The following is a 72,089-nucleotide window of genomic DNA, read 5'->3' on the forward strand; positions in this document are numbered from 1 at the left end:
CATAGACCTAATCAACTACAACCCGGGGTATGGTTGTTTCTTTCGAAGCATCATCATTGTCATCATCACTGTCTGTTTGCCTATCTTCGATAGTCACATGGTCAGGATCATGAACTTTAGAAGTCGAGGGTTGGTATGTGTCAACTTTAACCAAAGAATCATAACATTTTTCTTTACCCTTAGCCATCGAAGTGACATTAATGACAGATAACTGAGAATAGTCAACAACTTCCTCCTCTTCAATTTCAATAATATCATCAGAGTCATCTTCGATATCAGCAAAATTGTTTTTAGGGTTAGAAGTCGAATTCTCAGTTCTTTCCAAAATTTTGATTTGTTCATTTTTGGTCAGGGTCTCATTTACAATGTTAACAAGATCATTTGCATCTAAACATTCATCAATTTTCACAACACCATATGTATAAGAATCTATTGGGACCTTATCATACTCAAAAAATTTCTTTTCACAATCATAGGAGGTCGAGTCTATTTTCTCCCTTTTGAAAGCTAAAAAGGGCAGAAGCTTCCTATGTTGTTCTTTGCTAATATCAGACAAATGATGTAAAGCAGTTAATTCCTCATACAACCTTTTAGCAGTATTACAATAGATGTTTCTTTGTTTATGCAAATCTTTATTATTAGATCTAAGTTTGTCTCGATCACACATTACATGAGTCAATTGTAAATCTAATTGATCTATCATAGTTTTCTTGGTCTCCAAAATCCTCTGAGTTTCTAGTAGTTCCGTATTGAACTTTTTGGGATCATTACTAGCAGAAATAAGCAAATCATTAAAGTAAGTAATTGCTTTATCAAACTCAGATAACATAGAATTATACGCACTTGAAGGAATATTAAAGGATTATAGAAGAGAACATACATGCGAAGTCATGGGTGACTTGTAAGCAGTTGTCGAGACAAAGCATCTCACAGGGACAATCTCGTCATCGTCATCCTCATGCTTTGTGAACATTACCCCATGTGTAGGGTTTCACATTTCCTCATCATCGGACCCTAATGACCAAATTTGATATGTCCCTTCGTCCTCATCCAATCCTTTTGCCACCAAAGACACCCCTTTGTTTTTGCTCTAACCTTCTCCAGCCTTTCCACATAACATGCTTCATCTTTGACCCTATTCTTATTTTCATCCCTCTTTCGCAACATGCAATCACTTGACATATTATTCGCTCCGTTGCAGTAATGGCAGTCGAATCCAGAGTCACCTTTAAGCTTTTTCTCCTCCTTCACCTTTTCAGCCTTGCCTTCCTTCTTTTCCACTTTCTTTTCCTCACTCACAGTCTTTCCAGAGAAATTTCCTTTCACTTCACTTGTTCATGACTTCGCATTAAAGTGCTTTTTGAAAAATTTCTTTACTCGATTATTTGAGTAAAACGCCACTGCTTCGTCTTCAGAGTTGATGATCAAGCCTTCATCTTCCGAATTCTCCTTCTGAGCAATTTCTTTCTCATCCTCTCTTCCAGCAACCTTTGACACAAGAGGAAGAGGACCACCCAGACTGATCCTTGTTTCCTCAACAATTTCATTCACTTCAGATTCATGTGCTTTTAACACATTGTAGAGATCATTTAGTGAAAAATAGTCGAAAAATTGTTGTTTCTTAATCATAAGGCTGACATTTCTCCATTCTTTTCGAAGTCCCATGATGAATGTTAGATTGAACTCCATTGTAGACCTTATAACCCCATATCTGTTACACTTGAATATGAGATCATTCAGATGATCATAGTAGAGCTCAATAGATTCACCTTCCTTCTGCTTAAACTCTCCTAATCTTTGACTGAGCTAATCTTTGTTTTTTCACTGCCTTGATACTTCTCCTTCAGTGTATCCCAAATCTCCTTTGAAGTTTTACAACTGTGCACATAATTGTATACAACTAGAGGAAGAGCACCACAGAGTTCACGCATACATTTCTTTTCATTCTTCTTTAGTTTCTCAGCCTGATATGCACCATCTTGATTATTAGCAGAAGTTCCAACACATTGAACAGCAGGAAGAGGATGAACATCACCAATAATGCATTTCTAGAGATCCTCATCTATTCCATTCAAATAATCCTCCATACGATCCGCCCATTGATCGTAGAACTTAGGAATCAGCATAGGAATTTTTGTAGAAGAACCAAGAAGATGAGAGTATGAATTCATGGAGTTCATGTTGAAGTTCGCCATTGATGTAAAGATGAAATTTGGGAAAAGCTTCAAAAATTGAGATTTGATTGACAAAAACTTCCAGAAAACTGACACACGATACTCGATCTTACAAATCATAAGCAGAATCGAATCAAAACAGATGATCTGTGACGATTTTCAGAATCAAAAGAGCATAATATTTTGAATCTAGAACGAGATTCAAAACCTTTTGAAAACAAATGAAAATCAGAGAAAATATCATAGAGTACAATGTGAATGCCAAAACTTCTCTAACTCCAGTATTCATCCCATATATATAGGGATACAGAAAGCGTACAAAAAATATAAGGGACTAAGACACTTAAGCTTCGATATATAATGCCCTTATAATACACTAACAAACATGCATTCGATACTAAGAATGACCTTGACAACCTTCGACATCTCACAACAACTTTCGACCCCAACAGACTCTTGCATGTATATGTTGGGCTAAGCCCATTTATTATATGTTAGGCTAGGCCCATTCATAATATCTTGGGTTGGGCGCATTTATTTGTATGTTAGGTTGGGCCCATTAATTATATGTTGGGTTGGGCCCATTTATTATATGTTGGGCTAGGCCCATTTACATGTATGTTGGGCTTGGCCTATTTGCATGATTGGGTTAGGCTCATTTGTATGTACGTTTGGCTAGGCCCATCTACTTATTGGGCGGAGCCCATTTGTATGGTATGTGGTATTTTGGGGAACTCACTAAGCTTTTACCTTACGGTTTGTGGTTTAAACATTCTTTAGGTACTTCCAATTCCAAAGTGAAGGGCCTGACTTGACCGCACAATATCCCATTATGATTTCTGTTTCGGTGGTTATTTTACTCTGATGATTTTGATACGTTGTACTATGGTTGGTTTTGAAACACATGATGTATGGATTTGATGATTTTAAAAATAAAAATTTTTATCAGTATTTTTAGGACGCTACAACGTTGAACTAAACAGATAGATCGTTAGGGGTGGTCATGGAAGATCGATCGTTGCCATGTTTTTGTAAGGGAAGGTGGAGAATGAACAACCGATCGAAGGGATGAATATTGAGGAAGTGTGATTTTATGGTGCGAATACGAAGGAGGCGGGACTAGGTGGGAAAAACTTAAACCTAGAAATTTTTTGGGGAAAGCGGGATGTTTTATGGCGAAGTAAAAACTTTCAGATTATTTCCTACAACTTACCAACGAAAATAAAAAAAAAATTAGGTAATTTTTTATTTAAAGTCTTAGGCCATCGAGTATACCCATCTTTCACCTTTCACTTTTTGAGGGCTACGTCACCTTTCACTGATATTTTTTTAAAATAAAAACAAATGATTTTTAAGATTTATAATTCAAAAAATAAATATAATTTCTTAAAAATGATTAATAAACACAAGATTAATTAAAATAAAAATACTTCATTACTTAAAAAAAAACATAGAAACAACCAGTGGCGGAGCTATTAAAGGGCCGGGCGGCCATGGCCCCCCTGATTTTTTATCTTCTATGTACTTTATACTATATACAATATATTGAATTTATTTGCTGACAAACTTTCTGCCCTCCCTTCATAAAAGACGTATTTGTATATGTGATGTTGAAAAATTATCTAGATAACTAAATTCTAGAAACCAAAAAACCCAATCCTATTTGATATTTTAGAAGAAGGAACCGATTAGAAAATCAAATTAGTAACTAACAGATTCCACGAAATATTGAAACATTATAACAAATCATAAAAATATTAGGAAACAAAAATTCTATAAATTACCAGAAAATTATTCTAATATCCAATCTCTTAACTCAATCCTTATGAAGATACAAAACCCTAGACTAAATCATCACTCCACCGGAAAAATAGTTTCTCACCGGAAAAAAACAATCACCACCGGAGTGCTAATCTCGTCGGCCTTGTCACAAGAATATAACGTCGTTGCCACCGCCGGAGTGCCAACTACTCCTTCTATCATGTCCGCCCTTTCTGACCACTCTCTCCTTTATGACGTTGAACGACCTGTAAATCCAAGGAGGAACCTCCGACAGTCCGTCGCCGGTGCATTTTCTGCAACTCCGTTCTGTTGCAGGTGCTCTCCATCTCTCCATTATGTTGGTCATCGAATCTGGACTTGTAAGCAACTTCTTCTGATCTCTCTTCCTCTCTCTATGGTTCTCTCGTTTCTCTCACTAAAGTAGGTAGAAAAGAATAACTTGAAAGTTTAAAAGGCAGCCATACTTCAATGTTATTTTAATGTGTATTATTTCCAAAATTCATATACTAGTATTTAAATAACTTATAGGCATAGAGTTTTATGAAAATTAAGATAGTTAACTGTTTAATTTTTATATATTTATTGAATGTATGTTAATTGCTAGTTTTCGATATTTATTGATTGTTACTTGATCATATTATTTGTTAATTGTCGCTAACATTAAAAATTTGAGTAAAGATAAAATTTTGGTTTCGGCCCCTCCACTTAAAGTGTTCGTGTTCCGCCCCTGGAAACAACCAAGATTAAAAAAAACAACCTAGAAAACGTAATTAAAAATTACATATTATCCGAATTTGAAAAAAAAAATATGTCACTTGGACTCCTCGTCCTCGTCATCGTCATCCGAATCCTCGCCAGAGTCCTCAACGAACATATTCGAATCTTCATCTGATTCGTCAAACAAATCATCGTGCCAATACTCTGTCTGGGGTTGTACGCGAGCCCTATAAACATGCTCCACCAAATCCGTACAAAAGGCGTGATGAATGTCACAATCATGTACTTCTCTCCTATTTGCCTTATACTCTTTCGTACCAAAATCTACTCTTTCGACGTTTGGCAAAACTTCATTTTCGTCGTATCTACATATCGCTCTTCCTTCATCTTCTAAAATCCTATTATGCAGTATGATGCATGCGTACATTTTGTGATGCAACCTTTTCACTTCATATGACCATGCCCCGACTTGTAGTACTTGTCAACGCCTCTTGAGTACACCAAATGTTCGCTCTATGTCCTTCCTAGCTGACTCTTGTGCCTCCTTAATTTTTTTTTATTTTTTCGTCACTCGGACATGTGAACGATTTCATAAAAACATACAAGGAATGATATATACCGTCAGTAAGATAGTACCGGCACTTATATGCTACCCGATTTGCTTCAAGCGGTACATTGTGCGACTTTTCAAGGTAGATGTCGTTAAATACCGACGACTAGTCTAGAACATTGATGTCGTTGTTTGCACCATCTGGACCAAAGAACGAATGCCATATCCAACGATCATGTGATGTAATTTATTCTAGAACAAACATTGGTTCTTTGTGGTCGTCTCGCATGTATTGACCATGCCACGCGTTAGGGCACATTGCCCAAGACTAGTGCATGCAATCGATACTACCTAGCATTCTTGGGAACTCATGCTTACTTTTCTGCACTGTGTACACAACGTCATCTGCAAAATATTCTTCTATAAGACGATTGTGCCCAACTTCGTGATTTCTCCGCAGCAGAGGCTTTCTTGTTTGAGGCCGTAAACGTGAACTTTGACCTTTTCGGTTTCAGAAATACGCCACAGTTTTTCCATGTTGGAACCAACAAATAATGCATCTTCTTGAATCGTCGAATCGGAGGACGAAGATGACGACATTGTGTTTTAGTGATTTTCTTGAGAGAATATGTAGAAATAAGTGTGAAAATGAAGTTAGGCTGGTTTCGTATTTGTAGGGTGATAAATGAATTAAAAAAATTGAAAATTTTAATGTTTATAGCCGTTGAAATGAGAAATAAAAAAAATCAATTTTTTATGTATATTACCGTTAGGATAAGAAAAAGAAAAAAAATTTCAGCCAATCCGATGAAGAGGGATGAGGTAGTGTAGCCTCCCCTAACATCGAAACCGGACCACCCAAACCGCAATGGTGGTATAGTGTTCCGGTCGCGATTCCCCTTCCCGCAGCCTCCTTCCCGCTCCACACTGTTTGGCCTTAGAAAGATCAAATGCCAAAAAAAAGGGATGCGCATGAAGAAGTTGAACGCACATGCACCAGTTCATAACAAAAAATCACTTATTTTTTTCGTTTTTTTATTTTTTATTTTTATAACTATTCTTTTATTAAAAATAACCGAATATACCAAAATTCATAACTTTTTATCCCTTTCCATGGACATCCATATTGATATACAAAAAAATGATTTTTTTTTCAAGAAAACGCACTTCGTTTTGTTAGTTTTTTTAATATCTAGGTTTATTTTTTATCGAAAAAAATAAAATAAATAAATACAATTCATAATTTTTGGCACTCTTTAAATAGACATTGATATGGATGAAAAAAAATCAGATTCACGCGGTAATGTTGAAAACCGAAGTATATATATAGTTTAGATTCACAGTGTGAATAATAGTAAGTCAGATTCACATTGTGATTCTTTGAAAATTGAATTATATGCAGTTCAGATTTACAGTGTGAAGAATTCACATGTCAATTTTACAAAACTAATTTATTCGTAATTAAAACATTAAAATATTATAAAACTATAAGAAAATATATTTCGATTCACATGTAAATTTCACTAAATTAATTTGTAAATGATCAAAATTGTTGAAACAGTAAGTCAGATTTATACTGTAAATGTGAAAAACAATATTATATGCAAAACAGATACACGGTGTAAATCTGTTCACAATGTGAATCTGATTTACAGTGTGAATCGGATTCATAAAAAAAAGATTACATTGATATGAATGTTATAAAAAATTATGAATTTTGATATATTTATTTTATTTTTTCGATAAAAAATAAACGTGAATTTTAAAAAAAAATAACAAAATGAAGTGGGCTTTCTTAGAATTTATTTCCTTTTTTATAATTTGTAAAATATTGAAGCAAAAATGTCTTTTTAAGTATTATATATATATATATATATATATATATATATATATATATATATATATATATATATATATATATATATATATATATATATATATATATATATATATATATATATGACATTTTTGATTCAATATTCGACAAATTATGCATTAGAGTTTACACCTTCCTTTGTGAGCTTTTTATCTTTGAAAGCTACTATAAACTAGATGTGTTTATGTATACATATGAATGTATAATAATCCCTTTTAAGTTTACATTGTATTTCTATGATATATGTCATTATTGGTGAACGTATATGGCATGTTCGCCTCGAACTTCAGAAAATACTTTTACAGCTTTCAACTTTTACTTTTAAAAAGAAGAAAATAATTAAATTAAGGAAAAAGCTTTGTTTAAGGTTAAAGTATTTATTTTAGACAATTATTTCATAATTCAAAAATTATTTCAAAAAATTTCAGTTTTGATGATGAACACTTTCATACAAATAAAACTTACAAGTAACTACCAACTAATTTTTGACAAAATATACCCAAACTTACAATTATTTCATGTACAAAGACTCCTTCCCTCAATTATTAAACTCTCGACAGCACTATTTAAAAGGCATATGGGTGTCATTGTCCAATAAACTAACCCCCACAAGTAGTCTTCCATTAGCAACTTCATTATTAAAAAGCTACAAACACCATCCAAACCTTAATTCATCGCAAGAAAACAAAGATGTTGATCAACAGTCGTAACCCAGTGTTCTTCACTTATGCCTTATTATGGCTATCAATCATATTGATGATGACGATAATCAAAAACTGTGACGGATCCATGGCGGCATGCAATGGCAGCACCATGGCGGAGTGCAGTCAGGTTATAGAGGACGAAGAGCAGGAGTTTCTGATGGATACAGAAGACCATATGCGGATTATGGAGGCGGCAAAAGGTCCTCCAATCGCATATAGAGCTCTACAACCTGGTAATCCGGGTTGCCAGGGCAAGGGCTGCGCCGGAGGCAAAAAAAGATATCTCCGTCGAGAATGCACAACATACAATAGATGTAAGAATTGAAGTCACCATCACCATCATGATCTGGAGGAATTTTGGTTCTTGTTTTTCGTTTGAATCATTGTGGTTGTGTTTAATTTTGGTGTTGATTTGGATAATAACGATAATAAAATGGTAAATCGTTTTCTGTAATAGTGTATGTATGTCAGCATAATCGGGATGTTGGGGGAGTGAAAGGTTATGTATGCTATCGTCGGTGACAGCTAGACTCCGATGAAACAAGGATATTTATCTTTTTGTCGGTAGCCGGTGATGTCTTCTGAATAATTGAATGGTTTTAGATTGCTGAGATATGGTATTATATGGTTGAGATCTCTTGTGTCCTGAGTCTTGAACCACACCATGAAATAAAGTTTGTGCATCGAATAGGTAAAGTAGATGCAAAGCCAGATTTTTTGTAAAAAGTTTGTAAAAATTAACTTAATTGGGTATTGACAACGGCTTATTATTTTATTTTTTTTATGAAGCCAAATTTTGTCACCTCACATTTTAATATGTTATAATATGAACACATTTTAATATGTTATAATATGAAGTGGGGTGTTGTTTTCATGTTATAACATGTTGTTGTGAGAGAGAGAGAGAGAGAGATTTGATTGGATGTTGTCTCTCGTGTTCATTACCACATCTCATGACTAGAGACTCGGGCGATGTTCCAACCGTTACCATGTCTCTCGTGTTCATTACCACATCTCATGACTAGAGACTCGGGCGATGTTCCAACTAAATATAAGTGCGGTCCATTTTCATAAAAAAAATTATAAAAACATAAAATTCAAAACTTTTTTGGGTTTTTCAGGTAAAAGAAATGTCAATTGGGGCAATTAATGTACAAATAGGTGTTAAGGAGAGTGTTTTTAGTAAAAATATGATTTTTAAAGAGTTTATTAGTAATAAAAATGGTGGGACCCACTTCTAAGTGGGGTCCATGCACCCCACTAAATGGGGCTGCATCCGCCACTGGTTAAGGTGCCTCCACATAGGCAAAAACGCCCCTTCGCGTGCCCGTACCGAGTAGTCATAGGATAGTTACAATAATAGATATCAAACTGAAACATTGATAATCAAACTAAAATGAGTCCGGAATTTATATATATATATATATATATATATATATATATATATATATATATATATATATATATATCACTAATCTAATAAATAAGTAGATTTTTGCCACGTAGCATTCTCTAAGCTCTCCCCAATCGATTTTTCCCGCTCAAAATACCAAAGTGAATTTCCCCAAATGCCTCTCCTGCTTCAACTTTAATAATTATGCATTGACGTTTGAATTGATATACCAAATTATGGGTAATCAGTTTCAAATTAGATAGCAGGAAATCAGGAATTCCATAGCAAGAATTCAGGAATCATAATCACATCCAAACTTAATCACTAATTCTTGAAGGTAGATTCTCTCTTAAACCCTAATCCTCTTCCCTCTCCATCAATGGTTTGTTGCAAGAAACGACGTTCTAAACGAAGCATTAAGTGTAATCAACGGAAATCAGAGAAGGTATCTGAGTTCAAATTTCGAATTCTGAGTTCACCTTCACTTCCGATAAAAAAAATTGTGATCGTTTTTTTCTCTAACACTTCGTCTTCACCGCTCTTTGTCATTTCCATAAACACTGTCTCATCGGATCACCTTCTCTGCTCCATTCTTCTATCTGAACCACGTATGATTCTATTCATTCAAAAATAGATGTTTGATTCTTCCAGAGAAGGATTTTTTATTAAATGGCGATATGGGTTTTCAAGATTCGAAACAGTCGAGGAAGTTACCCAAGGGACTGATGGATCGGTGAGACTTCGAATCCTATTTTCAATAAACAGAATCATATAATCACAAATATTAAACAAATGTAGAATCGCTGGTTGTTTTTTTTCAGCTATTGGACTTGTATCTTCGAAATATCTTACAATTCATCATCATCGTAATCTAGGAGTTTCATCCACCTGTTTGATCTATTTTATTGTTTTTGTTTATGCTGACGATTAATTTTTAATTTTTTTATGAAATGGAAGACGATGAGGTTGGTGCCAAGGGAGGTGGAGAAATTGATGTTACACAATGTTGGATATTTAGCGCAGAAGCGTCTTGCTCGTGGATTAAGGCTTAATTACACCGAAGCTGTTGCACTTATTGCCACTCAGGTAGTTGATTTCATTAATTCACTTTGATATCATGTGGCAGTGGATTTGTATCTCTAAGACATCGATGCTATATTCCTATTTTAGAGTGGCTGTTGAGGAATCATATTGAACAGAGAACAGGGTATTGATAATCAATAACTTGGATATTGAAATTGGATCATGTGAGACACTTCTTTTAAATAATCTTTCGACCCTCTAATGGTATCACGAAATTTACTCTTAATAATCCGATTCGAGGCAACTTCAGGTTTTGGCTAAATTCTTACTAGGCTTGTTAATGCAAATGGATAAACATCAAGAATAACAATTATCCACGGTTGAAATCCGTTTTGGTTACAAGAAAAGAGGCAGAGTTTGACTCATAAGTTGAAGATAATTGTTCATATTTCCATAAATACCAACATTCTTTTGTTAGTAATAGCAAAATTCTTATATATGTAAATAAGAAAGATCAAAATCTACTTGAAATTTAGACTTAGATCTTTTTCCGAAATGGGAAATGCTGATATTTTAGGTCAAAAGGACTAATATTAAGTTTAAAATTCCATGAGTTGCTTCATTTTCTTGAAAATAGTTTGATAACAAAGTTAAACCACCCCTATTGTTAGATTTTGGAGTTTGTACATGATGGTGAAAAAAGTGTGGCGGAATTGATGGATGTTGGAAGACAACTTTTAGGAAGGTACATTGTAATACATTACTCAACAAATAACTTGCTTCTTTTAAAAATCAATCTGATATTTGGACACAATTAACAAATCTTACATATATATTTTTGTCATCAGGAGACACGTTCTACACCTTTTGGATTCTGTCCAGGTCATTATTTCACATTTGATCTCAAGGCTTACTCTTGTATCACATAAGCACTAAAATCTACTCCACTTCACTATCTGAGTTAATCAATTGCATCAAATCTTTTTCATTGATGCTTAAATTATGTTAAGGTGTAGGGAACCTTTCCTTATAGAACAAAGTTAGTTACTGTACATGATCCAGTATCCTATGAAAATAGAAATCTTGAAATGGCTTTACATGGATCTTTTCTTCCAGGTCAGCAATCTGTACTTTTCATCTTTATAGATCCATTTTACTTATCTTGGGTGCCAAATTTGATGATATTTGTAGTTCCTTCACTTGAAAAGTTTCCAAATATAGAAAGTTGTAAGATTTCTGGTGAACTAATCTTCAGACATGGATACATAATGCTTAATTCTTGAAGGGAAATGTTTTCTGATACTCAATGCCTTTGGGGCTGTTGTGGTGATTGCTTCCTAATTCTCATTCAATTTCATTGTTAAAGTGTTGGTTGGTGTTATGTATTTAAGTGTTGGATGCTAAAGTTTGTTGCATCATTTTAGGTTCTCAAATTATTCAGTCATGGCTTTCTTAAGACTCAAATTGAATCATAATTTTTCTTATTATTATTTTCCTCATTAAGACATTATATAATTGACAAGAAATGGCAACATATTTATTTGATTTATTTATTATAGCATCATACTTTTGTTTCTTCCTGTTGTAACATTATATTTTGAAAAATTACCAAATTATAGCATGTCATTCCAATAGATTTGAATATTGTTGCTTTTGTTTATTGAAAACCACTTATTATATACTAGTTTTGCTATTTTAATTTGACAACCTGTGTATCACACGGGTTTTAACCTAGTATATATATATGTATGTGTGTGTGTGTATATATATATATATACATATATATATGGAGAGAGAGAGAGAGAGAGATAGAGAGAGAGAAAGATAAGATCGGGTGATGGCTCTTTTTAAAGTGAGGACACATTAAAAAATTTGAAAAAAATCTAAAGAAAATACAAATCATAAAATCGAGCATAGTACTACATCGGAGAGAAAAAAATTTGGAAATGTTTTTTGGATCATTAAAATTGAAGCGTATATCATTTTTATGATCCATGATTCAATTTTTATGATCCATGATTTAATTTTAATGATGCAAAAAAAAATTTCCAATTTTTTTTCTCTCAGATATTGTACTATGCTCGATTTTATGATTTGTATTTTTTTAGATTTTTTTTAATTTTTTAAAGGTGTCCTCTCTAGTCCTCACCGAAAAGAGAGTCCTCACCGGAACCGGACCCTATATATATATATATATATATATATATATATATATATATATATATATATATATTGTATGGATGTTGGGCTAAATATGAGCCAATCATTTTGAAAACATGGATTAGGGTAAAATTGTAATATTAGATTTTAATTAATTTTGGTGATTAAATATTCAAATCATTAAGCCCTTTACTTTAGGCAAAATCGTTTGCTACTTTAAAACCCTACATAGAAGAAACATCGACCTTTAACAATCCATACGCCCAAAACCCTCCAATGTTAGTTTCTAATTTTCAACTCAATCCTCCCTAAAACTCCAATCAATTCAGCAATTTCAATGTCGCCAGCTTTCAGATGAGTTTTGCAGCGCATATGACCACGCCGACGTTTTTTCGCGGGAACATTTTTCCTTTATCGCAATGCAGTTCATATTGTGACATCCGATTCCAGCCTTTCATTTCGTCACCTCTTGACAACCCATATGATCAAATTTTCAGCCTTAACAGACCCACCAAGCCCTAAATCCCATTATGGTGTGTTTTTGCTTAAGCCAAGAGAGAAAGAGGTGATTGTGATCGCGAGAAAAGAGCAGCAGTTGTGGTGTCGATCCAAGGAGGAAGACGAGGCAGGAAAGGTTAAGCAAGAAGAATAATTTGATTGTAGGATCGTCTACAGCAGGTAAAACTTCTCGGTTCTCTTTTTATTTCTTCCTTTCCTTCTATCTTCCTTCTTCTCGATTTTTTTTCTCTAACCGAGGACCACCGTTGCCATTGGCCATGGCTGTCATTGTTGTTCATCAACCACCTCCTTAGGGTGGTTGTGGGTGACGTTCCAATTGGTTCCTTGTTAGTCTTTGATGAGAAGAAATCAAACCCTAGTTTAGCTACTGTTAAGACATCATTTTTTCAAGGTTTGAAGTCATTGGGTGATGACTTATTGGACCAAATAACGATGATGATTTAGTGATGCATCTATTGCCCTCTTTCAGTTTTCTTTTTTAGTGTGTCTAAACTCTGATTGGGCAAAACCCATATTTTGGTTCCTGTGATTATAAGGCATTAGCAGCTTGGGTTGTGGTGGTATGTTTTCTTTAACAATGGCAAAACACAGGTTTTGCACATTTGAATGACAATCATCATTTTCTATTCATAAAGGCGCCATATGAGGTGATTATATATAATGGGTAGATTGTTGAGGGCATGTTTTACTAATTTTGAAGCAATTAATGTTAACACGTGCAAAAGGCTGGTATCAAAAATTTGTAACCTTCTTTTTGATAACATTTTAAGTGATTTAGTCACTAATGAATTTGTAACCTTCTGACTAGAAATTTTCATGATTAAGCAAATTGTAATGTTTTTTTTTGTGTGTACAGCAATGAAGCAAGGTTTAAGAAGGTTATAAATTCTTATGAAACTATAAATTGTGAAAGAAATAACATCATGTAAAGAAAAAGAAGATTCGCGAAGAATGAAAACTTGGTTTGAAGCATGGTGAAGAATGGAAAGTAAGGCAACAATATTCATTTAGAATGGATTAACATTTTTTTCTGTCAGAATTATTAGCAACAATATTCTATAAGAATGTATTAGTGTTTTACTTAGATTTCAATGTTTTATTTGATTTTTAATTATTCTCAGTTTTATATATAATTGTTAACCATTATTATGTATATTCTTTCAGAATGAATGTCATTTATGTATGTTCATAGTTGTATTTGTTAAGAATGAATGTAATCATTGATTTTAAGATATTAAAATTCTTTTCATATAAAATTTGTATTCATTAAAAATTATTAATCTTGATAATATATGATTATAGTATTCTATCAGAGTTTAATGTTTTTTTTCAAGATAATCATAAACACATTCTTTTAGAATGTCCGAATATATTTATTATCTAAAAAATCAGATTTTTAAAAGTTTAGAAAATTAATTATTCCTTAAAATCTGCAATTTTCCTTTTTTAAATTTCTGTTAATTGACTAAAATACTCTTAGAATGAAATTAGATGGTATTTTTTAATTATCTTTAATTGAATAATATGTATTATTCACTTTCTTAAAATAAGTAAAATGATTGTCCCACAATCAATCCTACATCCACACAATAATTAGTTAGTATACAATAACTTAGGCATATATATATATATATATATATATATATATATATATATATATATATATATATATATAGGATCGGGTGATGACTCATTTTAAAGTGAGGACTCGTGAGAACACCTTAAAAAAATTGAAAAAAAATATAGAAAAAATACAAATCATAAAATCGAGCATATATCTATGTCCGGGAGAAAAAAAATTGGATAAAAAAATTTTGGATCAATAAATTGAATCATGGATCATAATGATGCAAAATAAAAAATTAAAATTGAATCATGGATCAATTTTAATGATGCAAAACAAAATTTCCAATTTTTTTTCCCGGACATAGATTTATGCTTGATTTTATGATTTGTATTTTTTTTTAGATTTTTTTTCAATTATTTTAAGGTGTCCTCACGGGTCCTCACTTTAAAATGAGTCCTCACAGAAACGGGACACACACACACACACACACACATATATATATATATATATATATATATATATATATATATATATATATATATATATATATATATATATATATGTGTGTGTGTGTGTGTACTTATATATACAAAATAATTAAGAGATCAAAAGATACAATTATCAAATATAAGATAAAAGATTTATATTGTGATAGTTATAGGAAATCCCTACGAATGACAAAGGATAAAATATAAAAGATAAATGATAAACACCTAATTAAACGTCTTAGTGAGCTGATAATATTCATCCAAAGGCCTTGATTAAATTTGGCATTCCCCGGTACCTATAATCGTTAATCTTGTGAAAGCTAGGAAGATATGTATAGACCTATACGGGGATTGACAACCCCACCTGTGATATATAGCTACAATCCTGGTAGGATAACTTTCTTATTATTCACTATTTGACGTCCGATGAAGCGTTGTGGCGGGGAAAATTATTAGTCAAACAACGTCGATTATGAGGTCTCATGGTAATACATTACAAAAACCTTAGATATCGGACTACCATTAGGGATTCCTTAGACTGATAGATAAAATACTTTAGGATTAGTTAAGTATCTACAAAAAAAGTGAATTTGGATTAATAATACATCCAAGAAGACAATAAGATAGGATTAGCAAAATGTCCTAAAAAGATAAAGACGTGATATAATAAAACATAGGAAGCTAGGAAGCTAAGAAACATTAAGATTTCTAAAAGTTTTCAAAAGAGTTTATTATACCTTTACCTCAAAACCTATGAACTCACCAACATCATTGTTTCCGTTTTCAAAAATTGCATGTGGTCCTAGGATGGAATAAAGATCTAGTCAGGAAAAGGTTATCAGCTTGAAGACATATAGGTTTACGTAGATAGTTATGATTGACGCTCTTTGATTTGGGAAATCTATGTACCGTCACTACTTGGCATTTCTGCCAGCGGCCGGGTAAGGTGTGACACAGAGGCCTGGGTACACAGAGCCTAACCATCCGGAGCCGACTCTACGTGACGTGATGTCATGTCTGGTTTCTACACAGGATGAGCGTTGATGGATCATGGCTTCGATCACTGGGGTGATGCAAAATCTGTGGATGGACCATCCACCTTTTCTTAGGGCGGCTACTGCTGTTGCATCCCCTTCTCAGCCACATGTCACCGATCATGATGGTGCGTACACTTCAGGCACTCATCCCGGAGATAATGATGATGACAGGGATGAGGGCACGGATGACGAGCAGACTAAGTATGAGAGTAGCGATGAGTAAGTTGAGGTTTTTGGGTTTGGTACTTTTTATTTTGATACTTACGATATATTTTGATACACTTTACGTATGTTGTTTGTACTTTTATATATGATTTCTGTTTTATCTTTTATCTATCCCCAGTTCAGTTGATGTATTGGTTCACTAAAAACTAAACATAGTTGATATGCCTACGTTTAGGAGTGACTCAAACTTTACATAATAAACCATCCTGGATATTTGTTTTCTGTATCGCGTTTTACATTTGTTTATGTCATATTGGCGATTATTATTCTTTTGTACTTCGAGACTAAGTAAAGATCAGCCAGGTAGGAAAAGTTGGAGGGCAGGACCATTTTGGCGTATAGTTGTTCTGAAATCAAACAACCCTAGTTGACAGTTCCAGCCTAGGCACCTCTCCAGTACGTAGTCAATCAATAGGGTAATTAATAGTAATATTTTTATTTATAGGCTTAAGAACAAATCTATTTGGTGTATATGTCCTAAGCTATAGTCGTAATTCCTAAAGAAATACTAATTCGCTATAGCAACTAGCTCTGATACCATTTCTGTCATACCTTCCCCGGCCAATGGCGAAAAATGTTGAGTGGTGACGGTACATCGATTTATTAAATCACAGAGCGCCACTTACCTAAAAAAATCTACATGTCTTCATGCTAATAATCATTTTCTGATCTGGTCTTTACTCCATCCTAGGAACACATGTGATTTTTGAAAACGTCAACTTACTGTTCGTGAGTTCACATGTTTTGAGGTAAAAGGTATAATATATTCTTTTGAAAAAATTTTAGAAATATTTATGTTTCTTAATTTCCTAGATTCCTATGTTTTATTATATCACCTCCTAGATCACTATTGTTGCGATATGTGCTCAGGCTGTCGAGTCTTGTGTGTTGGATTCGGAACAAACATCTGGAAGTGGTTCTTTCAACGAGATACCTAAGCTACAGTCACATCAAAGTCGTTAGAGTTGCCCATGGACTGTGCCATGGAAGCAAGCTCTGACGATCAAGTTAGATCGTTTGATAGAGATGAGATGGTTCTCCTTAGCTGGAGAGAACCATCTTAGTGTGTAGGTTGTGTGTTTAGCCATGGAGGCTCTAGGTTCGAGAAGGTGACTAGAAGCTTGTTAGAAGCTACCTCCTCAAGGAGGAGGAAACATTCTATTTATATGGGACAATCAGGTCAAGGGAGATTAGTATTTGTTGCACAAATACCTTGACTCCCTGAAGGTAAATGAGTTCCATGGTTGTCATGATAGATTTTAGTAGATATTTTTTTTTACTAAATATAGATCATATGTACATATATATGGTACTGATTTACTTGAGAAAGGAGAGATAGGTAGAGCTTATATCCAAAGTAGGTCGATGTGTGTCTGACGTCGGTTTTCAATTTGAGCCTTTACGTCATGCTATAGAGCGTAATCTCACCATGAAACCCTCGAGACCGTTATCCGATGTGGTTGTTGTGTAAAGCTCCGAAGTCTGTAGATAAATGGAACGTACTTGGTCCGTGGTTTCTGCGGTCTAGTCACAGTCGAAAGTTATTCATAGAAACACCATTGGAGGAAAACCTCACGCGCCCCGACGATGGGGATGAGATCTGCAACCATCACCAAGTAGAGGATAATATTTCTATGCCCACTGGGGGAAAGTTTGGGTGACTGGTCTGTAGTTCACACTTCGCGAGTCCCTGCAAATGATCTATTGACTGAGCTTTTCTCTGCGAGGTATCGGTGCGTTTTGAGTGCCGCAACGCTGGAGCGGTTATCTTGAAAGGACAACACAATCAAATCATATGTTGATTCAAATTTTATCTCATGGTTATTTTGAAATGCTTGGCGGAATAACAGTAGCAGCATACTGCTCTTCTGCCCCCTCCCTTTTTTTAGGAAAAATAGAGAGGGTTGGATCGCAACGTATATTCCGAATACGTGTTTTGTCGAGTGAAGCCTGCGGTATTTGAGTGTCGAGTGGCTGACTCTTAACTTGTAATATGACCATTTTTGTTCATCAGCTAACCCATTAAAAATGTGATTTAATGGGAGCCTAAAAAGTTGTTGGAGGCCAAAAACTGTTGAGCCCACGATAGAATTGTTTAGCCTTCTTGGACGAGCCCAAGATAAAATATAAAGAGCCAAAAATGGGTTGTTGTATCCCATTAAAATTACTTGGCCCAATTCTTCTCATTTTTTTTTTTTTTTGAAAGATCTAGTCGTCTGGACGGCAACATTTATTCTGAAAGCGTATTTTGTTGAGCGGAGCTTGCGACATGCAACTGATTTTTATTTTGCAAAATTAGTGGGCTGTTTGTTGTTGAGATAACCCAATAAAATAGCTAACTTAGGAGGAGTCCAAGTTCAATAGTTGCAACCCATTTGATAGGAGAAGCCCAACATAAATGGCAGCCCATTTATGAATCGGTAGGATCCCCTTTGCAACTTGTGAGCCCAATGTGAGAAATAGTATCCCAAGCTATGAGCCCATCTATTTAACTGTGGTGCTGCTAGAAAGCGTTCAACCGGCCAGTTCTACTGAATAAATAGAGTCGACTAGCTCGAGATCATAAAATGAATAATCGAGATCTTCATCATCCTAAATCTTATTTCTTACTTCTCTCTTTTTGTTTTCCTTTTTTTGTTGTGATACGTATTGTAATGTTGAGCACCAAGAGGTACCACATGTGCGGGGCCACCATCTTCTTATTAGTTTTGAAAAAACGATCAACAACTGAAGATGCTTTGCTGGGTCGTCGACGGTGAAAGCGACCAACGTCTGGAGGTAGTCTGGTATTGGGCTCTTGTGGCGGCGATGGAGAAGCAGATCGATGGTGACGCCGATTGATAGCAAAGGAGCAGACGGAGCTTCATCGGAATCACATGCATCGATTGGCGGTTATCCCGTTCTAGTTGTCGGCGGCGGATTCAAGAAGGCGAGAGGTCGGTTGTTCTCAGAGGAGCCATTGTCAGCTTTCTAAGATAGATCGATGGTGACGCCGACGGATAACGAAGGGTCAGACAACGAAGGGTGGTGGTGTTGTGGTTCCTGTTCTCGTCGGAGCTTGCTGTTTCACAGGAGGTTCTTCATCGGACATCGTTGGCTGGATGGAGATTCTCAGTGATGCTCAAATTCCTTTTTTCTAGTGGTTCTGATCTATTGGGTCATTTTGATGGTGGCTGGTGGCTATAGTGATCCAACAGTGACGATGGCAGTTGTTATAGGAGGCATACCGTCGGAGTCACTGTGGTGAAGTAATAACGGTGGCAACCAGCGGCCACGATGATGACGGACCAGCTGTCGAAGACGAACAGGTGAAAATTGGCGGGGCTTCGCGGTGAACAATGGTGGTCACTTGTTGGGTCGCTGTCAACGAACAACGACCGGAGGTGGTCCGACCATGGTTTCCGACATTTGATGCCGACAGAGCTTAGAGACGATTGTTGTTGATTTGATTTTGCTGCAGGTGGCAGGATGGGGACTATGTACAGTGTTTGAATTTTTCTAATAGCATATCACGCTTTTCGGGGGTACCAAATGTAGATGGGACTCATCTATTTTCTATTTTTTTATTATTGTCGGGTGAAGGGAAACAAACATACCTTATGTTAGAGACCATTCTTGTAATTTTATATCAAACTAGTAAAGAAACCGGCAAACTTTAAAAAATCGGCTACGCACCTTTTGGGGTAATATAGAAAAAATCGGCAAACTTTAAAAAATATGTGCTGAAATTGTAAATCACCATAAATAGGGGAGAAAGTCGACAACCCCTAAAATTAGATGTCAAAAGTGTACAACGAAAAGAAGGGACATTGGTGGAGAAAATCCAAAAATGTTGTGACAATAATGTTAAGTGGTCAAAGTTGGGAAAATATGGTGGCAAAATTTTAAAGGAAGTTTTCTGTGTTTTTTATGTCAAAATGTAAAAGTTTTGACTACAAGGACGAAAAGTGTCAAATTCATTAAAGATTTGTGGCAAAAACACCAAAATGTAAAACCTTTGACTGCAAGGACTAAAAGTGTCAAAGTTATTAAAGATTTGTGGCAAAAACATTAAGGCACAAAAACTTAATTAAAAGGCAAAAATGTAAAAATTTTGACTTTAAGTACTAAAAGTGTCAAATTCAGTAAACTTTTGTGGCAAAAACCTAAAACCTAAAAAGGTACTATTCCTAAGCTCCTTTGGATTTAATATATATATATATATATATATATATATATATATATATATATATATATATATATATATATATATATATATATATATATATATATATATATATATATATATATAATTTGTGCAACAATGAGCTGTAAACTGTGATTTTAAAGGTTTGATAAACGAAATGGGATGTATCTTGATAAAATGGGTAAATATAACAGATTTATGAACTTTGCTTAGTTTTATGAAATGTACAAGTCTTGCAGCTGTAGGTACAAATAACAACTTCAAAGAATAATGTTGTATAGAAAATCATCAACTAAAAAAGATTTTTCGTGGTAATATGATTTGGTAAAGGCATAAGAACTCATACAACTTTCTTTCTTCCCATTCTTCTGAATAAATCACGAAAAATAACTTATAAAAGTGATAAAAAAATTCTTTTCTCATTAACTTTCTGAGTAAGTTACATAAATATGGCAAAATTGATCTGAAAATGTTTTTGCAAGATTCAGAAATGTTCAAATGAATAACCAACACAACAGATCTTGAGATCTGGACGAAATTGACGAAGCAAATCTTGAGATCATGGAAAAAACAGAGCAGATCTAGAGATCCGAGGGAAAGAACGAAGCAGATCTAGAGATCTGAATGTTTGGTAAACAGATCCGGACAGATCTTGGCGAGAGCCAAACGGATCTGAACTGATGATGGTTGAAATGAACAGATCTGATCAAATCTAAGAAGAAGAACAATAGATCTAAACATATTGGAGGCAAAACTGAGGTTGAGACCAAGAGATAATAGTTATTCGTTCTTGGTCCCGCGGATAGCGCCAAATGTTGCGACATGTGCTCATGCTGTCGGGTCTTCCGTGTTGGATCCGGATCGGATATTTGGAAGTGATTCCGTCAGCGAGTTTCCGGCGAGAAACCTAAACTTCAGTCACAACAAAGTCGTTAGAGTTGCCCCAGTGAGTGTACCCCGGGAGCAAGCTCCGACGATCAAGTTAGATCGGTTGATAGAGATGAGATGGTTCTCTCTAGCTGGAGAGAACCATCTTAGTGTATAGGGTGCGTGTTTAACCATGGAGGCTCTAAGTTAGAGAAGGTTACTAGAAGCTTGTTAGAAGCTGCCTCCTCAAGGAGGAGGAAACATTCTATTTATATTGGACAATTAGGTCAAGGGACAATTAGGTCAGGCCTTGGGCTAGCCAACTTAGGCCCAACTAGCAAGGAGCTGGGTAAGAGCGCCCGGGCACCAGGTGAGGGCCAGGCGCGGACGCCAGACAAGGCTAATATGCGAGCGCCAGGCAAGGCCTGTGCGTCAAGTCTTGACGTCTAGGCCAAGCTAATGGACCATACGTTAACAACTATCTTTTTAGGACGTTCTACTAATCCTAATTTACTATCTTTGCAGGATATCTAACGATCCTATTATCTTTTAGGATATCTAACGATCATATCTTATTATCTTTTAGGATATCTAACAATTCTATTTTTTTATATGTTAGCATATCTTATTAATCCTAATTAACTATTAGTAACACCCGCAAATTTGGGTTACACATAATAAGTAATAATTATTAAAATTAAATCTTTGATTAGGATAATCTATAGCCGTCTTCATTGTAGACTATATAATATAAGTTTCGTAGTAAGAAAGATAGGAAAAATCAACTGAATCGTAAAATTAAGGGTGCCAGAGCATATATATATATATATATATATATATATATATATATATATATATATATATATATATATATATATATATATATATATATATATATATAAAATCTAGAAAGTAGATGTCGTCCCGATCCTGAAAATTTAAATTTCGTAGAAATCCGTCTCTATATGAATTACATATGATTTTTATAAAGATATAAACGTCAGTCGCGCACAAGGAATGTGTGACGTTAAAAGGGGTGAAGAGAATGATGGACTTTTGGATAAATTCACCAAAATGAAAGTCGTGGTTCTCTTTAATATAGGAATTTTGGTAAAAGGAACACCAACATCGGAGTCCGTACGAGAGAGTTATGATTTTTGCAAAATCATTAAATCATATAAAAATAAGGGCTCAAAATCATGTCAGAAATAGCTAATGGATCCTAAATGAAAGTTGTAGTACTCGTCGAGAGCTACGCGTGGAAAAAATAATGTCAAAAATAGAGTCTGTATGAAGAAGTTATGGAATTTACAAAATATGCGATTTGCGCTCCGCGCAGTGTGCGCCAGGTATGCCACGCGCGCTTCTAGAAGGTGAAAATGCGGACCATGGAGAGGTCAACATGTGGCAAAAAGTGGCTTGGGAGACGTAGCCTTAAAATGCGCAACGTGCACCCCAAAAATGGCTATAAATAGGCCGCAATGCCCCATTTCATTCCTGAAACCTCTTCCATTCATTCTTCTCGAGTTGCTTTCGATTTTTGGCTGTTTTACTTTAGTTTTAGACTTCGGTGAAGCCCTACGATCCTTGAAATAGTAGTAGCTAGCGATTAGAAGCTCTGCCATATCAATTTCCTAACTTTTTTTTGGAAAATCTCTATAAGTTAAGCTACACTCTATCTCTTTCAGTATAACTTATATTTATAGTCATAAGTCATTATTATGAACCTATGAATAAGATTTATCAGTAATTCCATGTCGTTATAATAATTCATCTACTTACGAGGATTGTGTCTAGGCTTTATTTAGTGAGGTGTTTAAAGTGGGATTTCCAAACAGTATACTTTGTATACAAAACGGACCCTACCTCCGATATGATCCTACTTGGTTGTCCCTTATCAGCTATAGATCAGTAGACATTGGCATTGTTAATGAATCTAGACTATTAATTAGTCATAAGAGGTAATAAAATAAGACTTAGAGATAATTGAACCTAGGTTATATCAAAGGAAAAGCCAAGTGCTAAAGCGAAGCGCTGTCCAACTTGCCAGTCATCCACTTTAACAACTGAGTGCATAGTTACTTTCATTTTACACATATATATGAAGTATCTAGATAATTTCATGCTTTATGCGCTTATTATATGTGCCTAAAATTTGATCTGTTAGGTAAAATAATATGATATGACATATAAATTGATTTAATCATATAAGTATTATATACTTATAAATATGTGTTGGGTAATGATAGGGGATGGTAGATAGGAGATAACAGATAGGTGATGGTAGATAACTAATTATAAGTAGGTGATGATAAGTATGAGATGACTAGGAGATGCCCTGACCTTAACTTGCGATGTTGCGATGTAGTCATCTACCAGAGTATAGATGGCGACCACTGACTAATCTAAACAAATCATGTGGAAACACGGACATACTCATAACTTATACACGATGAATTACGAGTTCATGCGATGTAGTAACTATGTAACGTCCCGAAAATCTAAGGTAATTTTTTTTCATTTTTAAAACAATAAATCATACAAAAAAGTTTTTCCAAAATCGATCAAAGTGAATATATCATTTAAACATCAGAGTAATATCATTAATTTCCAATGCGGAAAACTCTAGGGGATGCTATGCAGTCATGTCGGGCCCTTCCCTTTCGAACCGAAAGTACTTGAAACCATAAATATGAAACCTTAAGCAAAACGCTTAGTGAGTTCCCCAAAATACCACATACCAAAACTTACAAGTGTCATGGGCTACCCCCATTGTCTTTCCTTGCATTGCTGAGGGCAAAATCCCGGTCTTACATACAGGTGCCAGGGGCCGTTTCCTGGTCTTTCATACAACTGCCAGGGGCCAGATCCTGCTCTTTCATACAATTTCTAGGGGCCATATCTTGGTCTTTCTTGCAATTGCTAGGGGCCAGATCCTGGTCTTTCTTGCAAGCATCACGGAGACAACTAGCATTCCACGTAACAAGTAACGGGTCGACATTGGTGCCTTCATCCCATGGATATAGTGAGAAAACTCACCTCACAGTCTGAAGAATAGTTGCACCGATCATTGGTCTAAAATTTATCTCTACCAGTCCCCTATATAATTAACAGGATCCCAAATCTCAAAATATAAATTAAATTACCCAAAATACGCTTAGGTCAAACTTGGTTAACCCTGCTCAAAGTCAAAGTCAACAGTCAAGGTCCAAAATTCAATATTTCTTCCCAGCGGAGTACGCCCTGCGTAGCAAGAGAGTACGCCCTGCGTACTCTGATGTTGACCAAAAGCGGGGTGTTGACCGCATACGCGCAGCGTACCACCAAGAACGCCCATCATACGCAACCCAGTCCCAAAACTCCATTAAGCCCTTACGTCCAAAACACAGATCCAAGCCCAAAATGATGTCCTAAGTCATAAAGTTTCCAACTTTATGACTTTACATGGCTATAAATTGCTTACCGTCCAAAACCCTAAGTTCTTAACCCAATAATACATCACAACTCTTGTATGGAAGGGATAGAAGGGCCAATATCACATTTTTATGGTTAATAATAGCTCCATAATGGATAAAGTTTCCAACTATATCCACTAGAATGGTCCCAACAAACAAGATCTAATATTTAAGACTCAAAGGGACCCAAAAGTGCATCATTTTCAACTTAATCCATTAAGTACAAGTCTCCAACCTTCAGATCTGAATCAAAATGATGTTTAGATGGATAAAGTTTCCAACTTTATCCATAACAAGGTCACAAAATTTCAAGTCTAAACTTTATGCACTAAAAGTGACCAAAAGCTCATAACACCCAAAACTAGCTAGATCTGACAATTTTATCATCAAGATTCAAACTTTATACCTCTAGAAGAAAGGTCAAGGTGAACAAAGTCTGGATCTACAAACTCCAATGCAACCAACACTTTTTCAATGAGTCCTTCTTCTCCAAGGTGCACCAAGAACACTCCAAATCACTTAAAAACACATTCTTTTTTCTCACAAGGCTCAATATAGGTTAGGGTTACAAGAGAGGGTGGTGGAGAGGTGGAGACTGATAATGGAATAGGTTTCAGGGAGGTAAGGAGCTTAAATAGGGCTCAAACCGCGGAAATAAGGTTTGGGCACTGATCACGTATGCCCAACGTACTCAATTTACGCCCAGCATACTAGGGGTGACCTAGTACGCCCATCATACACGTTGAGTACGCCCAACGTACGCGGATCAGCCCAAAACTGCCCTAGCTTTAAACGATCATAACTTCTTCGTTCCATTTCCGTTTTCGATGATCTTTATATAAACAAAAAGTTATTGAAGAGCTCTACAATATTAACTAAATATAATGGACTAAAAACTTCTCGAACAAAAACGCATATTTCATGCAAGGACCCAACCTATGACTTTTCCCGTTTTACCCTTTGACTCCAAAACACAATTCAAAGGTTTAGATCTCATAACCATAATTACCTACTTCTAAAAGGTCTAAACATCTCCTGCTTATGGCTCAAAGCCTTTACACAATCGACTTCTCGCCTACGGACCTGAATCACAAAATGGTCCCGAACAGGGTGTTACAACTCTCTCCTACGTAAATTAGACTTCGTCCTCGAAATAATTCCATGCTATCTTCTTTACCGAACCAAATGATCCTGACTGGACTCCCTGCATCCCAAAAATGTATAGGGAAGTCAAATCGCTCTGATGACCACCCACCCTTACTGTTGTCGAAACCAAAATAGTAGATATCAAAAGCCCGAGTGAAGAATGAACCTTAATGTTTTCCCCTAAGCTAACGAGTATCCAACCGCTATACCTGAAATTGAAAACCATGAACAATGCCGGACTCCTAGAAAGACATAACCAATCAAAAATTTTCCCGCAAAGACTCATGTTCATAACTCGAACTGAACGAACCTATCTGGCCTGAACAAATTTACAGATACCCGAAAACATATACACCCCGACCACCTACCAGATCACTGATAAAAGTCGACCCTAACATACGATGGCCTTCCAATAATCGAACCCATCCTAAGCAGAACTCACATGACGACAGACGAATCCTTTCTCCCACTGACCTTAACTGATAAAGGACAACCGTCACTACTCAGTTCAAAACCAGGAATCCAATAACTTATATTACTTCCCGACATACAAAACAATTATAAATCACAACCAATATGGATCCACTTCGCAATCTAATCCGAACAAAATCCTTACGACCCTAAATTATGTTGCGGACCAACATTCCCCTTTTCGATTTATCCATGATCTTTTGAGCTCTGAGATAATCTACCAATTATCTGAAATGCCAGATTCCTGACCGGTCGTTGAAACCGACATCCTTTCAAACGACTGTACCACGAGACTCTCTCCAAGAGTCTGTCTAGCCAAGCTACCCTAACTTACTTGTATATAAGGTTTCAACAGCCCTCCTGTTCCAACCAGGGATATCATAACCAACCATCACACTAATGCAATGTAACTTACTTTTCTCTAAATGAATGATAAACGTCCAAATGTAGTCATACATCATGACCGGCCCCATACGACCCACATTCTTTCTTTATCCCACGAATTTTATGTCCTTCCCACAGTCTCACAACACCTCTATTACTACCTGCCAACATAGTGAATGCTATGGTGACCCCGCAGTCTTACAACACTTCTATCACTACCTGCCAACCTAGTAAATGCTACGGCCACCCCGTAGTCTTACAACACTTCTATCACTACCTGCTAACCTAGTGAATGCTATGGCCACCTCGCAGTCTTACAACACTTCCACAATGCCATGGACCTAACCCATGGTCATACCATGCATCTACCATACCAACCATAATCGTCATGAGTCGAAACCTCATCCGGCTATACCCCACTCTGGTGTTTAGGTTATGCTTCGAACCCTAAAACCTTCATCAGACAAGAACATGCAAAGAGGCTCTAACACAATTCCTCCACCTGAAATTACTCACATACCCTCCATGCACCACCACTAATGCACAACGTAACCGGAAATGTCATTCCTTGTGCAATACCATAGTACATTCGGTTCTCCCCCATTTGGATTTAATTATTCTCTTCCAACCACAAAATTGTTAGAATTCCAATCTATCTCGTAATCTGACTACTCATTACCAATCCATCTTGTAACCTGACTACTCGAAGCTGCCAACAACCTGAGCCCACAAGTACTAGCGTTCCATCACTAGCCAATCCTAGCGAACACACACCTGCCAAAATTGAATGAATATTCATTGAAATCTCAATCAGCTCAATATTCCTAAGCACTTCCACTGAATCCACTATAAGTCCTCGGCGACTTTATCGTATGACAAAGAAAAAAATCTCAACTATCGAAACGGGTACCCAACCAATTCAATGACCTACTTACACTAAATTAATCTCCATGAGAACCTGCAACTGACCACACTTCGAAGGTATAAACTTGACAATTACCGATCTTACACCCACGATCAAATCAATTAATTGTTGCCTCATATTCCCGAATGACCCCTATAATTCCTGCATTCAAACCCAACATCCCCACCGTGCGGATTCCATGAGTTTCTTGTTGATACCACCAAAGATTGAACTGGATGTTGGACTTCTCTCACTTAAATCTTGCTCTGATGGTGGTCAATTCCTCCCACATCGACATCCAAAATCGCCTCACCTGAATATATTCTAAGTACGGCTCTCGATATGCAAAATGACATATGAAGATTCTCAAAATAAAATATATGCGACATCAACTGGTGGAACTCGGATCTCCTCAGCTCGTGACTACAACGCTTGGATCCTCACCATGGGAACATCCGCTATGCCCTCGCGACCATCAGTGATCCTCAAAGTAACTGGAGCAGGTACACACACTGCTCCACTCTACAACATCGGATAGTCATACTTCTCGTGGCCCACCTATTTACAGTGGAAACATAACGGACTCGTCCCCTGGAGACTATCTCAACTGACTTGACCAAGCCTTCCATACTTATAGCAACCGGAAACCCTAAATCGAAAAACTCCATCATGCTGCTTCCCGCATGTGCTGCACTGACCTCGGCCCTACTGGCCTCTCACTCACTAATCAAAAGTCTTGGGCCTCTGTGCGGGACCCCGAACTGTCTGCACTTGCTTTGGTTTCCTTTTCCCAAGGTGATCCAAATCAATCTCCCGCTCTCAGGCTCTAGCTATCATCTCCTCCAAAATCCAACAAGCTGAAAAGCTAACAAAATCCCTTATACGATCTCGCAAAATATCATGTTACCTTGTCTTCTTCATCTCCTCGTCTGTGGCATACTGCGAATCCAAAAGAGCCCTCTCCCTAAAATTGGCAGTGATCTCTTCCATAGTCTCGGTTGTCTGGAGAAGGTCCCGAAACTCCCTCGCCAACTCTAGCACCTCGATAGCTGGTGTAAAGTCTTCTCTAAACCGGGTTACAAACTCCTCCTGAGTCATTGTGTCAATGGAATCGCCTTGCAAAGCGAAGTCCACCTCCTCCCACCAATGTTGGGCTTTGTCTTTCAGAAGACAATAAGCAATCTGAACTTTGACCCCTCGGGGTAGAAGCTCGACCAAAAAGCGTCCACCGTGTCCGTTAACTACCATATACTAGAAATGGGGTCCTACTCCCCGAAGAAATCGGGACCTCCACAAGCACAAAACTTGCGGAAGGAAAGAGTGCGAGCACCCACAATTGCCAAAATCTCCATGCGTAATGTGCCCAGGCGCTCATCCAAAATTTCCATAATCCCTTCCTTGACCGAACCAAAGATCATAGGGTTCTGCTCCAAAATGTTAAGGGTGATCTCCGACAAGATGAAGTCCCGCGTTTGCTCATCCATCGGTTCAATGCCAACACCTGAGCCTGAACCAGAACCTGAAACTCATCCACGAGTTCTCATCACCATACTGAAAAGCAACCATATAATAATCGGAACATACTCAAAGAATCCCCTTCCCACAGGCTTCCTAGATTGTCCATGAGTCCCCTCGATTCGAGTGTGGATCCTGTGCTTTTAGTAGTATGGGCCCAATACTACCTTCCACACCCACCCATACGTTCCTCAAGATTTATCCTGAATCCTCCAAGTCACCTTCTCAAATCGGTACTCCAAGTAACTGCTAAACATCGCATACCAACCTGCTATAACACTTCCTAGGCTCTCCTAGGTTCCCGACCTCACCCTGCCATCATCTGCTGAAAAACTCCCAATGATGCCAGCTAACCACTTCATGAATACAATCGCATGAAACATAGCTTAGATAATCCTTCAAGTAAATGACTCAACCCTACAATGGTTGGACTCATACAAGAGTTGTACAATAGAGTCAAATACATCACTCTGAGATTATTTAACCTTTACAACATATGGCTTAACATATTCACTTAATAGTTAACTCACATCACTAAGAGTTCCACAAAGCAGAAAGCAAGCAGCATTCGTGCAGTAACACTCCAAGCCATAAAACAAACAAAGGGCATCCCACACTCACTTTCGACTACCATGCTAGGAACTTCTACTCTCACTTCTGGTTGCCTTATGCATGCAAATTATACACAATCCAAAATCAAATATGGACCACAACCAGACAAGGAACAGGAAATAAGGCAAAATCAGTCATTTTAGGGCCATATGATCCTAACCGTATATAATTTTTAAGACGTACACTTAGCATTTACTGTTACCAATACATATTCCCAATCATATCATCCAATGCTTCCTAGGCTACTGGGCATCACATATCAGGCCGATCTTCATGCAATTCCTGAAAGTATCCCTAGCATTATCCTAGCATGTGAACATTTATATCATATATCATATCAACATGTATGGGTATTCTGGGAATCACTTAGTTGAGCTCGACTGATTGCACACATCACACGCCCTTTTTCTTTATAAAAATCTTTTTAGAAACTTATTTTCTTTAAAAAATGTAACATCGTGTTTTGAGGTACTTTCATCTTTGCCCCATATATTGAGATATATTGCATTTTGGTCCTGGTAATGTAAGACTTGTGGATAGGAGGGGTCATTTGTGTCACTTTTGGATTCTTGGGGTGGAGCCACGTACGTTGGGCGTACGCTTTGTGTACGCAGGGTGTACGCAGTGAAGTCCCAAACCCTAATATTTAGGGTTTGGACCCTATTTATTTATCATTAACTCCCAACCTTGGCTCCTTCCATCAGCCTCCATCCTTTTCAAACGATCTTGCAACCCTAATCAAACTTGCAAAATACTTCTAAGCATTTGTGTGTGTTTTGTGCCTTTAAAAAAGAGGGAGGGAAGTAGAGACAATCTTGAAGGAGTGTAGCACTTTAGATCTAGAAACACACCCTCATCTGGCATCACTTGGAGGTATAAAGTTCTAAACTTGGTGAAGTTTCATTTAGATCTTGTTTTGGGTTTGGTTTTAGATCCTTTTTGTCCTAAATGTGGTGTTTCATGAGAATAGCATGTTCTTGACCCAATAAGTCATCCTTTCAGACCTTTGGAAGGGTCTTGAATCTTAAAAATGGCTGATTTTCTCCATGCCCTCTTTAGGGTGTCTTAATGTATTAAGATGCTGAGTTAAGCATTTAATGGACATGCAAAGTCATAAAGTTGGAAACTTTATGACTCCTAGCAATATTTTGGCCTTGGATCTGAAAGATGGATGTGGGGGCTTAAGTCATTAAGCTCTTAATGGAGATTTTAGAGGTCTGGGAGTATGCCCCACGTACTTGGAGTATGCATCGTACACGAGGTCAACCATCCCGATGGTGGTCAACGCTCGAGTACGCCCCGCGTACAATTAGAGTACGCCTTGTGGACGCACTCTGTGTTGACTCGGTTGGGTTGACTCAGTTGACTTTGATCAGTTTGACTTTGACTTTGACTTTGACCAAGTTTAACCAAGGGGTATTTTGGCTTATTTTAATGGTGTTTGAGAATTGGTCCTTTGGATGAATAGGTGTTGGTTAGAGCTGACATTCGGAGTCAGGACCTGATCAACTATTGTTCAGACTGTGAGGTGAGTCTTCCTTACTGTACTTATGGGTCGAAGGCACCAAGGTCAACCCTTTGGATTGATATCCTGTTTTACCGTATGTTGCTATCCTGTAGTGATCTGTTAGATTTGTATCCTGGTATATAGCATGTTGTTATGATGTAGTGATATGTTAGATCGGTATCCTGGTATATGGAATGTTAGCATGCGGTAGTGATTTGTAAATATGCCTGTTGTCTGATGCCTGGTTATATGTTTATCTGTTATATGTATGTAGACATGTTGTGGTTGGTTGGGTTGTGACGGTCCTGCTTTGTGTTGAAGGACAAGATACTGATGGGTTTTGAGCACTATAACATTACTATGGTGCACATACAACCCTGGATGCTTTGGATCTAAGTTTTCTTTGGTTACACATGCAATTTCATTTTTCCAAACCATGAAGCCTAACTAGCATACAAATTTGATAAATAAAACATAAAAAAACAAGTAAGATAATTACCTCTTTGTTGTAGCTTGTAGAACTTGGCCTTACAAGAACTTAGCACCTCAAATGTGATGCCTCATATGTGTCACAAACACCAAGAACAACAGAGGACAATTACAGAGAGCTTGGAGGCACCAAAAACGGCAAGCTTCTTCTTAGAATGCTGTTGTATCCGATTTTAGGGCTTAGGGGTTACATTTATAGTGTAGAATTCCAAGGGTCACTTGTAAACCCTAATTCATTCACTTAGGCATTAAATCCAATAACTCATTTGGACTAACACTTCATGAACTCTCATATAAGCTTAGTCCATTACTAATCAATCATGGATCATTAGCCCAAACTATATGTATCACAAATTTACATGATCAGTCCCCGTTAATTTAATTAGTCTCTTTTGATCACTAAATTTATTCCAAATTAATTATTGATCAATACAAATTAAATAATATGATTTCTCAATTAATATATTATACTTATAATATATTAATAAATCACAAATAATCTCTTTATCAAATATCCATCCTATCAAATTGCTCCGGTGAAGGCAAACCCAAATGGACCATATTACTATCGGGTCAAGTACATACCAATTATAGTTCTGGGCTCAGACACCTAATCCAATAGTCTCCCACTTGGATAAGTCTAATAACTATAACTGCCAATGCAACTTCAAAATCCGATTGCAATCGTAGCTCTCAAAAGCCGCCGTCGAACTCTGACGCGTCCTTTAGATAAGGGATCATATAATCCTCTGTTCTTCAAGATATCGTGTGGACTAATACATGGAACATAGTCATACTTATTGTCCAGCAGTTTGTTTCCCGATTTCTGATTTGTTTGACATAGAACTTAATTGAACACATCAATTTAGTCCTGACCGAGCTTGACACAAAAGTCAAAACAAAATCATCGAGGGGCCCAAGATATCGCTTTTAATCCTCTTAGGATAAAAGGAATAGATAAACTTCGACGTATATGCTTGTACTAATTACTTGTTAAATTATACACAACAGTACGTTTTATAACATCAAGTTACTGATGCGTTTTGGTACTATCAATGCACAACCAACTCGTAATCAACAACTCATATATCTTGGTTTGAAGATTATACGGTATTATCGTCTCACAATCACTCGTGATAAATTCCATGAAGTGATTCATGTGAGCGTGGGGTTAATCCAATACTAAAATCTTATTTCAAGAGCACTCATGAATGTTGTAGCAAACGTTTTCTATGTCTAAACACTTAGACAATCTACAAGCCAATTCATGACAGTCTAACTTCATAACATACTTCCAAAGTATGATCGACCGTGGAAAATTTTGAATAATCTTATTATTCTGGAAGTCAAAACATGCAAAATGAAACAATAGTAAACGATTGACACAAGATAGTAACTTTAATCATAAATAAAAATCCTTTTATTTAATCATCAAATGTCAATTACATTTTATCTATTACAAGTTTCTAAATAGCTATCTAATCACTAAAACTAATATCGTCCTTCAGCCCAATACTCTTAGCATGCTGCAAGTGCTTAACCCTACTCAGTCATTTCGTTAGGGGATCTATTGGGTTCTCTTCTGACGATACCCTCTTTACTACGAGGAGTCCTTCTTCTACTCGATGTATTATGAAGTGATATTTTTTGTCGATGTGCGATGATCCCTCGGTTCCTTGGTTAAGGCAACCGCACCCTCGTTCTCATAGAAAATCTCCATAGGCTCCTTTACAGGTGGTACAACTCCAAGGTCTCTGATGAAGTTTTTCAGCTATATGGCCTCGTTTTATGATTCACTTGCTGCTATGTACTCTGATTCACACGTTGAATCAGCTACAGTCTCTTGTTAGAAACTTTTCCATGTTACTGCTCCTCCATTTAGGGTACATATCCAGCCTGAATGAGAGCGAAAATTATCCCTGTCGGTCTGAAAACTGGCGTCACTATACCCTGTACTCTCAAGTGATCACTCCCACCGAGGGTAAGGACCCAGTCCTTAGTCCTCCGCAGGTACTTAAGAATGTTCTTTACCACAGTCCAGTGAGCTCTACCAGGATTCCCCTGATATATGCTTACCATGCTCAAAGAAAAGGCCAAATCAGGGCGAGTACATGTCATAGCATACATGATCGAGCCAACTACGGAAGCATATGGTATTCGACTGATTTATGATATTTCGGCATCAGTACTCAGGCTCTGAGTCTTACTCAATTTGGTATTGATTTGGATAGTCAATTCTCCTTTCTTGGAATTCTCCATGCTGAAACGCTTCAACACCTTGTCGAAGTAGGTACTTTGACTAAGTCCTATTAGTCTTTTACTCCTATTTCTCAATATCCTTATCCCTAGAATGTAAGCGGCTTCCCCGAGGTCCTTCATATCGAAACACTTCCCAAGCCAGGACTTAACCTCCTGCAAGGTTGGGACGTTGTTTCCTATGAGTAGTATGCCATCCACATACAATACCAGAAAGCTAACTATACTCCCACTAGCCTTGACATACACACATGACTCATCCTCGCTTCTTGAAAATCCAAACTCTTTGAATTTTTCATCGAAACAAAGATTCCATCTGCGAGATGCTTGTGTCAATCCATAAATGGATTTCTCAAGCTTGCACACTCTATTAGGGTACTTCACATCTACAAAACCCTCTGGCTGACTCATGTAAACATCCTCAGTCAACTTTCCATTAGGGAAAGCGGTTTTGACATCCATCTGTCATATTTCATAATCATGAAACGCAGCTATGGCTAGAATAACCCTTATAGATTTGATCTTCGCTACTGGTGAGAAGGTCTCGTCATAGTCAACTCCAAGAGTTTGAGTAAAGCCCTTCGCAACCAATCGAGCCTTATATGTGTGTACTTTCCCTTCCATGTCGGTCTTCTTCTTAAAGATCCACTTGCACCCGACCGTCTTACGACCTGATACATTTTCATCCAAGTTCCAAATTTGATTGTCATACATTGACTGAATCTCGCTGTCCATCACCTCTTTCCACTTAGCAGACTCACGGCCCGCCATGGCTTCCTTGTAGTTAAATGGCTCATCCAAATTTACCAGTTTACTATCACTGATAAACGTATCCCCTTCCGTAGTAATATGAAAACCATAAAACTCTGGTGCCATCTTAACTCGATAGAAATGTCGAAGAGGTAATGACTCGTCAACAGGTTCAACAGGAGTTTCCTCCTCGGGTCGAGAACGTTAGTGTTTGAGGTTCCTTCATCACTTAACTCTTGAATCTCTTCAAGGTCAATTCTCCTCCCACTGTCCTCTTGGCATATGAGTTCTCTTTCTCAGAAAACCCCTCTCCTCGCAACGAAGACAACATTGTCACTCGGTCTGTTGAAGATATATCCAAAAGATTTATGTGGGTAGCCGATGAAAATACAACGCTCACTACAAGGTTCGAGCTTGTCGTGAGTCTCTCGTCTTACGAAAGCCTCGCAACCCCAAACCTTGATATGTGCCAACGAGGGAACCTTCCCTGTCCACATTTCGTGAGGTGTTTTGGCAACCTTCTTAGTTGGGACTGGATTAAGGATATGGGCGGAAGTCTCTAATGAATACCCCTAGAATGAGATAGGTAATGAAGCTCCACTCATCTTGGAAAGAACCATTTCCAACAAGGTTTGATTGCACCTCTCAGCCACATCATTAAGTTGCGGTGTCCTAGGTGGCGTCAGTTATGAAACAATTCCACACTCCTTAAGATAGTCATGGAACTCGATACTAAGATACTCACCACCTCAATCGGATCGAAGCATCTTTATCTTCCTGCCCAATTGATTTTCCACTTCTGGTTTAAACTCTTTGAAATTTTGAAAGGTTTCTGACTGATGCTTGATTAAGTAGACATATCCATATATGCTATAATCATTGGTAAAAGTCACATAGAAGCGGTTAGCATCCCTTGTGGCGTATCGAATGGCCCACATACATCGGTGTGTATGAGATCCAACAAACCCTCACGTCTTTCACAAGTAGCAGTGAAAGCTGACTTGGTCATCTTTCCAAGTAAACAAGATCCGCACTTGTCATCCGGCTTTAAGTCAAATGACTCCAACACTCCATCCTTTTGGAGTTGGGTATGCGCTTCTTGTTGACATCTCCAAGACAACAATGCCACAAGCATGCTTTGTCCAAACCATTGGACGAATCAATATGGAATACATTATTTTCTAAGTTGTCTACAACCGTCACAGTTTCATATATACCATTACAAGGCAATGCTTCGAAATAAAAAACTCCATTATAAAAAGCATTAATAGAACCAATTTCATTATTAAATGAAAATCTAAAACTTTGTTTATACAAACCATGAAAAGAAATAATGTTTATCGCCATATCTGACGAGTAGCAATAATTATTCAAATCTAATTCTAACCCACTACTAAGCAATAAAGAATAAATTCCAATCTTGGTGACATGCGACGCTTTCCTATTCCCTATGATCAGGTTCATCTTCCCGTGCTCCACATCCCTACTTCTTTTTAGACCCTGCAAATTAGAACAAATGTGAAAACCACATCTTGTATCAAGGACCCAAGAATTAGCATGTGATGAGTTGTTAGATTGAATAGTATAAATACCTGCGAAGGTGGGCTTTATCTTTCCATCCTTAATGTCCTGCAAGTATTTGGGGCAGCTTCGTTTCCAGTGCCCTTTTTGATGACAATGGAAGCACTCTGCTTCCTTTGGATTGGATGAGGGAGTAGCAGGACCACCTTTGGTCCCACTAGAAGAGGATCCATCACGAGACATTCCTTTGTGGTTCTTTGTAGGAGCTTTCCTTTTCTTCCTTTTACCATGTCCAATAGCCAGGACTGGGGCAGCAGTGGTAGGAGTGGGTACAACATACTTTCCTTTTAAACTACTTTCAGCAGTTCTTAGAAGGCCTTGAAGCTTGCTTAGAGTGACTTCCTCCTTGTTCATATGATAAGCCATACGAAACTGATCATAACAAGAAGGTAAAGAGTGTAGGATAATATCGATAGCCAACTCTTCATCAAAATTGACATTCAACTTCAGAAAGCGGTCCACATATATTTGCATCTTCTGCAAGTGGGTCGTGATGGATTCTCCATCCATCATTTTTTTGTTATCATGGAGGAAATGATTTCATACCTTTCCTGTCGAGTACTTTGATGGTACCTTTCCATCATGTTTTAATGCATCTCGAAAGGTTAGTAGTCCTCATATGACTTTTGGAGTCCAGCAGTCATAGTGGCAAGCATGACACACGACACCTTTGTCGTTTCCTTCTCATGAGCCCTATATTCAGCAATTTCTTTAGGAGTAATAGTCGCTTCATCAACCTCCTTTAGCTCTTTATCAAGTACATATTCCTTATCCTTGTAACGAGTGACCATCCGAATGTTTCGAATCCAGTCATTGAAATTCGACCCATCAAAAATCACCCTCGTACATAAGTTCATGAGGGAGAAAGAACTGGAAGAGTTGGAGCCATCAGCATTTGGGGTAGACATCTGAAAAGAAAGAAAAAGTTTAGATTAGATAAGAATCATTAATATAACACCCAAATGAAATATTAAGGCTAGGACCTAACACAATAATTCACAATTCGGAAGAGGGACGCCGTAATCCAATTGCAAAATATTTGAAGGTAGATAAATGACGATTTACCAATTTCTACCATGAAATACGAAATTGAGGATTACGTTTTAAATGAATTGAAATTCCTAGATTCTTTTGAGATTCATTGAACTTTTCAATGACATGTTTAAATCTCGATTATGCCTTTCACGTATGTGACTGGGATACCGAGGATCATAAACAACGTGTGAATAACCATGCAAATGTGCTAGGTACTTTCGATATCAATTATCATCTAATCAATGTGCCGGTTAACCACATACGATCCATTGATCTATTATAAACATCAAGCTACCCTTTTCCACCCTTTCTAGTCCAAGCTTGTGTGTCGGTTAACCACACACGCTCCACTAACGACTTGGGAAGGTGCAAAGTGCAATTTCATGGAATAGCACCAATTTCACATTTTTCCTAAAGTAACTAAGATTGGGAATTTATAAAAAACATTTAGTTACTTTTATAATTATCATTATACTTTTTAACGAGAATTAATGTCTTATCCTACCCGTTCGGCTAATAACCCTCCACCAGTCAAGGAAGCGGTGAGTGAGAGTGGACACACTTCAATCGCCATTTTATAGACAATTTCCTTATACCCCCTTAAAGAACAACTTCGTGAAAGAGGCTTACTAACGGTAAGACTGACTTGTCCTATACACATATATATAAGTATTAATCGTTTAATATTATAATAGTATAAGGATTAAATTTTAAACTTTTAAAATTCTAGGGTTTAGAATTAAATGTTTCATAAATGAGACTTTTCAAATTCCATAGCTTGAGGGCAAGTTTTGAAACTCTTCAAAAACTCTTGAATTTTAGAATTTTAATGTCTCATCAATGAGACCTTTTAAATTCCAAAACTTAAAGGCAAGTTTTGAAACTCTTCAAAACCTTTTGGATTCAAAAACTTGATGACAAGTTTTGTAACTCTTCAAGACCTTTAGAATTCCAAAACTTGATGGAAAGTTTTGTAACTCTTCAAAGCCATTTAGATCAAATTTTAAACAAGTAAAATAATCACATATTTTTATCATTTACCAATTTGATCTAATTCAACTCTTATAGCAAAACAATTCAAATCAAATAATAGAAATAATCAACTTGTTATCTTAAAATTTGATAATTGTCTTTTAATTCGATGAGGATAATCATCACCATATCAGAAAAAAAGAATTTTATGATACAAAAAAGTTTGTGGTAATGATCCTAATCCAGTTCTGGCCAAAACACTTGAAAGACTGCAAATAGGGGATCCTACTCGTTGAGTTCATGGCATGGACTCGACGAGTTCATCACATATGATCCAACTCACCGAGTTCCCTTATGGGACTCGATGAGTCCAACAGTCAGTGGCCAAAAATATCATTTTTTTAGCTTTGAAAATCAAACAATTGCATCAATATAACAGAAAACACCCTAGGCTCTGATACCACTGATGGGTTTTGAGTACTATAACATTCTTGTGGTGCACATACAACCCTAGATGCTTTGGATCTAACTTTTCTCTAGTTACACATTCAATTTCATTTTTCCAAAGCATGAAGCCTAACTAGCATACAACTTTGATAACTGAAACATAAAAAAAACAAGTAAGATGATTACCTCTTTGTTGTAGCTTGTAGATCTTGGCCTTACAAGAGCTTAGCACCTCAAATGTGATGCCTCAAATGTGTCACTAACACCAAGAACAATGAAAGACAATGAGAGAGAGCTTGGAGGCACCAAAAATGGCTAACTTCTTCTTAGAATGCTCTTGTATCCGATTTTAGGGCTTAGGGGTTACATTTATAGTGTAGAATTCCAAGGGTCACTTGTAAACCCTAATTCATTCACTTAGGCTTTCAATCCAATAAATCATTTGCACTAACACTTCATGAACTCTCATATAAGCTTATTCTATTACTAATCAATCATGGATACTTAGCTCAAACTATATGTATCACAGATTTACATAATCAGTCCCCATTAATTTAATTAGTCTCTTTTGAACGCAAAATTAATTCCAAATTAATTACTGATCAATACCAATTAAATAATATGATTTCTCAATTAATATATTATACTTATAATATATTGATAAATCACAAATAACCTCTTTCTCAAATAGCCATCCTATCAAATTGCTCCGGTAAAGGCAACCCAAATGGACCATACTACTATCGGGTCAAGTACATAACAATTATAGTTATGGGCTTAGACACCTAATCCAACAGATACCTAGGAGGTCTGGATAGACTGTTGGCCCTGCGAGGCGGTGCAGTTAGGCCGAAGGACCAGCGAGCGGTTCGGATAGGCTGTAGGCCCTGCGAGGCGGTCCAGTCATGCCGAAGGTTCAGAAGCGGTCCAGATAGGTTGAAGGCCCTGCAAGGTGGTCCAGTCAGGACGAAAGCTCGGTTATGCATGTTGTGTTTGATATGTTGTATGTGGTGGTACTTTGAGGGAAGTCATTAAGCTTTAGTTGTTGGCTTACGGTTTTTAGTTGATGATCGTGGGAAGGCGAAGGCATAACCGTACACATCCTCTATTTATTACCTATGATTTGGAATACTCTGATGTGGCTAAACAATTTGGAAACAATGATTTTGTAAACATTTTATGACTATGGGTTGTTTTAAAATTTTTTAAATTATTGTGATTTTTGGGATGTTACAAGTTTGTATCAGAGCCTTGGTTTGAGTGAATTGGAGGAACACTCGCGTGAATCCAGTCTCACACTAAGGAAATGAAAAGGTTTTAGAAAATGATTTCAAAATTGTTTTCAAATTAATCAAAAGAGTATGCATTGTGTACGATCATTCGGAGCTAGTAAGTAGACCCCAAATTACCATGCTGTTATTTGAGATTGATATGTTAGAACATAATGCTAGTGATGGGCTAGGGATCTTTAGGAATTGCGTGATAGAATTGCTTGATTATATGATGCCTGATAGCCTAGGGTTTTCCTTATATGAAATTGACAGTATTACTATGGTTGCTTGGTGTATACCGCAAAATTGTACATAACTAAGATTTTAAAGCCTGAGAATGTTTGATTTATCCTTTTTCTTTTCCTTGTATGGTTGTGGGCTTAGAGTAGAATTAAGTATTTGACTATCTATAGGATCTAGTGTTATGTATGATTAGCATACACGAGTGCTGCAGGGTTGGTGGAAGTTTCATGGATGAGTTATGTGGGGCCAGCCGGACAGTTGCGTAATGTATATCCTTCCTCTAGGAAGTTAGAATAGGGTGTATGTGCATTCTAGTGAGTATTGTTAGGGTTATTTTGATGATCTTCTAAGGAAAACACGGGTAGGTGTGGAAGGTAGTATGGGCCCGTACTACCAGAAGCACATGACCCGTACACGTAGCAGGGAAGTCACAACCCCTAGAGTGTTGTTGGGAGTTGGTTGCCATGGTAAGATATGCATTTATCTAATGTCTCCCTGGTTTATTTTCAGTATGGTGGTTACGAGCCGGTTTAAGTCGGGATCCGTATCAGGAGCCGGGACGGTGGCCAGGATGGGTCGGGAGTGACTGAGGATCGGGTTAGGGAGAGAATTCGGGGGGAGGTTGTTTCCATTGTTTGGGAGCAGATACCAGAGCTATTTGGTTCTATCAAGACTGCTATGATGGAGTTATTTAACGACCGATATGATGCACATTCAGAGACTGTTGCTGCTGCAGCCTCCGCAGTCGTTGCTGTCGCAGGGATTGGTGTTGGGAGAGCCTTCTAGTACCGAGACTTCGACAATACGAAGCCCCTGATATTTGACGGGGTTTAGGATCCGATCATATTCATGAGGTGGCTGTATGACGTCGAGGGATGTTTCTTTACGTGCTCTTGCCCAGCTGACCAGAAGGTCAAGTGCGCTTTGAACCTTCTTCGGTCCAAAGCAAAGGATTCGTGGAGGTTGGTTACTAGTTCATACACCCCAAAGCAGCGAGCTGCAGCTTCATGAGAGCAGTTCTCTGATATGTTGCGCTCGAGATATGTTCCTTTGGTAGAGCGGGAGAGACTAGCCCAGGAGTACTTCGAGTTTAAGCAGGGGACCGAGTCGGTGATGGAGATCACCAAGATGTTTACAGAGAGAGATATGTTTTGCCCTGAGTTTGCTGCTTCTGAGCAAACTCATATGACTCCATACTTGAGCATGTTCAAGATGGACATCCGCCAGTTCGTATCTACTCAGCGCTATGGATCACTCCTTGATTTTTTGGAGGTCACGAGGCGTCGTGTGATTGAGATGGAGCTACAGAACAGGGAGTAGAGGCAGGCCCCTACGCAGTCGTAGCCAGCGCCGAAGCGATTCAAGGCCGTTGATGTTAGATCTGGGAGTCAGAGGGGCCACACTTATTGTATGTGCAGCAAGGTGCATGAGGATTACTGTCAACCTGTTTCTGGATGCCAAAAATGTGGCAAGGAGGGCCACTATGCGAGGGATTGTCGCTATCTGGCCCCAGTACAGAGTACTAGGATTTTCTACCACTATGATCAAGTTTTCCATATGAAGGTCAATTGTCCACTGCTTGCCGCCAAGCCGTCACAGGCTCCGGTGCCAGCCCCTATAAGGATCACCGATGGCTGGCAGGAGAGGGTGGAACCCCTAAGGGCTCGGGGTCGTGCTTTCCAGCTCACTTTCGAGGAGGCCAGAGCAGCTCCAGACGTTGTGACCGGTATGTTTCTATTTATTGTTCGGTTAATTATATTTTATGGTATACTTATGTTTATGCGTATGATAGGTACGTTCTTAGTGAACTCTTTTCCTGCTCTTGTGCTATTTCACTCGGGTGTGAGTCAGACTTTTGTTTCTCGATCTTTTAGTAGGGACTTTGGTATGCCCCTTAGTGAGTTGAAGTGTCCGTTGCGGGTTTCTATTGTAACGCCCGCAGATTCGGACTGGTCAATTTAGAGACAATAAGCGTTCAAAATGACTTGTGATAGAATATTATTTTGAATAAATAATCTTAACAAAGTATAGTATATGTCACAAGGATTTCGTACATATAAAGAACGTTGAAATCTGACTTATAACGAAGAAGTTATGACCCGTCGAAGCTTTGCGACAAAACCGGCACGACACCGCGTATCGTAAAAAGTAATTTTTTTAGCCTTATCAATCTAAACAAAAGTCGTAATATATGTTAAACGAGAGCGTACATATACAAAACGTCCAAATCTGACTTCGTTTGAGGAAGTCATGATTTTTCTAAGATTTAGCATAGCAGTACACAACCCAAAAATCGAATTTTAGATCGATCGAATATTAGCCGATACAACCAAAATTAGAATTGAAGATCTCGTTAGTAGGATATCAACGATATAAAGACAGTCGAAAACGGACGTCAGATGACAATGTTGTGAATTTTTAATGGACTTTAACTGTCTAAGCCTATTAAAATATAACTTTAAAAATAAATTGAAAACTAGCCAATATAATCTAAATGAAAGCTGTAGATCACATCGCTACCTACGCGTGGATATAAAGAACGAAAAAAACGGAGCTCGTATACTAAAGTTACGGAACTTAGAATATAATTAATGTTTGGGATTAACCAGTGAGTAACACGTGGCAAGATTTGGGCCATACCCTCCTCCCCATGGCTTGGAACGAGATTGCTACACCTGGATAGAGTATGCCTAACTTAAATCGAAGTACGCCCAATGTACTATTTTTTTGACCATTACGCCCAACGTACTCTTGCATACACCCAGCATACGAGAGTGCTGGCAACCTAAAAATAGAAGGCGTTTTCACTCATTTTTTCACATCTTTCTATCCAAATCTCTCCCAAACATCCCCAAATCCTCTATTTCTTTCCCTAGCACCTCGTAGGTGTTAGTAGCGAGTCCCAGAGCTCCAGAAGGCTCAGAGAAGAAGAGCTTTTGGCTCAGAAGTTATGCTCGTGCAGAGCCCGGTTCCTCGCTAAACCCCCTTGTAAGTGAGTTATGCTTACCCTACTTTAAGTATAACTTATGTTTAAGTTCATTATCTTTATTATGAACCTATATCAGTGATTCCAATTCGTTATACTGATTGATCTACTTACGGGGATGATGTCTAGGCTGTGGTTTAGTGAGGTGTTTAAAGTGGGATTTCCAAATAGTATACTTCGTATACCAAATGGACCCTACCTTCGATATGATCCAACCTGGTTTTTCCTTACTTTATAGATCATGAAAGTAGACTTTGATTTAATGATGAATCTAGACTGATAATTATTCGCAATAAATATTAGACTGTGACTTAGTAATAATGATACTAGGTTTCGTCGAAGGAAAATACAATTGTTAGAAGCGAAGCGCTGCCTGAATTTCGAGTCATCATTTTAACAAGTGAGTGCATAGCTATTTTCATCTTAGATACAGATATGAAATATTTAATATTAATACATTCTATATGTGCTTATTTCATGTGCTCCTGATATCTATGCTAGATGAACGATTTATACATGTTTTACTTGATTTAAACTGTATATGTATTTTTATACCTATAAATATATTGGGTAAAGATGGATAGATGAAAGATGAGATGAATGATAAGAGATGAAAGATGATATAGACGATGAGAGGTGAAAGATGATGAGGTTCCTTGACCTTAACGATGATCCAGTCATCTAGCAGAGTATACATAACAACCACAGACTATTCTAGACAGTCCAGTGGAACGCTAGCAAGCTCGCAACCTTTAGGTGTTGTGAATAATGTGTTCACCAGATGTAATCTAAAAACCCCGACATCTATGGACTTAGTGTCTTAAAAATGAACATTGGAAGCTATCGATTTAGTGCCCTATAGATGAATACTGGAAGCTATAGACTTAGTCCCTAACAGATAACATCGGCAGCTATGGACTTAATTCCTGTTAGATAAACCCTGGCAGTGATAGACTTCGTAACTATTCCTTAATGCTTAGGAATAAATATTGAGGAATAAATGATTCTTAGGGAAGATACTTAAGAATAAAGAAGATAATGGGGATGGGTAATTGGGTTAATTGTTTGATGATTAAAAATAATAATTATATTATTGTGGGTTGAAAACCCTATGTACTCACCAGGTTTCCCAACCTGACGCACTCAGTTTATTTGTATCACATGTGTCGATACGAAGATACATTACACTAAGAGATTAAATAAGATGTAAATCATTAGCGTAAATAAGGTCTGTTTATGCTTATGTTTCTGTATTGACAATGACATCCCAATGTTTTAATATAAACAAAATACATTTCTTCGCCAACGAGCACGGGGATACTCTGATTTCGCAATATTATTCTTTAAAATGGATACTCTGATTTTTCAATAAGCATAAATAAATTTTTTAAAATGATCGTGAATTTGGGTATGTCACATCTATCGCCAATGAGCACGGGGTTTCTGCATCCACAGTATATCAGGGTTGTGTATTGGACATCTTCGGGGTGTCTTATCCGATTGATCTGATCCTTATCCCTATGAGGGATGTATGCGTGATAGTAGGAATGGAATGGCTGAGCAGGTTTGGTGTCATGGTCGATTGCAAGGGCCAACGAGTGGTAGTTCGAACCCCAAGTGAGGGAGAACTGGTTATCTATGTAGGGGGCACCAGGGTTGGTTCAGGGTTTTGTTCAGTTGCCAAGGCTCGACATTATATTCATAATGGTTGTGCGAGTTATCTAGCTTATGTGGTTGATACTCTAGTTAGGGAGATGACTTTAGTTTTAGAGGTACTAGTTATCAGGGAGTTTGTTGATGTTTTCACGAATGAGTTACCCGACGTGCCTCCCGAGAGGCAGGTTGAGTTTAGGATTGATCTAGCTTTAGGTGCGGCTCTGATTGCCAAGGCGTCGTACCGCTTGGCACCGCCTGATATGGAGGAGTTTTCCTCTCAGCTTCAAGAGCTGTTAGGCATGAAGTTCATCAGACTGAGCAGTTCTCCGTGGGGAGCGCCGATACTATTCGACAAGAAAAAGGATGGTTCACACCGGATGTCAATTGATTATCGGGAGTTGAACAAGTTAACGGTGAAGAACCGTTATCCTCTTCCATGGATTGATGACCTCTTTGATCAGTTGCAGGGTGCATCTTGGTTATCCAAGATCGATATGAGGTCCAAGTGTCATCAGGTAATAGTGAGAATGGAGGACGTGGAAAAGACCGCATTCTGGACTCGTTATGGCATTACGAGTTCTTGGTGATGGCATTTGGTCTCACCAATGCGCTTGTTGTGTTTATGGATTTGATGAATCAGGTGTGCATGCCGATGATCGACTGATCTATCATTGTGTTTATTAATGATATCTTGGTATATTCCTAGACCAGAGAGTAGAATGAGGAGCACCTTCGAGAGCTTCTGGGAGTTTTGAGGCGGGAATGACTTTATGCCAAGTTCTCGTAGTGTGATTTTCGGTTAAGATAGGTCCAGTTCTTGGGGCGCCTTATTAACCAGGATAGAATTTTGGTCGATCCTGCCAAGATCGATGCTCTGATGTAGTGGGAGGTTCCAAAATCTCCCTCAGATATCGGGAGTTTCTTGGGTTTGGCAGGATACTATCGGAGATTTATTCAGGATTACTCCAAGATTGTGGTACCCCTCACTCGTCTGAAAAGGAAGGGAGTGGATTTTCGATGGGGCCCTGAGCAGCAGTTGGCATTTGAGACTCTTCGACGGAGGTTATGTGAGACACTGGTATTGACCCTTCCGGAGGGAGTCGAGGATTTTGTGGTGTTCTGTGATGCATCCATCACCGGTTTGGGGGCGGTCCTTATGCAGAGAGGACGAGTGATCACTTATGCTTTACGGCACCTGAAGTCGCATGAACTTGATATCCCACACATGACCTGGAGTTGGGGGCGTTGGTGTTTTCCCTTAAGATTTGGAGACATTATATTTATGGGGTCCGTTTGTACTGTTTACACGGATCACAAGAGTTTGAGATATCTTATGGATCATCCGAACCTAAACATGAGGCAGCGCAGGTGGCTGGACGTGGTAAAGGATTATAATTGCAAGATCCTTTACCATCTGGGTAAAGTGAATGTGGTAGTGGGTGCGTTGAGCCGCAAGTCGGTTGGGTCTTCGGTTGTAGAGACGTGTATGAAGATATCTGTTGATTCTCCACTTTTGGGTATGATCAGGGAGGCTTGGGCAGAGGGAGTTCGGAAGGAGAACTGGAAATAGGAAAGAATCAGGGGCGAAATCAACAGGTTTGTCACTGATAGTCGGGGGTTGTTGTCCCGTTGCGGTCTGGTTTGGGTTCCAGTTTCAGGTGGGATCAGGCAGATAGTGTTGGGGGATGCTCATAAGTCTAGCTTTTCTATACACCCGAGAGCCACCAAGATGTATCGGGATTTGAGATTGAGCTACTGGTGGCCGTGTATTAAGAGGGAGATAACCTGGTATGTCGAGAGGTTCCTGACCTGTAGGATGGTCAAGGCCGAGCATCAGAGGTTGCATGCAAAGCTACAGCTTTTGGAGGTACCCATGTGGAAGTGGGAACAAATCACCATGGATTCTATCACCAAGTTGCCGAAGACGGCCAAGGGTTTTGATGGTATTTGGGTCATCGTGGATCGATTGACCAAGAGTTCCCATTTTTTAGCCATCCGGGAGAGCTCTTCGGCCGAAAAGTTGGCCGATGTGTATGTCCGGGAGATTATTTCTTGTCATGGGGTTGCGGTCTCATCTGTTTGAGACCGAGATGTTCGATTCACTTCCCGGTTCTGGCAGAAGTTCCATGAGGAAATGGGCACGAGGTTACATTTCAGCACTGCTTATCATCCGCAGACTGACAGTCAGAGCGAGCGAACCATCCAGACTCTCGAGGATATGTTGCGAGCCTGTTTCATTGATTTTGATGGGATTTGGGATTCCTACCTACCTCTTGCGGAGTTCTCCTACAACAACAATTATCACTCCAGCATTGGTGCACCACCTTTCGAGCTTTTGTATGGTCGGAGATGTCATACCCTGATATGTTGGGGAGAGGTGGGTCATAGGGTCATGGGAAGGACCGAAGTAGACCTTCAGACCACGAAGCTTATTCAGCAGATCAGGAAGAGACTGCAGACCGCTCAGAGTCGACGACATGGTACTCCTGAAGGTCTCTTCCTAGAAGGGTACATTGGACCTTTCCATATGATCGCCAGGGTTGGCCGGGTGGCTTACCAGTTGGATTTGACTAGCGAGCTCAGTCAGATCCACAACACTTTCCATGTCTCTCAGTTGAGAAAGTGTGTGTTGGAAAATGATACAGTTGTAGTTGTTTGATTTATAGAGTAATGAAACAAGATCAAAAGTGATAAGGAGTATGAACACAGAGAGTAAATATAATCTTGTTGATGGGTTTTGAGCACTACAACATTCCTATGGTGTACATGCAAACCCTAAAGCTTTGGATCTAGTTTGTCTAATTAACATGCAATAATCATCCAAAGCCATAAACCCTAGATCTAGCATGTGATAATCAAATAACATATGAATTAGGGTTTAGATCTTACCTTGATTGTTATGTAGCAATAACAATCTCAATTCCTTCTTGTAATTGGATTCTGAAAGCTTAGTGTCACAAGTGTCACACCTCTAATGGAGTCACAAACACCATAAGCAATAAGGATGAAGAAGGAGGAGAGAGAAGACACCAAAAACGTCTAGAAACCCTAAGGAATCAGTTAGCCACGTTTTTGGTGCCCTAGGGGTCCTTAAATAGTGAGGCTATTAGGGTTATCTAACAAGGAAACCCTAATTTGACTGCTTAGGCCCTAAGCAGCCCATGGACTCCTCCTTTAGAGGCCTTGGACGAATTCTAAAGGGTTTCTCCATAGATTTCGTCCACTCCATCCTCTGTGGAGTCCATTACCCCAATATCCAACTATCACACAATTGACAGTTCTAGTCCCCTTTATTTAACTAATGTCTTTTAGCCACAAAATTAATTCTGATTAATTCTTGACTATTATTAATTAAATAATATGATTTCTCTCTTAATATATTATTCATATAATATATTAATAAATCATAATTAATCTCTTTCTCCATAAATCATCCTATCAAGTTGCTTTGGTGAAGGCAACCCAAAAGGACCATGCTCGCAATCGGGTCAAGTACATACCAAAATAGTTATGGGCTTAGACACTAATCCAACAGTCTCCCACTTGGATAAGTCTAATAACTATTCTGCGTATGACTTCAGATCCTGATCAGCAATCGTAGCTTTCAAAAGCCGCTATCAACTCTGATCTTATCAGATACGCGTCCTTTAGATATGGATCATATATTCCTCCTTTCTAGATATCGTATAGACGTGATACATGGATTGAAATCATTCTCTCAGTCTATGTGTTGTTTCCCGATTTCCGATTTATGACAACTGACTAACTGAACAAATCAAATTAGTCCTGGCCCGGCCGAGCACTTTCCTTTGTCATCACTAAATCATCGAGGGGCCCACAGATATCGCTTTTACCCTACATTGGGTAAAAGAAACGGATAAACTTCGACTCAATGCTCGCTTGTACTCACTCACCTAATCACACACAACAATATGTTTTATAACACCACGTTACTGGTGCATTTACATATTATCAATGTGAAACCGACTCGCAAGATACACCTTACACATCTCGGTTTCAAGAATATAAGATATTATCGTCTCACCAATCACTCGTGATAAAATCCATGAAGCGATCCAAGTGAGCGTGGGTTTAATCCAATTCTCAAATCATATTCGTAAGCACACATGAACGTTGCAGCAAACCTTTGCTATGTCTAATACACTTTAGACAATCTACAACCAATTCATGACAATCTTCTTTCATACCTACTCCCAAAGTATGAGTGACTGTGGAACGTTCGAATAATCTTATCATTCAGGAAGTCAAAACTGTTGGAGATAGTGTTTATGTCCATAACTATATTTGGTATGTACTTGACCCGACCCGGCATGGTCCATTTGGGTTGCACTTCACCCGAACAATTTACGGATAATCTTTTGAGAATAGTATAAGTTATGATTTATTAATATATTATAAGTTCTAATATATTAATATAAAATCATATTATTTAATTAGTGTTGATCTATAATTAATTTATAATTAATTTAGAGATCAAAAGTATGACTAATTAAATATGGGCTCTTGTATTTATATAGTGTGGGCTAATGCTTATTTGGAATGGGCTAGGCTTGCATGGAAAGTCCATGGATACTCCATGGAGCTTTAACCCATGGATCTCATGGAAATGAAAAGACATGGGTATTAGGGTTTACACGGATGTAACCCTAATCCACCACACTATATAAAGGAGGCTTTGGTTCTTGAAATTGCACTAGTTGATGTGTGTAAACTAAGAGGGCCGATTTCAAGAAGTTTGTGACTATTCTCTCAAGTTTCCAAGTTTGTGGTGATTTGTGACTTCCATTTGAGGCATCCACATTATTGGTGCTAGGCTCTAAAACTCCAAGCAATCAACTACAACTACAAGGTAAGTAATTCTACTAACTTTATTTGATTCAAGTTCCCCATGCCATGCTAGATAGGATAAGAACCTTGGAAAAATAATTATTTGCATGTATCATAGTCAAACATAGATCCAAGGTTTCTAGGGTTGCATGTACACCATAGGAGTGTTAGAATGCTCAAAACCCATCAGTGGTATTAGAGCTTGGTTTGTTTATTTGATACTTGATGCAAAAAAAAAACCTTGAAAATCGAAGTTTTGTTCAAAAGCTCGTATCAAAATTTCAAGTTTTGTATATGTACTTACGATTCTTGAAATTTTTGATATGAACATTCATAAACATATGAGTTTAGAAGATCATAGAAATTATGTGCTAATAATTGATTAGATTAATTCTTGATCTTTATGTGTTTTAATGGAGTCCATAACTAGTTCTTAAGTTATGGATAACCAAAAGTCACATTTATAAATAACCATTAAAAGAACACATAGGTTACAAAAAATGAAGAGTCTTTATTTTTAATAACCATTAACTCATAAGTTATGAGAAATGAAAAGTTTTGAAAGTTTACAAAACTTGCCCTCAAGTTTTGGAACATGTAAAGTCATATTAAAAACTTTAGTTCCAACCCCTAGAATTTTAAAAGTTAAAATTCAACCCTTATACTTTATAGTATTATAAGTTTAATAATATTTATATATGTATAAGATCAAGTCGTCTTACCGCTAGTACGCCTCATTCACGAAGTCGGTCTATAAGGGGGGTATAAGGTTGTTGCCTATAAAATGGCAACTTAATGGGTGTCCACTCTCACCCACCGCTTCCTTGATCGGTGGAGGGTCGTTAGCCGAACGGGTAGGACAAGGACTTAAAAATTCTCATTAAAAGTATAATGATAATACTAAAGTAACTAAACTTTATTGAATTCCCAATCTTAGTTATTTTAGGAAAATGTGAATAAGGTGCTAATCCATGAAATTACACTTTACACTTTGTTTATGTCGTTAGTGGAGCGTGTGTGGTTAACCGGCACACTAACTTGAACTTAACAAGGTAGGTAAAGGGTGACTTAATGTTTATCATAGTATCGATGGAGCGTGTGTGGTTAACCGGCACATCGATTGAGGGGTAATACATTAAGGGTACCAAGTAATTTTCATGGTTACTTCACACCTTGTTTTGTGATCCTCGGCATCCCAGTCACAAAACTTGAAGGGCACACTCGAGATTGAAACATGCCATTGAAGAAAGTTCAATGAATCTCAAAGAATCTAGGAGTTTCTAAACCAATTAAAACCTAATTAAATATTTCGTTTTTCATGGTGGAAATTGGTGAATCGTCATTCACCTACCTTCAAATATCTTATAGCTTAGATTACGACATCCCTCTTCTAAGTTATAAAATATTGTGTTGGGTCCTAGCCTTAATATTACATTTGTGTGTTTTGTTAAGGATTATCTCTATATCTAATCTAATCTATTCCCTCTTCTTTTCAGATGTCTTCCAATAACAATGCTTCTGGCTCAAACCCTACTAGCTCCTTCTCTCTCATGAATCTTTGTGGGAGAGTCATCTTTGATGGGTCCAACTTTACAGATTGGATCAGAAACATCAGGATGGTCACTCGGTATGAGAACAAAGAATATGTTCTCGACAAGGAGCTGAAGGTACCCGAGCCAACTGCTACTCCTGAAGAGCTTGCTGAATATGAGGTACATGAAAGAGATGCTACAAAAGTGGCATGCATCATGATGGCCACCATGACAGCCGAGCTCCAAAAGTCCTATGAGGACTATTATCCTTTTGAGATGCACCAGGACTTGATGGACCGCTACCATCAAAGTGCTCGTCAAGAGCGATATGAAATGCAAAGGGTGAACCCATCACGGGCCACACGCAGAAAATGCAAAGGTATGTGGACCGTTTACTGAAGCTGAATGTGAACTTCCCTGAGGAGTTAGCAATAGACATCATTTTGCACTCCTTGCCATCGTGTTATGATCAATTCCGCATGACATATCACATGAACAAGGAAGAAGTCACCCTCAGCAAACTTCAAGGACTCTTGAAGACCGCCGAAAGTGGTCTAAAGGGTAAGTCGGTTGTTACTACTCCTACTCCTACTCCAACTGCGGCCAATGTCTTGGCAATCGGGCATGGCAAAGGGAAGAAGAGAAAGAACCCTTCTAAGGGTACCAAGGGTAAGACCCTTGAAGGCTCCTCTTCAAGCAAAACCAAGAAAGGTTTTGTCACTCCTTCTGCTAACCCTAATGAGGCTGAATGCTTCTATTGCCATGAAAAGTCGCATTGGAAGCGAAACTGCCCAAAGTACCAGCAAGATTTGAAGGATGGGAAAGTAAAACCCAACCATGTAGGTATATACACTATATTGTCTAATAACTCACCTCATTCTAAGTCTTGGGTCCTTGATACAGGTTGTGGTATTCACATATGTTGTGATTTGCAGGGACTAAAAAGAAGTGAGAATGTGGAGCAGGGAAAGATAAACTTGATCATGGGAAACAGGAAAGCTTCACCTGTCACCAAGATAGGAGTTTATTCCTTAGTGCTAAATAGTGGGTTTACATTAGATTTGAATAAATGTTATTATTCGCCAGAAATGGCAAGAAATGTTATTTCCTTTCATGCATTGTATAAACAAGGTTTTACCTTTTTTTTTATAATAATAATGGTAGTATTGATGCTTTCTTTAATAATGTTCTTTATTTTAAAGCATTACCTTGTGATGGCGTGTATGAAACTGTATCTGTTGTAGATAATCTAGGAAATAATGTATTGTGTATTAACTCTTCCACTAGCTTAGATAAAGCATCCTTATGGCATTGTCGTCTTGGACATGTAAGCAAGAAACGCATAGGCCAAATCCAAAAGGATGGAGTCTTGGAGTCATTTGACCTAAAGTCAGATGATAGTTGTGAATCTTGTTTGCTTGGTAAAATGACAAAGTCACCTTTTACTGGCACTTGTGCTAGGGGTGAAGGTTTGTTGGACCTCATACACACGGATGTGTGTGGACCCTTCAGAACTGCCACAAGAGATGCTAATCGGTTCTATGTGACTTTTACTGATGATTTGAGTAGATATGGATATGTCTACCTAATCAAGCATAAGTCAGAATCCTTTGAGAAATTCAAAGAGTTTAAGAAAGAAGTGGAGAATCAGTTGGGCAGGAACATTAAGATGCTTCGATCCGATCGTGGTGGTGAGTATCTTAGTACTGAGTTCCTTGACTATCTTAAGGAATGTGGGATTGTCTCACAATTGACACCTCCTAGGACACCACAGTTGAATGGTGTAGCTGAGAGGCGCAATCAGACCTTGTTGGACATGGTTTGTTCCATGATGAGTTGAACTTCGCTACCAATCTCATTTTGGGGGTATACCTTAGAGACTGCCGCCCATATCCTTAATCTAGTCCCTACAAAGAAGGTTGCCAAAACACCTCACGAGGTGTGGACTGGAAAAGTTCCCAATCTAGACCACATCAAGATTTGGGGTTGTGAGGCTTTCGTGAGACACGAGACTCACGATAAGCTCGAACCCCCAAGCGAAAGGTGTATTTTCATCGGCTACCCACATAAATCCTTTGGTTACATCTTCAACAGACCCAGTAATAATGTGGTCTTTGTAGCAAGAAGAGGATTCTTTCGAGAGAGAGAATTCATGAGCCAAGGAGACAGTGGGAGGCAAATTGACCTTGAGGAAATTCAAGAGTCAAGTGGTGAAGGAACCTCAAACCCTAGCCCTCAACCTGAGGAGGAAACTCCTGTTGAGCCGACTGAAGAATCTATACCTCTGAGGCGTTCCACCAGAGTTAGGAATGCACCTGAGCATTATTATGGTTTTCATATTACTGCAGAAGGTGAGACACTTATCAGTGATAACACACTGGTAAATCTGGATGAGCCTAACAGCTACACGGAAGCCATGGCAGGCCCTGAGGCTGCTAAATGGAAAGAGGCTATGGATAGCGAGATACAGTCCATGTATGACAATCAAGTTTGGAACTTGGTTGACAATGTACCTGATCGTAAGATAGTTGGGTGCAAATGGATCTTCAAGAAGAAGACCGACATGGATGGTAATGTACACACTTAGAAGGAACGACTGGTTGCAAAGGGTTATTCTCAAACTACGGGAGTTGATTATGATGAGACCTTTTCACCAGTGGCCAAGATTACGTCTATTAGGGTTACTGTTAGCCATTGCCGCATTTCATGATTATGAAATCTGGCAAATGGATGTCAAAACCGCTTTCCTTAATGGAAAGTTGGCTGAAGATGTTTACATGGTTCAGCCAGAGGGTTTTGTCAGTACAGAGTACCCCAGTAGAGTGTGTAAGCTCGAGAAATCCATTTATGGATTAAAATAGGCACCTCGCAAATGGAATCTTTGCTTTGATGAGAAAGTCAAAGAATTTGGCTTTTCAAGGAGTGAAGATGAATCTTGTGTCTATATCAAGGCTAGTGGGAGTATAGTCAGCTTTTTGGTACTGTATGTGGATGGCATACTACTCCTAGGAAATGACATCCCAACCCTGCAGGAAGTAAAGTCCTGGCTTGGGAAGTGTTTCGCTATGAAGGACCTTGGAGAAGCTGCCTATATCCTAGGGATAAGGATTTTGAGAAACAGGAGTAAAAGACTAATTGGACTTAGTCAAAGCACCTATGTGGACAAGGTGTTGAAAAGGTTCAACATGCATAACTCCAAGAAAGGAGAGTTACCCATCCAGAGTAACGCCAGATTGAGTAAGACACAAAGCCCTAGTACTGAGGCTGAGATAGCAGAAATGAGTCGAATACCTTATGCTTCAGCTGTAGGATCAATCATGTATGCTATGACGTGTACTCGACTTGATGTAGCCTTTGCTTTTGAGCATGGTTAGCAGGTATCAGGGGAACCCTGGCAAGGCACACTGGACTGCGATAAAGAATATCCTCAAGTACCTACGGAGGACTAAGGACTGGGTCCTTACCCTCGGTGGTAGTAAGGACTTGAGAGTTGTAGGGTACAGTGATGCTAGCTTTCAGACTGACAGGGATAATTTCCGCTCTTAGTCGGGCTGGGTCTTTACTCTAAATGGATGGGCAATTACTTGGAAAAGTTCCAAGCAGGAGACAGTGGCTGATTCCACTTGTGAATCAGAGTATATAGCAGCAAGCGAGGCAGCAAAGGAGGCTATATGGCTAAAGAACTTCATCGGAGACCTTGGAGTTGTACCAGCTATAAAGGAGCCAATGGAGATTTTTTGTGACAGCAATAGTGCGGTTGCCTTAGCCAAGGAACCAAGAGATCATGGGAGATCCAGACACATTAACAGAAAATATCACTTCATCAGACATCGAATAGAAGAAGGAATCCTCGTGGCAAAGAGGGTATCATCGGATGAGAACCCAGCAGATCCCCTCACGAAGGGACTGGCTCGGGCTAAGCATCTCCAGCATGCTCGGAGAATAGGGCTGAAGGATGATATTAGTTTTAGTAGTTAGATAATCTTGAAATTTGTAAAATGTAATTGACATTTGATGATAAATAAAAGCTGTTATTTATGAGTAATGTGTTGCTATCTCTTGTCAATCGTTTACTATTATTTCTTTTTGCATGTTTTGACTTCCAGAATAATTATGTTATGGTTTATATCATATTATTCAAACTCTCCACAGTCGGTCATATGTTGGAAGTAGATATGAATCAAGACTGTCATGGGTTGACTTGTAGAGGTCCAAGATGTTAGACAAAGCGGGGCTACAGCACTCATGAGTGCTCATAAGTTCTGAGTATTGGAGTCAACCCACGCTCACTTGTATCACTTCATGGAATTTATCTCGAGTGATCGTGAGACGGTAATATCATATAAGTCTTCAAACCTAGAGATATGATTTGTTGCCTATGAGTTGGTTATGCATTGATTGCACGAAAACGCATTGGTAACTTGATGTTATAAACCGTGCCTTTGTGTGTAGTTCAACAAGTAGTAGAGCAAACATATGAGTCGAAGTTTATCTGTTCCTTCTAGGATTAGAAGCGATATCTGGGACCCTCGATGATTTTGTTTTGACCTATGTACCGGGCCCGGTCAGAACTAAATTGATGTGTTCAGTTAAGTTCTATGTCAAACAAATCAGAAATCGGGAAACAAATGCTGGACAATAAGCAAGACCATGTTCCATGTATTTGTCCGGCTGATATCTAGAACAGAGGATTATATGATCACTTATCTAAAATGGCGCTTCATAGTTCAACAGAGTTTTAAGAGCTACGATTGCTGATCGGTTCCTGAAGTCATACTTGCAACTATAGTTATTAGACTTATCCAAGTGGGAGACTGTTGGAGATAGTGTCTAAGTCCATAACTATATTTGGTATGTACTTGACCCGACCCGGCATGGTCCATTTGGGTTGCACTTCACCCGAACAATTTACGGATAATCGTTTGAGAATAGTATAAGTTATGATTTATTAATATATTATAAGTCCTAATATATTAATATAAAATCATATTATTTAATTAGTATTGATCTATAATTAATCTAGAACTAATTTAGAGATCAAAAGTATGACTAATTAAATATGGGCTCTTGTATTTATATAGTGTGGGCTAATGCTTATTTGGAATGGGCTAGGCTTGCATGGAAAGTCCATGGATACTCCATGGAGATTTAACCCATGGATCTCATGGAAATGAAAAGACATGGGTATTAGGGTTTACACGGATGTAACCCTAATCCAGCACACTATATAAAGGAGGCTTTGGTTCTTGAAATTGCACTAGTTGATGTGTGTAAACTAAGAAGGCCGATTTCAAGAAGTTTGTGACTATTTTATCAAGTTTCCAAGTTTGTGGTGATTTGTGACTTCCATTTGAGGCATCCACATTATTGGTGCTAGGCTCTAAAACTCCAAGCAATGAACTACAACTACAAGGTAAGTAATTCTACTAACTTTATTTGATTCAAGTTCCCCATGCCATGCTAGATAGGATAAGAACCTTGGAAAAATAATTATTTGCATGTATCATAGTCAAACATAGATCCAAGGTTTCTAGGGTTGCATGTACACCATAGGAGTGTTAGAATGCTCAAAACTTAAAATTTTTGATGAGGATAATCATTCCAAACTTAAAAATTTGGATTTTGGCAAGAAAAACGAGTTTTAGCAATTATCCTCAACAAAATCTGGCTGAAAATTCAAAAATCCCGGCACCAGAGCCCTGGACTCGTCGAGTCCACAATGGAACTCTTCGAGTAGGACCTACTCGTCGAGTCCATTCATGGACTCGGCGAGTCTGCCAATCAGAAGCAAAAAAACTTCGATTTTCAAGCAATAAACGATCAAATATGCATCAATTCATCAACAAACAGCCCTAGGCTCTGATACCACTGATGGGTTTTGAGCACTACAACATTCCTATGATGTACATGCAAACCCTAAAGCTTTGGATCTAGTTTGTCTAATGAACATGCAATAATCATCCAAAGCCATAAACCCTAGATCTAGCATGTGATAATCAAATAACATATGAATTAGGGTTTAGATCTTACCTTGATTGTTATGTAGCAATAACAATCTCAATTCCTTCTTGTAATTGGATTCTGAAAGCTTAGTGTCACAAGTGTCACACCTCTAATGGAGACACAAACACCATAAGTAATAAGGATGAAGAAGGAGGAGAAAGAAGACAACAAAAACGTCTAGAAACCCTATGGAATCAGTTAGCCACGTTTGTGGTGCCCTAGGGGTCCTTAAATAGTGAGGCTATTATGGTTATCTAACAAGGAAACCCTAATTTGACTGCTTAGGCCCTAAGCAGCCCATGGACTCCTCCTTTAGAGGCCTTGGACGAACTCTAAAGGGTTTCCCTATAGATTTCGTCCACTCCATCCTCTATGGAGTCCATTAGCCCAATATCCAACTATCACACAATTGACAGTTCTAGTCCCCTTTATTTAATTAATGTCTTTTAGCCACAAAATTAATTCTGATTAATTCTTGACTATTATTAATTAAATAATATGATTTCTCTCTTAATATATTATTCATATAATATATTAATAAATCATAAGTAATCTCTTTCTCCATAAATCATCCTATCATGTTGCTTTGGTGAAGGCAACCCAAAAGGACCATGCTCGCAATCGGGTCAAGTACATACCAAAATAGTTATGGGCTTAGATACTAATCCAACACTTGTTTCAGCTCATATTATGCTTTCTTGATACAAAGAGTTTCAGACTGAAATGTGGAAAAAGTTCTATCTAGTCTAAGTATCCTTCCCTATTTATAGGAAATCGAAAGCATACAAAAAATACAAAGGGATACATCATTATAGTTTTGAAACTACTATGCCTTTGTAATAACATTACATAACTATCGAATACAAAATAACCTTCGAAATCTTACAACATACTTCGATCCTTACAATCTCCCCCTTTGTAAGCAGTGTCGAAATCAGGTTATCAAAACTTCAGCAGCCATATGCAAAGTTCTTCTTATCTCTGCATACCAGTTCATGAGTTTCTCCAGCTCAGCTTTCTCAGCATCATTGTTCTTCTTACAACTATTCATACGCATAATTAAGTTTTTATATTGAGCAGTTGTATATCTTTCAACATCACTTGATTGAAATAAGAACTTTGTTTGTTTTCCCTTCTTTCTCTTTCCAACGAAAACGACTCCACATGGCTTCAGACATATCTCTCCATCAACATACATCTTTAAATCAGCTTGACTCCTCAACACTGATTGAGGAACTGTGATTTATTTTCCCATTGACAATGTTAACTCAACATCAGTCAATGCTATACAATCATAATAATTGTCTATGAGAAGCTTGATATGGCCCAATCCCAGATGGATCACTTCTTTACTTGTTCCCTGAAGTTTCGAAGTATCCATGTCTTTGAGTATGTTCGCAACTTGAATTAGATCGTTCAAGTTCATCAGAGTAAAATCAGCAATTAAGAAGTCAAGAGCAACATTGTTTGACCTCACAACATGATATCAAAATTTTTTTAACATGTTCTCTAATAACACATCCTTTGTTATACTCAACACTCGAACAATCTTCACAAGTGACCATACATCTTCCTAATCCTTTCATAACACAACATGAAATCTCAGCTTCATATGAATAAAGTCATCTTTATCCTTGAATTGATCAACAATCTTGTACTGAGCAGTGAGAAACATCATTTCATTGACAGGAAAATCGAGTTGATTCATGTCAGAGTTCTCGATAACATAACTTTTCCTTGGATTTTTCTCGAACTCATACATCTCATTTTAAGCAACTCTAGCTTCGATATTTTCATAACTATGCATCTTTCTTGGATCTCCTTTGTTCAAAGAAGGAGGATCATTTTGACGAAGCCTCAAAATACTTTGAATCTGACGTTGTTTCTCTATTTCTATCTATCTCAGCTTTTCTTTCTTCCTTTGATTTCTCTACAACAACGCCTTTTCCTCTTCCTTAACTTGTTGTAGTTTGTTCAGGTTTCGAAACACTCCCTTCACCTGTTGACCCAATTACAATGCTTTTAGCAATTGGCCTTGTAGTTGTGACAGTTGCTATCACTGGATCGGCTTTCGAGATTATCGATTTTGATGTAGGAATATGAGTTGTAAACACTTTGCCAACAACTTTTGCTTCTACATTCGTTATCCCAGAAGCACCTTCTCCTCTACCAACATTTCGTCTTTCTCCCCTTGCACCCCTGTGACAACATGTGGGGCATTTGTTGGTAAGAGATTTATCAGCTGAGACAGTGGGGCTAACTCCTTCTGAATTGTGGTTTCAAACAAGCTAAACTTCTGAGTAAAGAACTCAGGAGTTAAAAGATATGATGAGCCAGATTTCGAAACCAGCTCTTTGAGTTCACTGAGCATGGCATCAAGTTTTCCAAAACTACTAATATCATCAGCTGCCTTTTCATCAAACTTGGGAAGAAGTGATTGATACCATTCCAATACTTTCGTCACAGCCCCTGCAACAATGTCTACTTTCGAAAGTAGAGAAGAATAATTTGTATTCAACTCATTTATCTCCTTGGCCACATCAACCTTCAATTCTTAAAATTTACGATTGACATCTTCCCTCACAGTCTTCACATCCTTAACGAACAAAACATGGCGTTCCTTCGCAACCAAATTTAGCTCTTTCATTTCATTATTGAAAATATCGGATTGAACTTTGACACGGAGTTCATTGTTCTTATCCATAACATCCAGCTTGTTTTAAAGTCGAAGCTCCTAAGCTTTGAGCATGACATCAACTTCAATTCCAGATACAGAATGCTTGCTTCCTGCATCTGCTTGTGACTGTAACAATGAATTGAGCTTCCTATTTAGAATCTTGAACTGTTTCCCCGACATAAGCATATGATCTGGGATGTCTTCTTCTTCAGGATCAAATTCGAGATCAGCAAATGATCCTCCAAATCCTCCATCATCAGTGTCATTATCATTTACAGGTTTGGGTGGATCAGTGGATTGAGACGGGAAAAGAGAAGTGATGGGTTGATTTATGACTTGATCAAAGGTTGGTGAATGTGTGGTTGTAGAAACAGTGGCGGCAAACAGTGGTAAAGAAGTATTGGTAGTGATGATAGAGGTTTCGAAAATACCTTGAGTAGACACTGGGTTTTCTTTGTTCGAGACTCCTTCACCCATGTTGACATTTACATCCATATTAGATACGTGTGCAAATATGCCCGAGGTTCGAACCTCCTCATTAAATGGCTTGGTTAACGAAACCTCGGGTGGTATGACCGAAGTCTGCTCAGGAGTCGATATTTTGGTTGAGTATACAAGAAGAGTAGATGTGTCCACTCTCGAAGTTTTCACAGAGCTACTTGAAATTCCTATCTTCTCGAAAGTCGATTTGATAGGTGATTTATTTTAGATGAAAAATTACCCATTGGTGAGTCAGGAACTACTTCGTTGTCCATGGAATCTTCCTGAAGTATCAATTTTCTCTTCTTCATCTTCTTTGAAATGTGTTTTGCAACATCCTCAGCTCGTCGCTTCTTAGATGATGGGGAAACTGGTATCGGAATGTCACGAAGAACTACTCCTTTCCGAGTTACATGTGGCTTTCGAATCATTGAGGGTGAGAAGTTGGATGACCTTTCAGGAGATTTTCTTGACCGATGAGCCATCTTTTTAAGACGCTTTAACACACCAGAGTTCGTAGGAAGGATCTGCTTTGAAGGATCAATTGTTTTAGTCTCCTTAGGCTTTGCTGACTTCTTCGAAACCTTTGCTCCCTCTCCAACCTTTTTCTTTGGGGACTTAGGCACCGTCTCCTCTTGAATTGGTTTCGAAGGACTAGTTTCATCAACCTTCTTTGACTTTCGTGACTTTTTTGAAGAACCTTCATCAGTATGTTGTAGTAAAACACCAGTTGCATCATTGGGATTAATAGTCTGTAAGTACGCCATAAACACTGGATTTGATGGATCAACCTTCTTGAGCATTCCATCTGGAATTCAAGAAAATGAAGGAAACACATTTACATCATCTTCAATGGCTTTTGGGTAATGATACTTCACAAAGTACGCCCTTGGTTCATCAGCAGGAACTTGAATACCTTCCTTGTCATATGCATATTGAAGAATCAAACTCCAATATCTAGCACAAGATACCCCATCTACTGCATTTGTATTCTCCACACTTTTCAAGAATTCTTTCCACACCTGAGTAGAATAATCAACTGCTAGGTCATAGTAAATCCCAGCCACCATGGCACACACCTCCAGTATTCCTTTATCCAAACCAACACTTTGTATTACCTGTTCATTAGTGACCTTAAAGAAAGGTGGAGAATTAGGGATTTCAAGAATATTAGCAAAAGCTTCTTGGACAGACGAAACTTATTGTCATTGATAAAATTGTATGTAACTGTGTCCATCGTTTTGTTGTAGGAAGCAATGGAACCAGCCATGGACAACCAAGACATCGGAACATCAAACGAATAAAACATCGCAGTTGATAAAACTGAATGTTTCAGAGCGATAATCAACATCTTGAGTTCTTCTGGATAAATAGTGACATCACCATCAACTTGATAATTTATACTTTGGATCTTCATAATGGGTTGAGAAGATATGTCTTCAGTGGTGTTAGACTCTGGAGCAGCCATTACTAGGGTTTCCTTGAAAGCTTTAAAGAACAGAGAGATAAAGAGGGCACTGGTCTTCTTTGAGTAAGTCTGGAAAGCATAAAGTTGGAATGAATACCCAATTGCCCCTTTTATATGTATCCCTAATTTGAATTTCAAACGGTTACCATCAATAGATATAACACGTGTCCCTTGAAAATCGCACCATTAGCCGTCATACACGCCATGTCAGAAAAAGGGATGAGAATAGTTTCCTAGAAACGCACACAGTTACCAAACCGTCACATCAAAAGTATATTCGTGAGTACCCAATAGATAAGGATCAAAACCTTCGGAATGGAGGTAGGTCTCTTTCGATTTTGGGTTTGAAAACGAAGTCATGTGCCAGACTATCGAAATCATCAGCCTGGGTTGGTAATACTCAGAATCTCAAGGATTTCATGAGTGCGATGTGCCAAAGAAAAAGATAAGAAGCAAAGTAAGAAAAATATGGATCTGTGATGTCAAAAATATAATTTCTACATAAAAGCAGATGAATCCCGGGCAAAGATTGCTTTGCTAATCATCAAGAGAGATGATCAAGAGCTTGTGTGGTTTCCCATGAATTATAATCGAATACTTGATGAGAAGTATCAAAGAGCTTCTTTTAGCATGGCTTTGAAGGTGTCCTAAAATTTCATTACAATGCACAACTTAACATAAGAGTGACAAATTGTAAACGAAATTAACTGTTTGACCAGTGTAGTCAGTGACAAGTAAGCTTTGAAATTTTTTTGCAAGTAACGAAAGTTGAGAATGAAACTCATACTGAAATCATATTCTTGAAACCAAAATTAGACCTAAATGTTGTTCGTTAACAAATGACGTGGTTGTCGAACATTTGATCAAGATTACTATTCAAGAAAAGAATATGATTTTGAGTATCGAAAGCAGGTACTGAAACAAAGGTTTCGTCATTTCTGGAACAAAGTTCGCCGTCAATTCCTTAAGTTGGTTCGACACTTAGGGTTTCACTTTCATCACGGTCTCATGATGTTAGATCATAAACACAAATTTTTGATATGTCTAGATCCTGATTGGTTTTTACCAGAGATCTCTTGGACATATGTCATTGTGTGTGAATGTGTAAGAATTTTGGGATGAAAAAGATTGGGTAAAAGAAACTGTTGGGTATTTTATGTTGCGTCATGGGCTTAGTTTTGTATATCCGGATTGGGCCTGTCCATCCGTGATTATTATGTAGGGTTAAGCTATAAATAGTGCATGCATGTATGCCTTAGATACCGTCGTGATCATAGTTATTATTGCTTTGTAACCCTAAACTCCTCTACAGTCGAAGTTCTTAATCGAGCTCTTCTGAGGTGTTAAAGTTTAATCATTCGACATCAGTTAAACCATTCCTGTGTTCTTCATTACGTCTTTAATTGTTTTTCTGCTTAGAATCTATCGATCCTACTAGAACTTTGTTCCAACAATTGGTATCAGAGCAGGAGACTGTGTGATCAATACACATTCCTTCTGTGTTAAGAATTCTTTAGGGTTTCCGCTTTTATCAAATATAAAGAAGCCGTCTTCTTCCTGTCGACAGTAACTCTTGTGTTTGATAAAACCCTAATCTCAAGTTTACAGGTCTGATTCTAGCAGTTCTAAGGAAAGGCTCACCATGTCTCATGACGATTCTCAAACTAATCCCATCAACATCTCCAACAGCATTGGATCCACTACAAGGGTTCCCATTCTTTACACTCAAGACTATGAAGTGTGGGCTCATCACTTTGAAGATTACGTAGTTGGTTCTAAAGATAATGGTTATCTCATCTGGGAAGCAATAAAACTTGGGCCGTTTGTTCACTCTGGAACGAACACGACAGTGAAGACTCAAAAAGAATATAATAAGCTTGTGGCGGACGTAGATAAGATGTCACAGGATGAAAAGGACAAGTTGCTATGTAATGTGAAAGCCATGAGAATGATCAGATTCGCACTGCAATCTGACACTTTTCGGTTAGTTGGTTCATGCATGACGGCTAAAGAAATCTGGGATAGGTTGAAGGAACTTTACTTAACCGATGAGGATCTAGAACACTCTATTCAAACCTTGTTGCTCTCAGAATTTGGAGTTTTCGCACAGAAACCTAAAGAGAAACTGATACAAACCTTCGATCGCTTCAATCATCTCCTTAGCAAGATGATCAAGCATGGTATAGAAAGAAAATTGATCGAGCAAAAGGTAACCTTCATGAATGGTTTGAGACCAGAATGGATGGCAGTGGTTTCAACAGTGAAAGCTCACGAACAATTCAAATCGTACTCACTAGCGAAATTAGTGGGTATACTTAAATCCCATGATAGTGTGGTAACCAAGGAGGCGAAGGTAGTCTCTGGTGTTGGATCGCTGACCCTTGTCTCAAAAGGCAAAAGTGTTGCAGAAGAAGAAGAGGAATCAAATATGTCTGAGTGTGACCTTACAAGCGAAGAATATGCAATGATGGTCACCAATCCAAAGAAGTTTGCACGAAGAAAGTTCCCAGTCAATAAGAACCGAAACTGGCAAGGAGGTTATAGTTCTGAGAAGGTAAAAGAAGAAACGAAGAATACCTCTCAAAAGGATGACGACAAGCAGGAAAGCAAGCTTGCAGGAGACTTTGGATTTAACTGCAATTACTGTCATGGCTGAGAAAAGGGACGGTGAAGATGATGAGGCATATTACATGCGCAAGTTAGAAGAGATAAAGAAAAAGAAGGCTACTAACAGTTCAATGAATGCCTTGATTGTGCAGGAAAATGTGGATGATGATGAGTTCGGTGGCGTTGAAGTCTGGTCAACCGATTCTGAGGATGAAGAAGTGAGAAAACCCACACATGGAAAAGCTTATGTGGCGAGAGATAATGGTTCGGCTGGAAAATGTTTGATGGTTATAGCTGGAAGATCAACCGAAGGTGACCATAAGGAACCGAACCTGACTGAGGACAAGTGCTTTGCAGCCAAGCCCGTAAGTGAGAAGATCAACGATTGTGATCGACTGATCAAAAAGGTACAATCCATCCTTGAATCACTTAAAGTTCCAGTAACAAATTATGAAGAAGAATTAAATGAACTAAAATTTAATTTTTCTAACTTAAGTGGTAGTCTCATGCAAACTCGCTTAGAGAATTCTAACCTAACTGACCAACTCAGCGGGGTGTCTTCGAAGAGTGAGGAGAGAAGGATGTGGATTGAGCTGAAAGAGACAGAGTTAAATAGGGCTAGGGATGAAATTATTTATTTGCAACGAGACAATTTAAAGTTTTTAAAACAACGAAATGTTTTTTGCTTGATTGCTAAACGCTTATATTCTAATATTGCTCAGTTGCACTTAAGTTGTGAAATAGGGAAAAAGATTCATAAGATGATCTTACCCTTCGTCGAATTTAAGGAGGATGAGGTCATCGCTGAATGTGAATCAATAATGTCCTCAGAAGAGACATCCATCACTTATAAAACCGGACTAGACAAAATTGAGACCTTTATTGACTCTAAGGAACATAAGTGTATGCTCAAAAATCTCTTAGATGAAAATGATAGGATCAAAATTAAGTCCGAGACCATTCAATTATTTGACTCGTCTAACGCCAAATTAATTTCAGAACATAAAATGAATATAGAAAACACGTCTGAATTTGATGAGGAAAGTTAGATGAGCGAAATTTCAGTGGAAGATGTGGTTGATTGCTCTGAATTTATGAAGAGCGAAACCAAGAATGAAAAACCACTCATATCTGAGAATTCGGTTGAATATGCTCGCCTGTCAAAGGACAAGCCACAGAAACTCAAAGAGAAAGCAATGGTCTATCAGAAGGTTCAAACAGTGCCCAATCAAGTATATGCTGTTACAGGGGTCACTGAAAAACAAACAGCAGAATTAAAAATCTTGGTAGACAAAGACAATGCTGAAGGATGCAATGATTTTTTTCTGGTCCGCTCCTATTGATAATGTAGATGAAACAATCGGCTTATCTGAGCAAACTTCGTGGAGGGTGAAAGGCAGATATATTGCAAAAGCCATCAAGAAACCCTCAAGTTTTGACAAACCAAGCACAAGTGGAACAAAAGAGATACCAGAAGAACCAATGAAAGCATCAAAGGTTCCTTCCAAGACAACCGAAACTCAAAAGGAGAAGCCTAAATCAAGCTTCAATATTAATAAATCTCAAAAGCAGGTGGCGGAACAGAAACGCCAAAGAAATCAAAGGTATATGAAGAATCAGAATGAGCGAAAACGGTATTGGATGCCTCAAAATCCTAACTACAAAGAGACAAACTTCAAGAAAAATGACAAGCCAAACAGAAAGGAAAATTTTAGTCCAAGTTCTTTTTGCTCCAAAGCCAAGAACCGAACATCCACTTTCGGCTCCAACACCAGTGCCGTGAACCGAACATCCAGTTTTGGTCACACTGTCGAGACTAACAACCTAAAGTCCAGCTTCGGTCCTTCCTATTATCAAAGAAAACCGAATTCGGTAAAGGACATCAAAGGAAAGGGAAAGCTTGATTCAGATTCCGATTTCAATAATAAGAAAAAGACAGCTAATCCTAAAACTCACAAGAAAATTCCAAAACCATCTAACAACACACCATATGAAACACCACAATCTAAACTAGATAAAAACAAAATCAAGGTGTATACAATCAAAAGAAAGAATGAAACCACTCTAATAAAAAGAACTTATGTGGTTGATCTTTCTGTTGCTATTCCTTTTTCTGTAAAAGACTCACCTGGGCCCAAGCAACTTTGGGTTCCTAAATCTGCTTGAATTTGCAGGTTATAAGTGACGAGCAGTTCGATGACGAATGGTACATAGACAGTGGCTGCTCGCGTCACATGACAGGAAGGAGGGAAGAGCTAAGGGAGTTTCGGTCCTTTAAGGATGGTGGATGTGTGAAGTATGGAAATAACTCTTATGGAACAATAAAAGGATATGGAATGATAACCAACGGAGACTTCTCGATTCGAAAAGTAGCTTATGTGGAAGGGTTGCAACATAATCTCATCAGTGTATCACAATTGGTTATAGGAACTGGTTTGAAGGTTTCATTCGATGATGAGGGATCAGAAATAATTGAGAAGCAATCCAAAAGAGTTATGTTGAAGTCTGAACAAAAGGGAGAGATGTATCCTTTAAATCTCAACCCAATTCGAGGAAAACCAGCAATATGCCTGCTGTTAAAGGCGAACACTGATGAAAGCTGGTTATAGCATCGACGCCTATCGCACCTGAACTTCAAAGACATTAATAAGTTGGTGCTTGGTGATCATGTTCGAGGCCTTCCTCTTCTCAAGTTTGATAAGGAACACCTATGTGCAGCGTGTGAGATGGGCAAACAAAGTAGAAAGAGCCATCCTACACGTATTAATACAAAGATTGTTGAAGCTCTTGAATTCTGCATATTGACTTATGTGGACCTTCGGCTATCGAAAGCTTCGGTGGTAGTAAGTTCATTCTTGTCATAGTAGATGATTTTTCACGCTTCACCTAGGTTTTCTTTCTTAAACAGAAATCAGACGCATCTCCCAAGCTAAAAACGTTCATCAAGCAAGTGGAAGTGCAGATGCGAAAGCTGGTGAGGAATATTAGAAGCGACAATGGGCTTGAATTCAAGAATAAAGATTTTAAGGATTTTCTGGCTGAAAAGGGTATATCTCACAACTTCTCGGCCCCCTATACACCACAACAGAATGGGATTGTTGAAAGACGAAACCGTTCTTTATGTGAGGCAGCCCGAACCATGCTAAGCTTCGCTTCTCTTCCGCTATACTTCTGGGCTAATGCAGTTGCAACCGCGTGCTATACTCAGAACCGATCATTGCTTAACAAATGATTCTCCATCACTCCGTATGAGATTCTGAACAATCGAAAGCCCAACATTAAATTTTTCCATGTGTTCGGTTCAAGGTGCTTCATTTTCAACTCGAAAGAGAACCGAAACAAGTTTGACGTCAAAGCCGATGAAGGAATTTTTCTTGGTTATTCACTAACTTCAAAGGCATACAGAGTTTTGAACAAACGCTCCAAACGTATTGAATAAACATATTATGTAACCTTTGACGACAACTACATGAAGAAAGTTCAAAGAAGCGAAAGTGCCTTGGGGGAAATATTTCCTGAATCAGGACAAGTCTCGGTTCCCATTTCCAACTTGTTTGAAGAGTACATAAGGCTATTTGATGAACCAGAGAAGGATGTTCACTCAGAGGCGAAAGCAGCAGAAAACAAAATCGACAGTCTGAAGAAGATCATTGATGAAGCTGCCAAAGAAATGGAAAATGAACCTCGTAAACCGACTGGTGGTCAACCCTCTATTGACCCTCCAAACAACAGCTCAACGTTCAAGGGGGAGGGTTCATCTGCACCAAAGACAACCGATATGTCTTTCGAGGGGGAGAATCCAACTCCATCTCCAACCCATAAAAGTCCAGTCGAGGGGGAGCATCAAACTCCAATCCCAACCAATAATAGTCCAATCGAGGGGGAAAATCCAACTCCAAGAGAGGAGGAAAATTCAGAACCTGACAAGGGATATGCTTCGCCATTTGAGGGGGGAATGAGAATACAAATGACGAAGGTGATCAATAAGAACTTGAAGAAGAAGTAAATGCAGAGTTGGATCCAGCCTATGACCCAAATTACCCTCCTCTAACGAAATGGACTAAGGATCATCCCAAAGCACAAATAATTGGTGAATCATCTGAGCGAGTTCTCACACGTTCTCAATTGAAAGCGAAACAAACTGCATTATTCTCTAATGTTGAATTCTGTATGTTTAATTCGTTTGTCTCCAAAGTCGAACTAAAGACGGTTAATGCTGCACTTGATCACGCTGATTGGGTACAAGCTATGCAAGATGAACTCCATGAGTTTGAACATAATCGAGTTTGGAGGCTGATTCCCACTCCAAAGGATGCTTCAGCGGTCGGCTTAAAATGGGTCTTCAGAAATAAGTTGGACAAAGAGGGCAACGTCATACGCAATAAAGCTCGGTTGGTGGTGAAGGGATATTGCCAAGAAGAAGGGATAAATTATGAGGAGACCTTCGCTCCTGTAGCAAGGTTGGAATCAGTTAGAATCTTTCTGGCATATGTTGCTCATAAAAACTTCGAAGTCTTCCAAATGGATGTGAAATGTGCTTTCTTAAATGGAGAACTAGAAGAAACGGTGTATGTTGAGCAACCACCTGGGTTCATAAACGAGAAATACCCTAATTACTACTATGTGTTGGATAAAGCTGTATATGGTCTGAAGCAAGCACCGAGGGCCTGGTATGAAACATTAACTCGCTTTCTTAAAATGTGGAAATTTAAGTAAGGTTCGGTTGACCCAACCTTCTTCCAAAAGAAAGAAGGAGAACATCTAATGATTGTTCATATTTATGTCGATGACATCATGTTCGGCTCCACGAATCCTAGCTTAACGGCTGAATTCAGCAAGTTGATGGAGACTAAATTTGAAATGAGCGCAATGGGTCCGATTAATTTTTTCCTTGGTTTGAATATAAGACAGTGACCAGAAGGTATTTTTATCAACTAGGAGGCCTACACGAAGAACTTGCTGGAAAAGTTCGGTATGACGGGAGATTCGAAAGTGAAGGTTCCTATGGCGTTTGGCATAAAGTTAACACCGTCTCTGGAAAAACCTGTTGTTGACGTAACATTCTATCGTCAAATGATAGGGTCTCTTATGTATCTAACAGCTAGTAGACCAGACATTATGTTTTCTGTTTGCTATTGTGCCAGGTTTCAAGCAAATCCAAGAGAACCTCACATGGTGGCAGTGAAAAATATTTTCCGTTATCTGAAGCGAACCTCTTCTCTCGGTCTTTGGTATCCTGCTAGATCTGGATTTTTTGTTCAAGCCTTTTCTGACGCCGATCTTGGAGGATGTGGTCTGGACCGAAAGAGCACAACTGGTGGATGCCAATTCCTTGACGGTAAACTTGTTAGCTGGCAGTCCAAGAAGCAAACATGTGTGTCTCTTTCAACAGCCGAAGCTGAGTACATAGCTGCAGCATCCTGTACCTCTCAAGTGATATGGATACAAAGCCAACTAAGAGACTATGGACTAAGTATGAAGAAAATACCTCTCTATTGTGACTCAGAAAGCGCGATAAGAATATGTCATAATCCAGTGCAACACTCAAAGACAAAGCATATTGCACTGAGATACCATTTCATCAAGGACCATGTAGAAGATGGGAACGTGGAAGTACATTTTGTTTAGTCCTCTGATCAACTGGCTGACATATTCACTAAAGCCTTACCAGAAGCAAGCTTCAATAAAATTTTACAAGGTTTGGGAATGATGGAAGCAGAGTCGGTACCGAACCCTCAAATCTCTCTCTAAATTAGACAAGCGAAATAGAGCGAACGCTCGGTCTATTTCGGTTCCAGATTTTTCGGGAACCGAAATGAATCGAACGCTCGGTCTATTTCGGCTCCATAATTTTCGGGAACCGAAATGAACCGAACGCTCGGTCTATTTCGGCTCCGGAATTTTAGGGAACCGAAATGAACCGAACGCTCGACTTATTTCGCTTCATTCTTTTAAGGTTTGGTTTCGGCTGTAAATTTTTTTTAAGTCTAGTTCTTACTCTATTTTCTCTTTCATTTTTTTATTATTTTTTTAAGAGTGTTTTGTGCTAATTTCTTTTTGTTTATTTTTTTTTTCATAAAACTTCAAAAATCCAAAAACATTTTTTCTTTTATTTTTCTGTTTTTATTATTTTTCAGAAAATTTCAAAACTCCAAAAATATTTTTTTCTTTTATTTTTCTGTTTTTATTTTTTTGGTTTATTTTGTTTGTTTTGTTTGTGTGGTTTGTTTGTTTGCTTGTTCTTTTTACTAGGTCCCAAGTACTTTAGTGCAACATAATTTGGAGCTAAGGCAGGTATGATTCTTTTCATATGAACTAGTTAAGTGTCCCTAGAAGCATGCTGCTGCATGTCGACCGAAGCCTTTAAGACTAAGAGCAAGGCCTTAATGATTCGATCTATACCTATCGTTTCTTCCCAATCAGGCTGTTAAATCCACTCAAGTCAAGAGCTACCTTACTCTTCTCAAATGAGTTAAGAGTTTTCTGCTTTGTCACGTTTATAAAGCAGAGGTACTTTCGGTTCCTTAACCACCTTCCTTATATTGTCCATCAACTTTCGGTTCACCACTGTAACCCTTGAGACTCTCAGCTTTTCCCACTGAGGTTTATGGTTGCATAAAATCTGTGTTTATGATCTTAGATACGTACACCACGTGCTGAGTGAGACCCACAATCCAACACCAACAATGCATTGACGGTGAATCTTTATATTCCAGATCTTACTTGTTACCTAACGAAGTCTCATTTTATTTTTGAGTGGTTTTTTATGAAATTGTCTAACACCAAGGCATTTCTTCCCAAAAAGATCCAGTTTGTTTTTGTTTTTGAGATTTTTATAACATCTTTAGTCACAACAAATTATATCCAACCTACTTGTTCAACAGACCATATCGGTCTCACAAGTACTTCATCCAACATTCGGTCTTATGTTAAGAATCGATGTTCGGTTGAAGATAAGCCACCATAGACTGTTATTTAAAAGAAGCCTTTCGGTGTTTCTTTACAAGCACTGGATCTTATTTTCTCGGGAAACCACACAAGCACTTCAAGTCTCTCTTGACTTTGAAGGAAGAGATTCTTGCCCGGAATCATCTGCTTTATGTCTTCTAACAAACATCACTCACATCCTATACACATTTTGCTTTATTTCTTTATCTTTTGTCACACTCTTGCACGAAAATTCTTTGTGATTTTCCAACATTCTGGTTGTTGTTACTTATGGTTCGTTTAATGTTTAATTTTTGGAGCACCAGTGGTTATACTAATTTTTGGAGCAAAGATGAATTTGAAAAGACGACATGTGGATAAGATTTTGGGCGCGTGAATTTGAACGGTTCCTAAACCCACGCTTGATGATGTCTATCTGGGGAAACCAAGCTGTCACATCGCGCTTTTTCAGGCGACATTTCAGTAATCATATCATCATCATGAAGATTCTTTCTCTCTCCTGGCAACGGTATATAAAGGGTTTCTCACACATAATGTACCTTCTTACCTTCTTCAAATTCTCTCAATACACAAGGCGA

This window comes from Lactuca virosa, chromosome 7 (assembly GCF_052849685.1).
Source record: "Lactuca virosa cultivar CGN04683 chromosome 7, Lactuca_virosa_CGN04683_v6, whole genome shotgun sequence".
Taxonomy (NCBI): Eukaryota; Viridiplantae; Streptophyta; class Magnoliopsida; order Asterales; family Asteraceae; genus Lactuca; species Lactuca virosa.